At 46.6% G+C, this 72,089-nt stretch overlaps 1 protein-coding gene, 1 long non-coding RNA gene, 2 other non-coding genes and 1 pseudogene across 5 annotated transcripts; 2 read left to right on the plus strand and 3 right to left on the minus strand.

The window, feature by feature from the left end:
* Window positions 1-20,620: 20,620 nt before the first annotated feature.
* LOC140208851 (U2 spliceosomal RNA) lies at window positions 20,621-20,813 on the minus strand. The gene has a single exon (XR_011888954.1). It is a non-coding gene; the product is annotated as a U2 spliceosomal RNA (small nuclear RNA).
* A 3,341-nt stretch (window positions 20,814-24,154) lies between these two features.
* LOC140208820 (U2 spliceosomal RNA) lies at window positions 24,155-24,230 on the minus strand (annotated as a pseudogene).
* Window positions 24,231-24,544: 314 nt separating this feature from the next.
* On the plus strand, window positions 24,545-54,051 carry LOC140208719 (uncharacterized). Of its 2 annotated transcripts, none has more exons than XR_011888886.1 (3): window positions 24,545-24,615; window positions 26,329-26,431; window positions 53,937-54,051. It is a non-coding gene; the product is annotated as an uncharacterized lncRNA (long non-coding RNA). The 2 variants fall into 2 exon arrangements; XR_011888885.1 differs by having other exon boundaries at window positions 24,578-24,718.
* Window positions 30,898-31,080, plus strand: LOC140208744 (U2 spliceosomal RNA). Its single transcript, XR_011888900.1, has one exon. It is a non-coding gene; the product is annotated as a U2 spliceosomal RNA (small nuclear RNA).
* Window positions 41,846-49,097, minus strand: LOC140207510 (NACHT, LRR and PYD domains-containing protein 3-like). Its single transcript, XM_072276036.1, has 2 exons — window positions 48,933-49,097; window positions 41,846-43,610 (listed from the first exon to the last, which is right to left on the minus strand). Exon 2 carries the CDS (start codon window positions 43,540-43,542, stop codon window positions 42,625-42,627), a length of 918 nt encoding a protein of 305 aa, XP_072132137.1. The 5' UTR covers window positions 43,543-43,610; window positions 48,933-49,097; the 3' UTR covers window positions 41,846-42,624.
* Window positions 54,052-72,089: the final 18,038 nt, after the last annotated feature.

Raw genomic sequence — 72,089 nt, forward strand, 5'->3', positions numbered from 1 at the left:
TTCAATTTCTTGCTCAGCCAATTTACACTTTTCTATATTCATGCGATATGGGTGTTGTTTAATCGGTTTGGCTTGACCCATATATACGTCATGTACTGCAACCGTGGCTTGCTTGGGAACATTGGGAAATAAAACTTTAAACCTCAGAATTAATTCCTTCAGCTGTTGTTGTTGCTTTGGCTGCAGATGAGCCAACTTGTTGTCCACGTTTTTGAGAACAACCGAGTTCATTAGCCTAACTGGGACCATGTTTGGCTTGTGAAAAGTCTCAGACGAGTCAATTGTTTCATTCTCAGGGCTGTCAGATTTATATGTTTGACAACACTCACCGATGGTGCCTGCTTGGCAGAATAAGGCTTTGTCATATTGATGTGTACCACCTGTGTTAGTTTACGTCAGTCGTGTGTTTTAATAACATAATTCACATCATTAATCTGAGAGACTATTTCATACAGTCCATTGAATTTCACTTGAAGTAGAATCATCAACATTGGAGATAAGGCAAGCACATTATCCCCCACCTAGTATTTTCTTTTGTTTTGGTCCGCTTAACAAACCAACACTTCACTTTGTTTTGAGAAATCTTTAAGTTTTGTCTCGCTAGACTACAGGCCTGGTAGAGTTTATTTTTGGACTTCAAAACATAGTCTAACAAGTTAACATATACATCCCCATCAATCCACTGTTCCTTTAACAAGGTCAAAGGTCCCCTCACTCTATGACCAAATACAAGTTCAAATGGGCTAAAGCCCAGTGATTTCTGTACCAACTCTCTTAAGCCTGATTTATACTTGTGCGTCAAGTGTACACCATAGGCACTATGTACCCTACGCCGCAGGGTAACGTGCACCTCTTCAAAAAAGTAACTCACGCGTCGCGGCGATGCAGACCGCAACAACTGTGATTGGTTCGCTTGGTAGCATTGCATTTCCAGTTGCTTTTCTCCACCATGTCTGTACACTGATGCAAAATAAATGGTTGGAGACAATGAACCAAATCGTCAAATCTACCTGCCGACATCCAAAAATATTTGAAATGCATTTACTCGTCCATGTCTCTCATGATGAAACTCAACAAAGTCAGAGAAACCCCACCGCCAACTTGCGTTTTGGTGGTGAAGTGCAGAGCGATGCAGACACAACTACGCATGCTCGCTACGGCGTAGGGCTACACAAAAATTAAATCAGGCCTACGGTGTAGGATACGGCGTATCCCGAATGCACAAGTATAAATCAGCCTTTACGGTGAACAAAAGCAAATGTATTCCTTCATCCCATTTTTTTCCATTTTCAACACAGTATGTCTTAATCATTGTTTTGACGGTAGAATGAAATCTTTCTAAAGCCCCTTGTAATTCTGGATGGTACGCAGACGATGTAATTTGTTTAGCTCCCAGTTCATAAACTACCTGCTGGAATAATCCAGATGTAAAATTACTTCCTTGATCAGACTGGATTTCTTCATGCAAACCAAATAAAGTAAAAAACTTGTTAACAGCCTTCGTCACAGTTTTAGCTTTAATATTTCTGAGAGGTATTGCCTCTGGGAATCTGGATGCAGTACACATAATAGTTAGTAAATACTGATTAGTCTTTGGGAATGGGCCAACACAATCCACTATAAATTTGGAACAGGGTTCTTCGAATGCAGGTATAGGCCGGAGTGGGGTCACTGGGGTGACCTGATTAGGTTTACCCACAACTTGACAAGTGTGACAGGATCTGCAAAAGGTCACAACATCTTTCCTCAAATTAGGCCAGAAAAATTCTCTCATAATCCTGTTTACAGTTTTATTCTCTCCAAAATGGCCACCTAAGGGCATACTGTGGGCCAAAGTTAAAATTTCAGTCCAATAAAATTTAGGAACTACAACTTGGTGAATAATTGTCCATTCCTCACTCGCAGGTATAGCAGGTGGCCTCCACTTCCTCATTAACACTCCATCCTTGAGATAATACCCTACTGACATTTTCTTAATCTCATCATCTGAGAGAAATGTTTCTTATAAAGCTTCAATCTCAGGGTCTCGGTTCTGTTCTGCTATAAACTCCTTCCTAGACAGGGATAAATCTTTCTCATCAGACTTACTACCTGAATCCTGTTGAAACAATGAAGGCTGAAAGGTCACTGACAAGTCATCATAACCTGAATCCTGGTCAACCTGATTTTGGCTATCAGGGGTATCAGAATCATGCTGCACAGAACCATCTGCATTGGCAGACTTTTTAGCCATACTTTGAGTTACTGTGACAAATGTTAAAATCCATCTGTGGGTCATCAGTGGTTGGCTTAGTTGTCAACGGCACTGCAGAAACAACTTTACCATCTGCCAGGTCATTCCCTGACAGCAAAGTAACATCTTCCACTGGTAAACTGGAGCATAATCCGATCCTAACAGGTCCCAAAACCAACCCTGACTGTAAAGTGACCTTGCGCAATGGCACGGAAACAATGCTGCCCCCAATGCCTTTAATAAGATTTACCTCACCTATGTTAGTCTCATCACCAAACTTTAGAACGCTGTCTGATATAAGTGACTGAGAAGCCCCAGTATCTCGAAGAATTTTCACTGGTACCGGGGTTGACCCTTCCGTTACTAATACAAACCCATCTGACATAAAATGATGGAATCCCTACTTAACTCAGTCAGACCTCTCAGTCCTTAACTGAGCCTCAGCAGAATGTTCAGAACCCTGTGGGTTTATAGGTGCTTCAACATACTGATCACAGGCATGTGGGACTGTCTCCTTTTCCTTCTTCAGGACAGAACAATTAGCCATCATATGACCAGCTTTCTTACAATAGTAACAAGGAAGACCGGAATATTTCTCCTTCAACTGCTTCCCTTCATCCTTAGTCTCGTCACTAGTCCCAGCTTTAATTTCTGGTTTACCCTGGTTATCCCTGCTACTCTTTTGGAAGCTCTTATTCTGGGTGAACTTAACCTTATGAGTTAAAGCAAACTTATCTGCTAATCTAGCAGACTCCTGCAAAGTGGCAGCATCCTTTTCATTTAATTACATCTTTATGTCATCAGGGACGCACATTTTGAATTCGTCAATTAAAACCAACTCTTTCAAGCTGTTAAAATCATCATTTACATTTTTATATGTGCACCAGCGGTCAAAACACACAAACTTCTCATAAGCAAATTGCATATAAGTCCGGTTCACAGATTTCCTCAAATTTCTAAACTTTTGCCTGTATGCTTCTAGGACCAACTCATAAGCTTTGAGCACAGCCTGTTTCACTATGTCATAATCAGCTGCTTCATCAACTGTCAAAGCAGAATAGGCTTGCTGAGCATTCCCCTTAATTACACTTTGTAAGAGAATAGGCCAACCCTCTTTTGGCCATTTTAAACCCTGAGCAAACTTCTCAAAATGCTGAAAGTATTTATCAACCTCTGCCTCGTCAAATGGAGGCACCAATTTAACTTCCCAACTGGCCTCAAACTTATCACCAGAGTCTAACGCTAGACCCCTTTGCTGCAATCTCTCTATCTTTTCCAGCTCGAACAGCCTCTGTCTTTCTGCTTCCTCTCTGTTTTTCTGCGTCTTTAGTCTCAACCTGCCTCTGCCTTTCCACAGCCTCTATCTTTATTTTTTCTAACTTGTGCGGGAGCTCTAGCTCACTAGGTTTACTTTCAGGAAACACCTCCAACTCCTGCATTTTAAACACACCCTCAGATACATAATACTCAGCTATTTTCCTCTGCATCTGTGACCTCCTCATTGTCGATTTCACCTTCACAAGTTTTAACCTTTTAGCAATACTCAACAACTCAATCCTTCTGGTGTCCTCTAACGCCTCAGAGGTTGGCGCTTCCAGACATCTATCAACATCCATTGCTGCTGATTTTCCATACACAAATAAATCAAAAGGGATTTCTACAATGAAACCGATAACTGATCAATATGCCTCCAAATCTTTTCCTATATCGGATGCAGGCCCAAATTTTGACCCTGTAACACTTTAGAAATGAGTCAGTTGCAATAGACTACACCTAGAGTCTGTTTTTGATGTTAAATCCACTATCTTTATTAGTACCTACTAACAATATAGTAACTTAAGCAAGATAAACAAAAGTTAACAGTGTTATATGTATATATGTGGGTAAATATAACTCCCAAACTATTGAGCTCAGGGGAAACAAGGTTTGGAGTCTTGAGATGGTAAACTATGAAAGTCCAGTTCAACCATAGAATAGTTGAGGAGAGAGAGGTATTTGTAATCCAGGGTAAGTGTGGAGAGAAGTCAATAACGTTGAATTCCACAGCATCCATGGTGGTAAAACGAGGCAACAGTCGCTGTAGATTTTATCCGTCGTTGTTCCAAATCCACATACAAATTATCACCAGAAGGTACTTGTCACAAGGGGTATCGTCTTCAAGTGAATTTCCACACCACACCCAGGCAAGGGTTAACACATAAGTGGTCTTCACAGGATACCCCAAAATAGATCCACTCCTATGGATCAAACGAGATGACAACCACACATTCAACGTATGCTGAATCGATAATTAACCCACCCTTGGGGGCATAGGAAAGTTCGAAACAGTGACCCTTGGCCAGTAGTTCCCTTGTTTTGAACCTTCCATTTTTCCTCCTTCATCTCTGTCTGACTCTGAGTGTCTGTGTCCTCCGTTAAAACTAAACAAGCTGTGAGTGATGTGAACAAGATGCAAGTCAGACTGATTTCCATTCTTAATCTCTCTCTCTCTCTCTCTCAAGATGACAGTCCACAGCAAACGAAATCTAGGGATTCATCACAATCGCCGTTCCCCATTGTGAACTGACTGGTGTGCCAGTAGGAGGGATGACTGAGTGAATCCTTTCCCACATTCTGAGCAGGTGAACGGCTTCTCCCCAGTGTGAACTCGCTGATGACTGTGTAGGTTGGATGACTGAGTGAATCTTTTCCCACAGACTGAGCAGGTAAACGGCTTCTCGCCAGTGTGAACTCGCTGATGTTTCTGTAGGGTGGATGACTGAGTGAATCTTTTCCCACAGGCTAAGCAGGTGAATGGCTTCTCCCCAGTGTGAACTCGCTGATGACTCTGTAGGGTGGATGACTGAGTGAATCTCTTCCCACAGACTGAGCAGGTGAACGGCTTCTCCCCAGTGTGACCTTGCTGGTGTGCCACTAGGTTGGATGACTCAGTGAATCTCTTCTCAGAGACTGAGCAGGTGAACAGCATCTCTCCAGTGTGAACTCGCTGGTGAGCCATTAGCTTAGACGAGCAAGTGAATCCCTTCCCACAGTCTGAGCAGGTGAATGGCCACTCCCCACTGTGAACTGACTGGTGTGCCAGCAGTCTGGATGACTGACTGAATCCTTTCCCACATTCTAAGCAGGTGAAAGGCTTCTCCCCAGTGTGAACTCGCTGATGACTCTGTAGGCTGGATGACTGAGTGAATCTCTTCCCACATTCTGAGCAGGTGAATGGCTTCTCCCCAGTGTGAACTCGCTGATGATTCTGTCGGCTGGATGAATTAGTGAATCTCTTCCCACAGACTGAGCAGGTGAACGGCTTCTCCCCAGTGTGAACTCGCTGATGACTCTGTAGGCTGGATAACTGAGTGAATCCCTTCCCACATTCTGAGCAGGTGAACGGCTTCTCCCCAGTGTGAACTCGCTGATGACTCTGTAGGTTGGATGACTGAGTGAAACCCTTCCCACATTCTGAGCAGGTGAACGGCTTCTCCCCAGTGTGAACTCGCTGATGACCCTGTAGTTTGGATAACCGAGTGAATCTCTTCCCACAGACTGAGCAGGTGAATGGCTTCTCCCCAGTGTGGACTCGCTGATGTCTCTGTAGGCTGGATTGATCAGCGAATCTCTTCCCACAGACTGAGCAGGTGAACGGCTTCTCCCCAGTGTGAACTCGCTGATGTTTCTGCAGGGTGGATTGATCAGCGAATCTCTTCCCACAGACTGAGCAGGTGAAGGGCTTTTCGCCAGTGTGAACTCGCTGATGTCTCTGTAGGGTGGATGAATTAGTGAATCTCTTCCCACAGACTGAGCAGGTGAATGGCTTCTCCCCAGTGTGAACTCGCTGATGACTGTGTAGGTTGGATGACTCAGTGAATCTCTTCCCACAGACTGAGCAGGTGAATGGCTTCTCCCCAGTGTGGACTCGCTGATGTCTCTGTAGGCTGGATTGATCAGCGAATCTCTTCCCACAGACTGAGCAGGTGCACAGCTTCTCCCCAGTGTGAACTCGCTGATGTGCCAGTAGGTTGGATGACTGAGTGAATCCTTTCTCACATTCTGAGCTGGTGAATGGCTTCTCCCCAGTGTGAACTCGCTGATGAATCTGTAGGTTGGATGACTGAGTGAATCTCTTCCCACAGACCGAGCAGGTGAACGGCTTCTCCCCAGTGTGAACTCGCTGATGACTCTGTAGGGTGGATGACTGAGTGAATCTCTTCCCACAGACTGAGCAGGTGAACGGCTTCTCCCCAGTGTGACCTCGCTGATGTGCCACTAGGTTGGATGACTCAGTGAATCTCTTCTCAGAGACTGAGCAGGTGAACAGCATCTCTCCAGTGTGAACTCGCTGGTGAGCCATTAGCTTAGATGAGCAAGTGAATCCCTTCCCACAGTCTGAGCAGGTGAACGGCCACTCCCCACTGTGAACTGACTGGTGTGCCAGCAGTTTGGATGACTGACTGAACCCTTTCCCACATTCTAAGCAGGTGAACGGCTTCTCCCCAGTGTGAACTCGCTGATGACTCTGTAGGCTGGATGACTGAGTGAATCTCTTCCCACATTCTGAGCAGGTGAATGGCTTCTCCCCAGTGTGAACTCGCTGATGAATCTGTAGGCTGGATGAATTAGTGAATCCCTTCCTACAGACTGAGCAGGTGAACGGCTTCTCCCCAGTGTGAACTCGCTGATGACTCTGCAGGTTGGATGACTGAGTGAATCCCTTCCCACATTCTGAGCAGGTGAACGGCTTCTCCCCAGTGTGAATTCGCTGATGATTCTGTAGGCTGGATGAATTAGTGAATCTCTTCCCACAGACTGAGCAGGTGAACGGCTTCTCCCCAGTGTGGACTCGCTGATGTCTCTGTAGGCTGGATGACTCAGTGAATCTCTTCCCACATTCTGAGCATGTGAACGGCTTCTCCCCAGTGTGAACTCGCTGATGTTTCTGTAGGGTGGATTTATCAGTGAATCTCTTCCCACAGACTGAGCAGGTGAATGGCTTCTCGCCAGTGTGAACTCGCTGATGACTCTGTAGGGTGGATGAATTAGTGAATCTCTTCCCACAGACTGAGCAGGTGAACGGCTTCTCCCCAGTGTGAACCCACTGATGACTCTGTAGGTTGGATGACTCAGTGAATCTCTTCCCACAGACTGAGCAGGTGAATGGCTTCTCCCCGGTGTGAACTCGCTGGTGAGCCATTAGGTCAGATGACCGAGTGAATCCTTCCCCACAAGTTCAGCAGATGACCAGCCTCTGCCCAGTGTGAATTGCCTGGTGTGTCCACAGGTGGGATGACCGACTGAATCCCTTCTCACACACAGATCAGATGAATGGCCTTGTCCAGTGTGAACTTGCTGATGTACCTTCAATTGAGATAACCGAGTGAATCCACTCCCACTGTCTGAGCAGGTGAACGGCCTTTCCCCTGTGCAAAATGACGGGCATGCTAGTCAGTCAGATGACCAAGTGAATCCCTCCCCACAGTCTGAGCTGGAAGGATGGTTGATTGAAATCCTTGCTCCACTTCTCAAACATCTGGACAGAGACAGCAAAACTGGCGTACCGGGTTTGAGATCCTAGGAGCTAAATTCCATCTCGTTTTTAACCTGTAAAAAGATTTACAAAATCCATCATTGGGTTAGGACCAAATTTCAGATGAGATTACTTGAGTTCTCAAGGTTTGATCTGGTTGCAATGAGGTTCAACCCAAGTTGGAGAGAGAAATCATCTTCTGACTGGGCACAGTGCTGGTATCTGGAATGGCCATCAATTCCTTGATGCTCTTCCTGTCTCTATAAGAATGGGGCATTTCTGCCATCTCCAATCTGTGACCTGGCTCAGTTTGCCTCTCTCCATTTGTATTATTCCCTGTTCCTGCTGAGCAGCATGGGTGCCTGGGCCCACAGTCACTGAAACAGTATCAGGCAAATTGTCTTTCTTGTCATGCATCTGGGATTTTCTTTTATGCATTATTAACTTTAAAGTGCCACAGATTTAACACCATATACAAAATTCCTGCTGAGATGAATGGTTGGTCTGCACAGCTGTTAAAAGAACTTACAGGGAATTTTTGTATTATTTCAGGTTCTTGTCACAGTCATCGAAAATTACAATACAGAAACAGGCCCTTTGGACCATCTGGTTTGTGCTGAACTATTTAATCTGCCCACTCCCATACCCCTACCATCCAGGTACCTATACAAACCTCTTAAATGTTGAAATTGAGCTCGCATGCACCACTTGTGCTGGCTGCTCATTCCACACCCGGATGACCATCTGTGTGAAGAAGTTTCCCCTCATGTTCCCCTTAACGTTTCACCTTCTACCCTTAACCCATGGCCTCTGATTGTCGTCCCACCCCATCTCAGTGGTAAAAGCCAGCTTGCATTTACCCTATCTATACCCCTCATAATAGTGGTATACCTCCATCAAATCTCCCCTCAATCTTTTATGTTCCAAGGAATAAAGTCCGGACTTGTTCAATCTTTCCTAATAACCGAAGTCCTCCAGACCTGGCAACATCCTTGTGAATTTTCTCTGAACTCTTTCAACCTCTTTTACAACCTTCATGTAGGTAGGTGACCAAAACTGCACACAATACTCCAAATTAGACCTCACCAATGTCTTCCACAAGTCAATATAATGTCTATCTATTGTTGTCAGTACTTTGGTTCATGAAGGCCAATGGGCCAAAATCCTTCTTTCCATCACATCTATGACACCATTTTCAATAGACAATAGGTGCAGGAGTAGGCCATTTGGCCCTTCGAGCTGGTACTGCCATTTACTGTGATCATGGCTGTTCATCCACAATCAGTACCCGGTTCCTGCCTTCTCCCCATATCCCTTGACTCTGCTATCATTAAGAGATCTCTCCAACTCCTTCTTAAAAGCATTCAGAGAATTTTCCTCCACTGCCTTCTGAGGCAGAGCATTCCACAGATTCACAACTCTCTGGGTGAAAAAGTTTTCCCTCAACTCCATTCGAAATGACCTACCCCTTATTCTCAAATTGTGGCCTCTGGTTCTGGACTCCCCCAATATCAGTGAATTAAAGACTTGTATTCCCAGATCCCTTTCTTCTACAACACTCCTCAGTGCTCTACCAGTCACGGTGAAAGAACTCCCTTGGTAGGTCATACCAAAGTGCAACACCTCACACTTGTCTGCATTAAATTCCATTTTCCATTTCTCAAACCATTTTCCCAGTTGGTCCAGATCGCACAGCAGCCATGATAGTCTTCCTCATTGTTCACTACACCACCAATCTTGCTGTCAGCTACAAATTTGCTGATCCAGTTAACCACACTATCATCCAAATTACTGATATAGATGACAAACAACAACAGATCCAGCACTGATCCCTGTGGCACACCACTAGTCACAGGCCTCCAGTCAGAGAGGCAACCATCTGCTACCACACAGCGGCTTCTCCCAAAGACAGTGTCTCATCCAATTTACTATCTCATCTGGAATGCTGAGTGACTGAACCTTCTTGATCCACCTCTCATATTCCACCTCTGTAATCTGTACAGGGTCTAGGAATTTGATGCTGCTTTGCCTCTCTTCTATAGACTCTGCGTTCATCTCCTGAGCAAAAAATATCTCCCACATCTATTTTGTCTCCTCATATGGATTACCATTCTGATCTTGCAGAGGATTAATTTTTTCCCTTGCAATCTTTTCACACTCAACATATCTGCAGAATCCATGAGGATTCTCCTTGACCTTGTCTGCTGGGGCAACCTCATGCCTTCTTTGTCTTTCATAAGTGTTCACTTGAATTCCCTGTATTTCATAATTACCCATTTGTTCCGATCTGCCTGTACCTGGTATGCACCTCCTTTTTATTGATCTGGGAGATGAAAGCCAAAGGGGTGATAGAACTGCATGGTGTGGGGTGGGGTTGGGGGGGGGGGGTTTAAACTAAAGTTGCAGGGGGAATGGGAGCCTGAATAACAGAACAGATAGTGCAGGGTTTGCGGCAACATTTGTTGTTCAGACCTCAGACAAAGTCAGGAATGAAAGACGTTGAGCATGGTGCAGTGAATATGCTGAGCCCTGTATATTTCAATACAAGGAGCAGTGTAGGAAAGGCGGATGTGTTCAGGGCATGGATCAACCCCCGGAATTATGACACTAGGGTCTGGCAACTGTGGCCTGGGACAGGCTGCTTTATGGCAAAGGCGTGCTTGGTAAATTGAGGCCTTCAAAGCGAAATTTTGAAAGTACAAAGCGGGTATGTGCTTCTCAGAATAAAAGGTGAGGATAGAAACTGTATGGAACCTTGGTTTTCAAGAGATATCGAGACCCTGGTGAAGCACAAAATGGAGTTGCAGAACAGGGATGGGCAGGTAGGTTCTTGTGGATTAGAAGAAATGCAAGAGAACACATAAGAAATAAATCAGGACGGCTAAATGAAGGCATGAGATTGCCCTCACAGAAAAGATGAAGGATAATCCTCAGGGATTCTGGAGATAGATTAAAAGCAAAAGGATTGCAAGGCACAAAGTTGGTCCTCTGGAAGACCGGAATGGCAATCCATGTGTGGAACCAAAGCAAACGGGGGAGATCTTAAATATTCTTTTCATCCCTATTTACTCAGATGGACACAGTGTCAATGAGAGTGTGGAAAAGCGGCATTAAAATCATGGACCCGCACAGATTAAAGAAGAGGGTGGATAAATCTCCGGGGCATGACAAGGTGCTCCCTCAGTCCCCATGGGAGGCAAGTGCAGAAATCGTCGGGCCCCAGCAGAGATAATTAATTCATCCTTAGTGAAGGGAGAGTTATCAGAGGATTGTAGGATAGCCAAAGTTATTTCGCTGTTCAACATAGAACATGGAAATCTACAGCATATTCCAGGCCATTCAGCCCACAATGTTGTGCCAACCATGAAATTTACTCTAGAAACTGCCTAGAATTTCCCTAGCACATGGACCTCTATGTTTCTAAGCTCCATGTACCTATCTAAGAGGCTGTTAAAAGACCCTATTGTATCTGCCTCGACCACCACTGCTGGCAGTGCATTCCACACACCCACCACTCTCTGTGTAAAAAAACTTACCCCTGACATCCCCTTGGTACCTATTTCCAAGCGGCTTAAAACTACATCTCTCACGTTAGCTATTTCAGCCCTGGGAAAAGCCTCTGGCTATCCACACCATCAATGCCCCTCATCATCTTATCCAGCTAAAAAAGGCTTTGTTGGAAGTAAGCAAACATATGAGGGTATAGATAGGGTAAATGCAAGCAGCTTTTTCCACTGATGTTGAGTGGGACGACAACCAGAGGTCATGGGTAAGTGACTTCCCCATTTATACAGCGCAATACAGGCCCTTCGGCCCACAATGCTGTGCTGAACATTACTTACTTTAGAAATTCCCTAGAGTTCCCCATAGCCCTGTATTTTTCTAGGAGCCTCTTAAAAGACCATAATGTATCCGGCTTCATCACAGTCGCCGGCAGCCCATTCCACGCACTCACCACTCTGTGTAAAAAACTTACCCCTTGTGGTGATGTCACGTGTCAGGACGTGACTGGACAGAGTTCCCAGCATGCGCAGAAATGAAGAATGATCGAGAAGCATGACAGTGTAAGACATGGTTTTGCTGCTGTTAAATACAAGTTCAGTTCTGCAGAATATGGTTTGTTATTAGTAACCCACGGTACGTATAAAGAACACAACACCCCTGACATCTCCTTCGTACCTGCTTCCAAGCACCTTAAAACTGTGTCCTCTCTGCAGATTTTCTCTTTTTAGTGATTGGAGGCAGAACAAAGGTGATTTTCACAACAGCTGATGTAAAAGATTTTGTTCCCTTTCTCCGAGTTCCCGATCCTTGCATTTAGACAGCTGGAGCTCAGCTCTGTCTGAGAGACCCATCGGTTCCCATTCCCTCATCAGCCGGAAGCTCCCCGGGGCCCGTGTACGGATGGTGGGGCTGAGAGAGAGGGAAGAGAGCAGGACTGTCCCGGAAGTCACAACAATTATCCCTCAGTCGGTGTTGAATCCCCACCCCAACAATCTCCCTGACACCCGGAGACTCGCTCCTACCTGCTGCAGGTCTTCTCAGGCCCACCGTGTACTGTGCGCATGCGTGATATTCGGCAACGTCAGCACCCTCACGCCTGCGCATTCGATCGGTGCTTCGGCGACGGCGAAGGCGAAATGATTAACGCAGGAATTTATGGGTAATCCCGGCGCCATTAAAAGTTCCTGCAAGCACAGGTTCCATGTCCATACCTAATTTTCTTTTGTGTGTATGGAAAAGTCAGCAACTGTTCTAACGCAGAAAGCGGCTCCCATAAACAATATACTCAATATCAACGTGTATCTAATGCCAAAGTACAACCCTCTTACAATATAGATATAAAATACAAGAGATTCTGCAGTTGCTGGAAATACAGAGACGCACTCACACCCAAGATGCTGGAGGAACTTTGCAGTTCAGGCAGCAACTAAGCAGAGGAGTACACAGCGTCGGCATGCTGAAGGGGCTCGGCAGAAACGTTGTCTATTTATTCCTCTCCACATTCGTTGCCTGATCTACTGATTTATTCCAGTATTTTGCAGAAATTAACCAACTTTTTTTTTCAATCAATAAGTTTCCAAATATTTCTGATCTTTCATTTGTAGGCACATCCTGCTGGTCAGATTCCTCCTCCTCCCCATAAACTCTAGACCCCACCTCTCTCTGGAGCCTCAAAGCCCTGACTCAGGCCGGCATCTCATTGGTTTCTGAATGTGCTCCATTGAAGATTCATTTGCTAGTCTGCTGTCAGACTTCAGAGGCGCATTGCAACAACCCAGCTGTCTGAGGCACAGTCCTTTGAAATTAGTGAAAGTGACCAAAAACATTGAAAAGAGCAGCGAAGACGGAGTTTAGCTAAATTATTTCACAGCACTGAAGAACTTCAAATACACAGGGAGCTCATCGTCTTATTCAGCCTGGAGAAAATCATGCAGGGAATTCATGCAGGTGTATAAGATGATGAGAGATATTGGTCGTGTGGATAGCCAGAGGCTTTTTCCCAGGGCTGAAATGCCTAACACGAGGGGCATAGTTTTAAGGTGCTTGGAAGCAGGCACACAGGAGATGTCAAAGAGTGGTGGGTGTGTGGAATGCACAGCCAGAGACATTGGTAGACGTGGATACAATAGGGTCTTTTAAGACACTCTTAGACAATCGACAATAGGTGCAGGAGTAGGCCATTCAGCCCTTTGAGTCAGAGCCACCATTCACTGTGATCATGGCTGATCATCCACAATCAGTATCCAGTTCCTGCCTTCTCACCATAACCTTTGATTCCACTATCTTTAAGAACTCTATCCATCTCTTTCTTGAGAGCATCCAGAGACTTGGCCTCCACAGCCTTCTGGGGCAGAGCATTCCATATATCCACCACTCTCTGGGTAAAAATGTTTTTCCTCAACTCCGTTCTAAATGGCCTACCCCTTATTCTTAAACTGTGGCCTCTGGTTCTGGACTCACCCATCAGCGGGAACATGCTTCCTGCCTCCAGCGTGTCCAATCCCTTAATAATCTTATGTTTCAATAAGATCCCCTCTCATCCCTTTAAATTCCAGAGTATACAAGCCCAATCGCTCCAATCTTTCAACATATGACAGTCCTGCCATCCCGGGAATTAATCTTGTGAACCTACGCTGCACTCCCTCAATAGCATGAATGTCCTTCCTCAAATTTGGAGACCAAAATTGCACACAGTACTCCAGGTGTGGTCTCACCAGGGCCCTGTACAACTGCAGAAGGACCTCTTTGCTCTTATACTCAATTCCTCTTGTTATGAAGGCCAGCATGCCATTAGCTTGCTTCACTGCCTGCTGTACCTGCATGCTTGCTTTCAGTGACTGATGTACAAGAACACCTAGATCTTGTACTTCCCCTTTTCCTAACTTGACGCCATTTAGATAGTAATCTGCCTTCCTGTTCTTTCCACCAAAGTGGATAACCTCACATTTATTCACATTAAACTGCACCCGCCATGCATCCGCCCACTCACCCAACCTGTCCAAGTCACCCTGCATTCTCATAACGTCCTGCTCACATTTCAGACTGCCACCCAGCTTTGTGTCATCAGAAAACTTGGTGATGTTACTTTTAATCCCTTCATCCAAATCATTAATATATATTGTAAACAGCTGTGGTCCCAGCACTGAACCCTGCGGTACCCCACTGGTCATCGCCTGCCATTCTGCCATTAATCCCTACTGTTTGTTTCTTGTCTACCAAACAATTTTCTATCCATGTCAGTACCCTACCCTCAATACCATTTGCTCTAATTTTGCACACTAACCTCCTATGTGGGACTTTATCAAAGGCTTTCTGAAAGTCCAGGTACACTACATCCACTGGCTTTCCCATATCCATTTTCATAGTTATGTTCTCAAAAAATTCCAGAAGATTAGTCAAGCATGATTTCCCCATCGTAAATCCATGCTGACTGGGACCTATCCTGCCGCTGCTATCCAAATGTGCTGCTATTACATCTTTTATACTTGATTCCAGCATCTTCCCCACCACTGTTGTCAGACTAACTGGTCTATAATTGCCTGTTTTCTCTCTCCCTCCTTTCTTCAAAAGTGGGATAACATTAGCTACCCTCCAATCCACAGGAACTGATCCTGAATCTATAGACATTGGAAAATGATTACCAATAGACAGGTATATGGAGCTTAGGAAAATAGAGGGCAATGCGGTCGGGAAATTCCAGGCAGTTTCTGGAGTAGGTTACATGATTGGCACAACATTGTGAGCCGAGGGGCCTGTAATCTGCTCTAGATATCTGATTCTATGAAATTCAAGGGAAATCTCTTCTCCTGTAGAGTAGTGACGAGTTGCAACCTGTCATCATGGGGAGAGTGAGAGGTGAAGTGAACAACAGGGCTAGACTGTAAAATACTGATATGGAACAGAAACATGGGCAGGGACCAGACGGATTGAGTGGCCTCTCTAGTGTACAGAGTGAGTGTGGTAGAGACAGTAAGTATCTGTGACATGAGATTTGAAACAGAACTGATTTATCTTTGACAGATCCACAATATTAAACACCAGTCTAGTTTAAGGCTAACATCAGAAGAACGTTGGATTTGATAAGGTACACCATGCAAGGCTTATTGAGAAAGTAAGGAGGCCTGGGATCCAAGGGGAGATTGCTTTGTGGATCAAGAGCTGGCTTGCCCACAGAAGGCAAAGAGTGGTTGTAGACAGGTCATATTCTGCATGGAGGTCGGTGACCAGTGGTGTGCCTCAAGGATCTGTTCTGGGACCCCTACTCTTCGTGATTTTTATAAGTGATCTGGATGAGGAAGTGGACAGATGGGTTAGTAAATTTGCTGATGACACAAAGGTTGGAGGTGTTGTGGATAGTGTGGAGGGCTGTCAGAGGTTACAGCAGACATTGATAGGATGCAAAACTGGGCTGAGAAGTAGAAGATGGAATTCAACACAGACAAATGTGAGGTGGTTCACTTTGGTAGGTCAAATATGATGGCAGAATATAGTATTAATGGTAAGACTCTTGGCAGTGTGGAGGATCAGAGGCATCTTGTGGTCCGAGTCCATAAGTCACTCAAAGCTGCTACACAGGTTGACTCTGTGGTTAAGAAGGCGTATGGTGCATTGGCCTTAATCAACCCTCGGATTGAGTTTAGGAGCTGAGAGGTAGTGTTACAGCTAAATAGGACCCTGGTCAACCCCACTTGGAGTACGGTGCTCAGTTCTGTTCGCATCACTACAGGAAGGACGTGGAAACCATAGAAAGAGTGCAGAAGAGATTTACAAGGATGTTGCCTGGATTGGGGAGCATGCCTTATGAGAATAGGTTGAGTGAACATGGCCTTTTCTCCTTGGGGTGACGGAGGATGAGCGGTGACCTGATAGAGGTGTATAAGATGATGAGAGGCATTGATCTTGTGGATAGTCAGAGGCTTTTTCCCAGGGCTGAAATATTTGCCACAAGAGGACACAGGTTTAAGGTACTGGGGTGTAGGTACAGAGCAGATGTCTGGGCAAGTTTTTTTACGCAGAGAGTGATGAGTGTGTGGAATGGGCTTCCAGTGACGGTGGTGGAGGTGGATATGATAGGGTCTTTCAAGAGACTCCTGGACATGGAAGTTAGAAAAATAGGGGGCTATGGGTAACCCTAGGTAATTTCTGAGGTAAGGATATATTCAGCACAGCATTGTGGCTGAGGGGCCTATGTTCTGCTGTAGTTTTTCTATGTTTCTAATTTCTATTCACATTCCTCCTGCCTCACTGGACAGGAACACTGAAACACCAAGTGAGAAACAGCAGGAGGTGGCCATTCAGCCCCTCTAACCATCAACAGAATGGTGGCAGCTCTCTCATCTCAGCCACATGTTTCTGCCCGATCCTCATTTCATCGATCCCTCCGGTCTCCACACATCTGCTGGCCTCTGTTTTATGTGAGGACGATCACTGAGTCTTCATCGGCCTCTGTGGTGGGGATTTACAGACATTCACGACCCTCGGAGTGGAGACATTTCCCCTCATCTCAGTCCCGGACAGTCTACCCCCTTTTTCAGAGACTGGGATCCCTGGTTCAGCCGGTAATGATGTTGTGCATTTCAATGTGTTCACCTCTCAGTCCTCGATTCTCCAAATGAAAGGGTTATCACATTTGATCTTTCTTCATATGATGACCCCACCACTCCAGGGATCAGTCTGGTGAATCTTCATTGCACTCTCTATAACAAATACTCTCTAACCTCTTTGTTAATCCTCTATGGAATTAATTTCCATCTTCTGCAGCCCCGTGTTGCCCCAAACACTCACCTCCCACCCCGTCACTATTTCCACCTTCCCACCTCCCCCTCACCTGGATCCACCTCTCACTCCCCAGCTCTTGCCCCATCCCCACCCCTCACCTCTTTTCTCGGACTATTTCCCGTCCACTCTCAGTCCAGAGGGAGGGTCTCGGCCCGAAATGTTGACGGTCCATTTCCCTCCACAGATGCTGCCCGACCCACTGAGTTCCTCCGGCAGTTTGTTCTTTGGTCTGTGTGACCCGTGTTAGTGTGGGGAGCGGGATTTTACACCATATTCCCGGTACAGTCTCAACAAAACACAAATAATTGTCACTTTGCCCGGACCATCGGCCCCGCTTGCAGGGCAACAGTCTGCCGGTGTTTGCCCCCCAATGTGGTGAATCGCCACCACCGTGGGCTCAGACATTTCCACAGATGAGCCCCTCCTGTCCCCACCGGGACAAACATCCTGTCCGCCCCCTCTCTCCCCGTCTTCATCCTCTCCCTCCCCGGGGAACCGGCATCAAACCGACGGGCCGAGCGGTCTCCTCCTACCTCTCAGCGACACATCAGACTCCGGCCGCAGGAGACGCTTCACAAACGCCCCAACTTCCCTCGGAGGGAAATGGAAATAAATCAGAAAGCGGACATTTACTTTGACGGTTGTCCCGCCGTGACGGAAAGTTCGGGAGACGGTGTCAGCGGGGGTAACGCCCTCTCGGTTGGTCCACCTCCGCTATTGGCTGGAAGAAATGATTGACATCACTTCGGACCAATGGGAACAGCGCATCGCGTGACTCCTTAACAAAGAGGTTAGAGAGTATTTGTTATGGAGAGTGCAATGAAGATTCACCAGACTGATCCCTGGAGTGGTGGGGTCATCATATGAAGAAAGATCAAATGTGATAACCCTTTCATTTATAGAATCGAGGACTGAGAGGTGAACACATTGAAATGCACAACATCATTACCCGCTGAACCAGGGATCCCAGTCTCTGAAAAAGGGGGTGGACTGTCCGGGACTGAGATGAGGGGAAATGTCTCCACTCCGAGGGTGGTGAATGTCTGTAAATCCCCACCACAGAGGCCGGTGAAGACTCAGTGATCGTCCTCACATAAAACAGAGGCTGGTAGATGTGTGGAGACCGAAGGGATCGAGGAAATGAGGATCGGACAGAAACATGTGGCTGAGATGGGAGAGCAGCCGTCATCTTGTTGGTGGTTAGAGGGGCTGAATGGCCACCTCCTGCTGTTTCTCACTTGATGTTTCCTGTCCAGTGAGGCTGGAGGAATGTGAATAGTAATTAGTGTTCATACACATGGAGAGATTTAAATGAAACCTGCACATTTCCTGTTTGGGTCTGAATTGAGTGATTAGATCAGACCGGACGCAGCTTTGTCATTGTGCCGACTCCAGATACAAAGCCAATGAAACGCAGTTGGCATCTGGACTCGGGGGGGGGGGGGGGGGGTCGGGACCGTCACGTGACGGCTCTGCCCATTTACCTGGCCGGAAACAGGTCACCTGCCAATCAAGGTTTGACCCCGCCTCGCCCATCAATGCACACCTCACCATTGGCCTCGTTAATTAGCCTTGTACTTGGCCTCGGGTAATTGGCCTTTGTAATCAGTTTAACCCTGCTGGCACCGAGCCATTGGCTTCCCTGTGAATCACCTGGGCTGGACCTTCCAGACCTATAAAGCAGCCCACGTGTGCGTGACCCTTTCTCTTTTGTGCTACCTCCGAGGGACCACCGTGCTGTCCGTGAGTTGTGCTCTGAATAGGGTTGGGAGTGTGGATATTGTCCCTAAGCAGAAGAGCCGCGCCTGCACAAAGTCAAGGGTGGTTGTATACTTTGTCCCCACGCGATTTAATGTGATTTATTGCTGATCCGACTACTGTAAGTTGTGCGCGTGTTGCTTCCGTTGCCATTTTCCCCCGTTTGCCTTCTGTAAATAAAATCCTTCACTACCCAGACTGTGAGCCCAGAGCCCTTGACTTTGAGACCTGCAGAATCTGTTTCCTCACTGGCGCTGCGTGGGGAAAGTGTTCTGGAACAGGGGCAAAATGGCCAGTACAGGCACCGAGCGTAGTATTCCCGGCTGGACCGACGAGAGAGGGATTTGAGGCCTGGCGGACCACGGTAAACCGGTGGACTGGCCCGAGCAGTTGGACCCACGTTGCGAGCACCTGGCCGCGGAGCTGCTCCGGCTGTGGGATGAGGGGGGCCCCAACATGAGCCTCTCTGATCAAGAGGCGAGCGCCCCGGGGAGCCTGTCTGATCAACAACGCCCCACGGGCGCCGCAGCCGAAGATCCGGGTAGGCTCTACCCTGTGGGATCGGGTGGTGACCGCTGTGAGGGTCCGATACCCCACCCTCCTGGAGTGGGATCTACACTGGCGCCCGCAATGGGGTACGGTCAGTCAGGGCACCCGGGTTGTTAGAGAGTGGGCGCTGGTCAACGGCATCTACCAGGGAGCCTGCGACCGTAATTTTTTATAAAACACCCGGGTGACCGGTACCGTCGCAGGATACCTGGTCACCACCGCGCACCCCGATATAGTCAGTGATCCTGCCCCTCATGACACCAGCTAACGGGAGGACCGTGCGGGATGGTATCACTCTCCTTGAATAGATGCAGTGGGGGCAGAGGCAAGGGCTGGAGACAAGCCCTCCCCGTTTTACGCGCAGGCAGCTGTACATGGACATGGATCCCCAACCCTGACCTCTGCACCCTGTGGAAGGAGCTTTGTGGCGGTGGGGTGGTGGGCAACTGGGTGATTGCACTCATTCTCGTTATTTATCATCGCTGTGTGTATATTATGTTGTCTGCCAAATTTTTAAGAGCACGTCTGTCTGTCTTTAGTTCTGTATAGTCAGATATAGCGTTCACCTTATAAATAGAGTAAGATGTATTCCTTTCCTTTTCACTGCGGTAACGCCTGGCGAGTGGCGAGGCTGCCGAGGGGTGGACTGTGCTGACTGTCACGTGACAGCACTGCCCACGCCTGGTCAGAAGACGCCCCCTGCCAATCAAGGATTGACCCCTCCTCGCCCATCACTGCACACCTAACCACCGGCCTTGTAATCAGCTTAACCCTGCCGGCACCGAGCCGTTAGCGTTCCTGTGAATTACCTGGGCCGGGCACTTCAGCCTTCCTGCATGAAAAGGGCTGGACGCTCTCTTTGCCATTTCCGAGGGACCACTCTGCTTCATTCCAGGCTGAGAACCGTGGAACAGCGCTGGAGGAAATTGTTGGTAAGCTGTGCATTGAATAGGGTTGGTGATTGTCCCTGATAGCATTGAGCCGTGCCTGTACAGTGAAGGGGCTCGGGCATCGTATTGACTTTTCCCTTGAATGTGTGTGTGTGTACTTTATTCCCACGTTCGTTATTAATCATCTGCGTGTTTTTTCCTGCCGACCTGACTTTATCCACGACTGCTGTAAATTGTGTGCGTGCTGTTTCTGTTGCCATTTTCCCATGGTTGCCTTTGAGCTGCTGTGTCCCCTCATTAAAAACAAATGTAGCCTGCGAAAAGTACGAGGCAGAAACAGGAAGCATGGAGACAACCGGATTCTATTTTTCAATTGTTGTTAGTTTCCCCGAGGGGAGGTGCACCGTTCCCGGAGGCACTGCAATACCGGGTCGATGCGCGGAGTGGACGGAGCAAGCCCCTATTCCATCTCCCTGTTCCAAAAATCAATTTAATATATGGTCCCCAGATAAGGGACGTATCAGATATTAAACTGATAAGAACAGATTTTTTTTTATTTCAAAATATACTTTATTCAAAAATAAATATATACAATAAACCATTCAATAACTTTTCATCCTTTACATACGTTTCCATTATACTCAGTAAAATACCCGTGTTTATAGCCACCCACGTGGCACTCCAGTAGTTCAGCTTAGCATCTCATTGTTGAGGGGTATACTCCTCGCCCACCGACCCCTCCCACTCCCACGGGTGGAGAAACCTATACTGTGGTCCTTCCCCACCGGGCCCTTGCGGTGGCTGCACCAAGTTTCAGTGCGTCCCTCAGCACGTACTCCTGCAGCCGAGAGTGTGCCAGTCGGCAGCATTCTCCCACGGACATCTCCATGTGCTGGTAGATGATCAAGTTTCGGGCTGACCAAAGAGCGTCTTTCACCGAGTTGATGATCTGCCAGCAGCACCGGATGTTGGTCTCCGTGTGCGTCCCCGGGAACAGCCCGTAGATCAGAGAGTCCTCTGTCACGCAGCTGCTGGGGATGAAACGTGGCACTAGCCCGTCCATCCTCCTCCACACCCTCTTTGCGAACTGGCAGTGTGCAAAGAGGTGGGTCACAGACTCCTCCTCACTGCAGTCCTCCCGTGGGCAGTGGGGTGCGGAGACGACGTTCCGGGCGTACAGGAGGGCTCTGACTGGGAGGGCCCCTCTCACTGCCAGCCAGGCGAGGTCTTGGTGCCTGTTGGTGAGATCTGGCGATGAGGCATTTTGCCAGATGAACTGGACAGTCTGCTCAGGGAACCACCCCACTGTGTCCATCACGTCCTTCTCCTGCAGTGCCTGCAGGACACTTCGTGCCGACCACTGCCTGATGGCCTTGTGGTCAAAGGCGTTCTCCTGGAAGAACTTTGCTACGTGGGATAGGTATGCCGGCAACGACCAGCTGACTGGGGCGTTGCGCGGGAGTGGGGCCAGACCCATCCTTCGCAGCCAGGGCGACAGGTAGAACCTGGGCACATAGTGGTACTTGGTGCCCACATACCTGGGCTCTACACACAACCTGATGCAGCCACATACGAAGCTGGCCATCAGGGTGAGGGCGACATTGGGGACGTTCTTGCCCCCGTTGTCCAGGGACTTGTGCATGGCGGTCCGTCTCACCCGCTCCATCTTGGATCCCCAGACGAATCTGAAGACAGCCCGGGTGATTTCCGAGCTGTAGGAGCGGGGGACGGGCCAGACCTGCGCCAAGTACAGCAGCCCTGAGAGCACCTCACACCTGATGACCAGGTTCTTGCCCGTTATCGACAGGGAGCGCCCTCCCCACAGTCCCAGTTTCTGTTTCACCTTGGCAGTCCGCTCCTGCCAGTTCTTGTTGCACGCCTCCGCCCCTCCGAACCAGATCCCCAACACCTTCACGTGGTCAGCCCTGATGGTGAAGGGGACGCTGGATCGGTCGGGCCAGTTGCCAAAGAGCATGGCTTCGCTCTTCGTGCGGTTGACCCTGGCCCCCGACGCTAGCTCGAACTGTTCGCAGGTGCCAATCAACCTGCGAACTGACCTCGGATCAGAGCAGAAGACGGTGACGTCGTCCATGTACAGGGAGGTTTTCACTTGGGTCCCTCCACTGCCTGGCAGCGTCACCCCTCTTATGCCCTCATCCCTCCTGATGGCTTCCACAAAGGGTTCTATGCAGCAGACAAACAAGACAGGGGAGAGGGGGCAGCCCTGCCTGACTCCAGACCTGATGGGGAAGCTGTCTGTTTCCCACCCGTTGACCTGGACTGCACTACGGATGTCTGTGTAGAGCAGTCTGATCCAATTCCGGATTCCCTCCCCAAATCCCATTTTGGAGAGCACGTCCGCCATGTACGTGTGCGATATCCTGTCGAAGGCTTTCTCCTGGTCCAAGCTGACCAGGCAGGCGTCCACCCCCCTGTCCTGCACGTAGGCGATGGTGTCCCTCAGCAGCGCGAGGCTGTCTGAGATCTTCCTGCCCGGTACAGCACAGGTTTGGTCCGGGTGGATCACCTGTCCCAGAGCAGACTTGACCCTGTTGGCGATAGCCTTGGACAGGATCTTGTAGTCCACATTCAGGAGAGAGATGGGTCTCCAATTCCTAATGTCCTCCCTTTCCCCCTTCTGCTTGTAGATGAGGGTGATGATGCCCTTCCTCATGGACTCAGACATACTGCCGGCCAGAAGCATAGCGTTGTACACTTCCAGCAGGTCTGGGCCCATCCAGTTCCACAGAGCCGAGTACAACTCGGCCGGTAAGCCGTCGCTTCCGGGAGTCTTACCCGACCCGAAGGAACGGATGGAGCCTGTCAGCTCGTCCAGGGTCAGTGGCTGATCCAGACTCTCCCGCTTGCCGTCGTCTAAGACCTGCGTGATAGACGACAGGAAGTTGCGGGAGGCTGTGGATTCTGTGGCCTTTTCCTCGTACAGACCGGCATAGAAGGACTTGCAGATCCTCAGTATGTCGGTCTGCGAGGACGCGACTGAGCCGTCCTCTTCCTTAAGGTTGTGGATCACAGAGCTCCCCCTGTGCACCTTTTGGAAGAAGAAGCGTGAGCACGTCTCGTCCTGCTCCACGGTTTGGACCCTTGATCGGAAGATGATCTTGGAGGATTCAGCGGCGAGGTGCTGGGCTTGCCGGCCCTTCACCTCTCGCAGTTCCTCCCTGACATCCACCCCCTTCGACTGCAGAAGGAGAAGTTGCTGCAACTCTGTCTGGAGTTTACGCAGTTCCCTCTGCTCCTGCCTTGCCTTCTGAATACCCTTGCGGATGAAGAACCTCTTAATGTTCTCCTTGGTGGCTTCCCACCAGTGAACCGGGGAATCAAAGAAGGCTTTCAAGGTTCTCCAACCTGTGTACTCCCTCTCTAGTTCCTCGATGTTCTCTGGGGTCAGCAGCTTTACGTTCAGCTTCCACGTCCCCCTGCCTGCCTTCTGGTCCTCCCGTAAGTGACAGGTGGCTCTCAGAAGGCAGTGGTCAGAGAAGAACACCGGCGTGACGTCGGTGGACCTGACCGTGAGGGACTCAGACAGGAAGAGGAAGTCGATCCGGGAGCGGGCTGAGCCGTCCGATCGTGTCCAGGTGGCTTGCGGCTGTGCTCCACCTGTGGGGGTGCCAAAGGCGTCGCGCAGCTTGGCTGTCTTCACCATTTCCCTCAGGAGTCTAGAGGTACTGTCTAGCCTGCCGTCGGCACTGCCGGGTCCTCCAGCCGCATCAATGGTGCAATTGAAGTCTCCGGCCAGAACGACCGGCTGGGTCGTCACCAGCAGCTGTGGGAGCTGCTCGAAGACGGCCAGCCGCTCGCTCCGCACGGGGGAGGCGTACATGTTGATCAGCCGGAGCGGAGTGCCCCGGTATTTGACGTCTGCTACCAGGAGGCGCCCCGCAACCACCTCTTTCACTTGGGTGATTGAGAAGTTGCCTCCCCGCAGCAGAATCCCCAGGAACAGATACTACACTTGATCTTAGCCAAAAGGCCGAGAAGCGATACCACAAATGTCCGGACCCTTTCGGATCTTGCTAGTCTTCCCTCTATTAAGTTGGACCGACTGTCTACAGGACACCGATTTATCCTACCTCTCTTCAACTTTTGAAGTAGGTTTGGTGTAATTTCGCTCAGTCTTTGACATAAGTTGTATTTTTCTCCCTTGTCGCGAAATCTCTTTCGGAATACAGCTGATCATGTAAAATAGCGGATATTCCGCCAACCAAATGAGAGAGGCGGCCCTGGTTTGTATGCAACTCCTCCTCCTCAGCTGTTTTGCCCGCCCTCTAGCGTCTGATGTCATTGCAAGCGTGATGACGTTTACGGAAGGCGTTGCAGCGAGAGAAGCGAAGTTGCGGCCGGGTCGTTTGGCGAGCCTGGCGGGGCAGGTGATTGGGGAGGGGGTCCTCCGGAAACGGGAGGAGGGTGGCTAGGAACATCGGGTGGAAGCGATGGCTGGGGATTGCGAAGAAGGAGAGGGTTGTAAATGGGGTAAGTGAGGTCGTTTGATGGGGGACGATGGGTAGTTGAGTTGGTCGGGGAGAGGGACGGGATAGAGTCGGATGAAAGGGAGGGGGTAGGGTTGCAACTCGGACAATATTTAAGTGTGAGCTGGCATGTGGCAAATAACGGCATTGCAGTCAATGGATTATTTCCACAGAAAATAATCTAACCGTCCGGCTGGACTTCATTGGTAAAGAAAGCTTGTTGACCAGAACTGGTTCCATTAACAAATCGGAGATAATCGGGAGAATGTGGGTATACTACTTTCCTGACATCCGAAGGCCTTTCTGCCGTATCCCACCAGCCAAATACCGGAAGTAATTATGAACATTCCGTATTTGCCTAAGTTTGTCCAGCTCCATCCAGCATTTAACAACATTCTCCGACCTATGGCTTGTATCACTTACTACGTCTCCAAGGAGGGAAAAAAAAAGGTGGAAATCTGGGGAAAAGAGGCATAAAATGCCGAAAAGGATTTGGTGGTAATGCAGCATTCTGTAGACAAAGAAGCAGTTAATGATTCAGATGTGATTCTTAATCATGGCAGTGATCTTTCATCAGTTCTAAGAGCCATTAACCTGACACATTTGCTCTATTTCTCTGCAAAATGCTGACTAAAGTGGCAAGTATTCCCAGCACTTATTTTATTTCAAAAGATTGCCATTCCGTCGTTATATTATTCTCCCAGTTCCTTTCGTCCATCCCTGGGGAGCAATTTTTTTTTTGCAGGACCAGCCACAGATTAGCGTTTCAATAACCCTATGCAGTGAACTCTATTCGTTCAACACTATTGGTGTGATAGAAGAATACTAAGTTGTAGATTACAGAATGTTAAATAACCAGCACTGTAACATTCTGACTTCTTTGCCTTTCTCCCGCTGTGGTTTGGGAACTTTAAAGCTTGGCTGTTTGCAAGGCTGAAGTTTCTCAAATTTATTTTAATCATTTTCTTTTAAATGGTAGTGTAGCTGTGATTGAACAGGGAGATTGCTCTTCAGTGCCAGGGCACATCTCCTGGGCAGAATGTACTAGCCACAGGTCTTTATGATGCATGTTCTACGGGTCTATGGTGGCCAGTGCTATCATGTTTGCTGTTGTGTTCTGAGGCAGCAGGCTGAGGGTAGCAGACACCGACAGAATCAACAACCCCAGCATCTGCAGATTATTTTGTGTGAACAGAATCAACAAACTCATTCGTAAGGCCAGTGATGTTGTGGGGATGGAACTGGACTCTCTGACGGTGGTGTCTGAAGAGAGGATGCTGTCCAAGTTGCATGCTATCTTGGACAATGTCTCCCATCCACTACATGATGTACTGGTTGGGCACAGGAGTACATTCAGCCAGAGACTCATTCCACCGAGATGCAACACAGAGCGTCATAGGAAGTCATTCCTGCCTGTGGCCATCAAACTTTACAACTCCTCCCCTGGAGGGTCAGACACCCTGAACCAATAGGCTGGTCCTGGACTTATTTCCTCGCATAATTTACATATTACTATTTAACTATTTATGGTTTTATTATTATTTATGGTGCAACTGTAATGAAAACCAATTTCCCCCAGGATCAATAAAGGTTGACTATGATTTTGGGTTACAGAGTTACCCTGGGACCAGCCTGCTGTGAGTTGCCAAGAGTACTGCGATTGGGATGCAAAGAAACTACCTGACACCATGGAAGAAGATTGAACCTTTCTCATTGAGTAAGGAAATGATTTGTAATCTGCCCTTTGGCTAGTGCCGCATTGAGTATAGTGAAGTAATTTGGTGTCGTTTTAAAATTTTGGGCTGTTTTTGGAGCGTTCAAAGGTAGACAGGTAAAACTTTCTCCACCACATTGATGACGTCATTGATGCTGTTTCCAGCTCCCGTGTGGAGCTCGTCAGACTTCGTCTGGAGTGAGCCCTGACGAAGGGTCTCGGTCTGAAACGTCGACTGTACCTCTTCCTAGAGATGCTGCCTGGCCTGCTGCGTTCACCAGCAACTTTTATGTGTGTTGCTTAAAATTCCAGCATCTGCAGATTTCCTCATGTTGTCGTCAGATTTGTCAACTTTCCCACCAACATACACCCCCTCTCTCAAATTTGCTTGGTCCATTTTCATGATCTCACTCCCCTTTCCTGATCTGTCTCTCTCTGTCTCCAGAAACGGATTACCTTCTGGCCTCTTTAACAAACCTACTGACTCCCACAGTTACCTTGTCCACAACAGTTACTTTCTGACATTAAATGGACCTATGGAAACTCTGCTCACACTGTCACTTTCAAGGATACTATTCCCTTCTCTCAGTTTCTTTGTCTCTGCTGCATCTGATTTTATGAGGAGGTTTTTCATGCTGGGACATCCAAGAAATCTTTTTTCAATCAATAAAGGGGTTTCCTGCCCACTGCAATCAATACAGAACTCGCCCGTAACTCCTCCATTTCCTGCACGTCTGCCCTCTCCCCATGTCCCCTCCACGACATAATAACGATAGGATTACCTTTACTGCATCTGCCATTCACTGAAGCTCTGCATTCAACATATTCTCTGCAATTTCCACTATCTCCACCAGGATCTCACCACCAGGCACATCTTCCTCTCCACGTCCGTCTCCATTTATCACAGGGATCACTCTCGCTGTGACTCTCGTCTGCCAAACACCCTGCAACCACAATAAGTGTTACATCTATCCCTACACCTCTTTCATAATCACTCTTCCTCCCAGTGTAGCCTCCTCTACATCAGTGAGACCCAACTCAGTTTGGAGATCACTAACTGATGCACAAACACGAGGAATTCTGCAGATGCTGGAAATTCAAGCAACACACATCAAAGTTGCTGGTGAACGCAGCAGGCCAGGCAGCATCTCCAGGAAGAGGTACAGTCGACGTTTCAGGCCGAGACCCCTCGTCAGGACTAACTGAAGGAAGGGTCTCGGCCTGAAACGTCGACTGTACCTCTCCCTAGAGATGCTGCCTGGCCGACTAATTGATACATCTTCACTCTTTCTGCTACAAGTAGGACTAGAGGAGGAGTACACAGGTCGGAAAACCTTGAAAACCTTTGATTCCCCAGTTCTCTGATGGGAAGCCACCAAGGAGAACATCAAGAAGTTCTTCATACGCAAGGGTATCCAGAAGGCAAGCCAGGAGCAGAGGGAACTGGTCGAGGCAGGTTTGAGGTTGTCATTTAAAGTTAAATTGGACAGGAAAGGAATGGAAGGTTATGGGCTGAGTGCGGGTCCGTGGGACTAGGTGAGAGTAAGAGTTCAGCGTGGACTAGAAGGGCCAAGATGGCCTCTTTCCGTGCTGTAATTGTTATATGGTTATATGGAACTGCGTAAACTCCAGACAGAGTTGCAGTAACTCCTCCTCCTGCAGTCGAAGGGGGTGGATGTCGGGGAGGAACTGCGAGAGGTGAAGAGCCTGAAAGCCCAGCACCTTGCCGCCGAATCCTCCAAGATCATCTACCGATCAAGGGTCCAAACCGTGGAGCAGGACGAGACGTGCTCAGGCTTCTTCTTCCAGAAGGTGCACAAGGGGAGCTCTGTGATCCTCAACCTTAAGGAAGAGGACAGCTCAGTCGTGTCCTCGTAGAATGACATACTGAGGATCTGCAGGTCCTTCTATGCCGGTCTGTACGATGAAAAGGCCACAGAATCCACAGCCTCCCGCAACTTCCTGTCGTCTATCACGCAGGTCTTAGGCGACGGCAAGCGGGAGAGTCTGGATCAGCCACTGACTCTGGTCGAGTTGACAGGCTCCATCCATTCCTTTGGGTCGGGTAAGACTCCCGGAGGCGACGGCTTACCGGCTAAGTTGTACTCGGCTCTGTGGAACTGGATGGGCCCAGACCTGCTGGAAGTGTACAACGCTATGCTTCTGGCCGGCAGTATGTCAGAGTCCATGAGGAAGGGCACGATCACCCTCATCTACAAGCAGAAGGGGGAAAGGGAGGACATCAGGAATTGGAGACCCATCTCTCCTGAATGTGGACTACAAGATCCTGTTGAAGGCCATTGCCAACAGGGTCGAGTCTGCTCTGGGACAGGTGATCCACCCGGACCAAACCTGTGCTGTACCGGGCAGGAAGATCTCAGACAGCCTCACGCTGCTGAGGGACACCATCGCCGATGTGCAGGACGGGGGTGAATGCCTGCCTGGTCAGCTTGGACCAGGAGAAAGTCTTCGACAGGATATCGCACACGTACATGGCGGATGTGCTCTCCAAAATTGGTTTTGGGGAGGGAATCCGGAATCAGATCAGACTGCTCGACACAGACATCTGTAGTGCAGTCCAGGTCAATGGGTGGGAAACCTCTCTCCCCTGTCTTGTTTGCTGCATTGAACCCTTTGCCGAAGCCATCAGGAGGGATGAGGGCATAAGAGGGGTGATGCTGCCGGGCAGTGGAGGGACCCAAGTGAAAACCTCCCTGTACATGGACGACGTCACCCTCTTCTGCTCTGATCTGAGGTCAGTTTGCAGGTTGATTGGCATCTGCGAACAGTTTGAGCTAGTGTCGGAGGCCAGGGTCAACCGCACGAAGAGCGAAGCTATGCTATTCGGCAACTGGCCGGACCGATCCAACGTCCCCTTCGCCATCAGGTCTGACCACGTGAAGGTGTTGGCGATCTGGTTTGGAGGGGCTGAGGCGTGCAACAAGAACTGGCAGGAGCGGACTGCCAAGGTGAAACAGAGACTGGGACTGTGGGGAGGGCGCTCCCTGTCGATAACGGGCAAGAACCTGGTCATCAGGTGTGAGGTGCTCTCAGGGCTGCTGTACTTGGCGCAGGTGTGGCCCGTCCCCAGCTCCTGCAGCTCGGAAATCACCCGGGCTGTCTTCAGATTCGTCTGGGGATCCAAGGTGGAGCGGGTGAGACGGACCGTCATGCACAAGTCCCTGGATAATGGGGGCAAGAATGTCCCCAATGTTGCCCTCATCCTGATGGCCAGCTTCGTGTGTGGCTGCATCAGGTTGTGTGTAGAGCCCAGGTATGTGGGCACCAAGTACCACTATGTGCCCAGGTTGTACCTGTCACCCGGGCTAGGAAGGATGGGTCTGGCCCCACTCCCGCGCAACGCCCCAGTCAGCTGGTCATTGCTGCCATACCTGTCCTTCATAGAAAAGTTCTTCCAGGAGAACGCCTTTGACCACAGGGTCATCAGGCAGTGGTCGGCACGTAATGTCCTGCAGGCACTGCAGGAGAAGGACGAGATGGACACAGTGGGGTGGTTCCTTGAGCAGACCGTCCAGTTCATCTGGCAAAATGCCTCATCGCCAGACCTCACCAACAGTCACCAGGACCTTGCCTGGCTGGCGATGAGAGGGGCCCTCCCAGTCAGATCCCTCCTGTACGCCCGGAACATCGTCTCCGCTCCCCACTGCTCACAGGAGGACTGCAATGAGGAGGAGTCTGTGACCCACCTCTTCGCACACTGTCAGTTCGCAGAGAGGGTGTGGAGGATGACAGAAGGGACAGTGTCACGTTTCAACCCCAGCAGCTGCGTAACCGAGGACTCTCTGATCTACGGGCTGTTCCCGGGGACGCACACGGAGACCAACATCCGGTGCTGCTGTCAGATCATCAACTCAGTGAAGGACGCTCTTGGGTCGGCCCGAAAATTGATGATTTACCAGCACATGGAGATGTCCGTGGGAGAATGTGCTGCCGACTGGCACATTCTCAGCTGCAGGAGTACTTTATTGTTGCCAAACAATTGATACTAGAGCGTACAATCATCACAGCGATATTTGATTCTGCTCTTCGTGCTCCCTGGAGTACAAATCGATAGTAAATATTAAAAATTTAAATTACAAATCACATGCTGGGGGATGCACTCAAACTTGGTGCAGCCACCGCAAAAGCCGGCTGGAGAAGGACCACAGTTTTCGGTTTGTCACCCGCGCGCGGGAGTGCGAGGAGTCGGGTGGCGAAGAGTATTCCTCTCCTCAGTGGTGTGGATAGATGAATCAACATCGTGCTACAGGAGTGGCTGGAAATGTGGAAAGGTATAGACCGTAATGGAACATCAGTAAAGGAATGAGAGTCAATGAATGATTTATTGTAAACATCTTTATTTTGAATAAGGACAGAGTAAACACATGATTTATTGTAAATAACTTTATTTATTCTATAAGGACTTAGGGTCAACAAATGTTTTTTTGCAAATAATTTTATTTTGTAATATTTCTGAATAAAGTATATTTTTCAAAAAAATCAGTTCTTATCAGTTTAAAATCTGATGCGTCCCTTATCTGGGACCATATATTACATTGATTTTTGGAACAGGAAGATGGAATAGGGGCTTCCTTCGTCCACTCCGTGCATCAACCCAGTATTGCAGTACCCCTCGGAATGCTGCACCTCCCCTCGGGGAGATTAAACAACAAATAAAGAGTAGAATGCAGTTATCCGTACGCATTAACCTTCTTAGGCTTTTTCCCTATTCCTTCGTTGTACTTTTACAGGTAGTGTTAATGGTAAGACTCCTGGCAGTGTGGAGCATCAGAGGGTTCTTGAGGTCCGAGTCCATAGGATGCTCAAAGCAGCTGTGCAGGTTGACTCCGTGGTTAAGAAGGTGTACGGTATATTGGCCTTCATCAATCGTGGCATTGAATTTAGGAGCCGAGAGGTAATGTTGCAGCTATATAGACACTGGTCAGACCCCACTTGGAGTACTGGCTCAGATCTGGTCGCTTCACTACAGGAAGGATATGGAAACCATGGGGAGGGTGCAGAGGAGATTTACAAGGATATTGCCTGGATTGGGGAGCATGCCTTATGAGAATAGGTTGAGTGAACTTGGCCTTTTCTCCTTGGAGCAACAGAGGATGAGAGGTGGCCTGATAGAGGTGTATAAGATTATGAGATGCTTTGATTGTGGGGGTGTGAGCCGGGTCTGTGCGGAGGAAGCTTGACTCTGTCTGGCCCCGGGTTTGTGTGCCAGGTCTGTAAAGAGGGAGCTTCAGCCCGTGTTGATTGCTTCTGTTCCCTTCTGTTTGCGACCTTGGTGGACGTGGGTCCGATATTATACAGTATATGAGCTTCCAATCTCCTTTATTGTTTTTGACTGTGAGAGCAAGAAAGCACGCAGGAAGGTGGGGATCAGGATAGTGCGAGTATCTGGCGTGAGAGGATGCGGTGGTCAGCCGGGATGGGGAGTGAACAGATCCTGGGGACCAGACACTATCAGACTGACATCCCTCAGCCTGGAGCTGAGACGCTGCCGTACCAGTGTGAGGAGCTCACACCATTATTGCAGTTCACCGGGTGCGGTGGGCAGCAGTAACCCCAGGGTACTGTTTCTCCTCCAGTGAGACTCGAGTCCGACACCAAGACAGGAAATTACAGTGGTTTATTGATTTCATCATGACAAATGTAAATTAAACAATGTGTGAGCTGCTCGTGTGCAGGGATAAATAAGCTGCTCCTGACTCACTCAGAATCACACACAATTAACTGACCGGTGACAATGAGTGTCAGATTGAATAATCAGTCCCGTTTCTCACCGTCACTCTGCATCGGGGAACCGATGATTATAAAATCACACTTCAGGGCCGTGTCTGAGATCGCTGCAGATCCAGGGTCACTGCCGAGGTATTTGTCAATTTAACATCATTATATCAGCCAGACTGCCGAATGCACCGTCCTCAGCAAAGGGAGCAAAAGGATTCTCTCCCGGGATAATCCCGCCCCGGGACACCAGTGTCCCAGACTGAACCCCGGCCCCCGGGCTCTTCCTGTCTAATTCCCCGGGGTCTCGTGGGGGAGTCTCAAACCCGCACATCCACTGGAAGCTGTGCCACTGGACAGGAGGCGGAAATACATCACTGTGGGAACGCTCCGAACGACAGACAGCTTCAGGCTGGAGCCAGTTCCGTTAGAACGGTTGGGAATTAAACCTGGCATGCAGCCATTAAAGGGGAGGGCAGGGAATTGGCCAAAATGTCCCCCATCAAAAAAGGTAGTAGGGATAATTTGGGTAGTTATAGACCAGTGAGCCTTACGTCTGTGGTGGGAAAGCTGTTGGAAAAGATTCTTAGAGATAGGATCTATAGGCATTTAGAGAATCATGGTCTGATCAGGGACATTCAGCATGGCTTTGTGAAGGGCAGATCGTGTCTAACAAGCCTGATAGAGTTATTTGAGGAGGTGACCAGGCATATAGATGAGGGTAGTGCAGTGGATGTGATCTATATGGATTTTAGTAAGACATTTGACAAGGATCCACACGGTAGACTTATTCAGAAAGTTAGAAGGCATGGGATCCAGGGAAGTTTGGCCAGGTGGATTCAGAATTGGTTTGCCTGCAGAAGGCAGAGGGTGGTGGTAGAGGGAGGACATTCAGATTGGAGGATTGTGACTAGTGGTGTCCCACAAGGATCTGTTCTGGGACCTCTACTTTTTGTGATTTTTATTAACGACCTGGATGTGGGGGTAGAAGGGTGGGTTGGCAAGTTTGCAGACGACACAAAGGTTGGTGGTGTTGTAGATAGTGTAGAGGATTGTCAAAGATTGCAGAGAGACATTGATAGGATGCAGAAGTGGGCTGAGAAGTGGCAGATGGAGTTCAACCCGGAGAAGTGTGAGATGGTACAGTTTGGAAGGACAAACTCCAAAGCAGAGTACAAAGTAAATGGCAGGATACTTGGTAGTGTGGAGGAGCAGAGGGATCTCGGGGTGCATGTCCACAGATCCCTGAAAGTTGCCTCACAGGTGGATAGGGTAGTTAAGAAAGCTTATGGGGTGTTAGCTTTCATAAGTCGAGGGATAGAGTTTAAGAATCGCTATGTAATGATGCAGCTCTATAAAACTCTGGTTAGGCCACACTTGGAGTACTGTGTCCAGTTCTGGTCACCTCACGAAAGGAAGGATGTGGAAGCATTGGAAAGGGTACAGAGGAGATTTACCAGGATGCTGCCTGGTTTAGAAAGTATGCATTATGATCAGAGATTAAGGGAGCTAGGGCTTTACTCTTTGGAGAGAAGGAGGATGAGAGGAGACATGATAGAGGTGTAGAGGATAATAGGAATAGATAGAGTGGATAGACAGCGCCTCTTCCCCAGGGCACCACTGCTCAATACAAGAGGACATGGCTTTAAAGTAAGGGGTGGGAAGTTCAAGGGGAATATTAGAGGAAGGTATTTTACTCAGAGAGTGGTTGGTACATGGAATGCACTGCCTGAGTCAGTGGTGGAGGCAGATACACTAGTGAAGTTTAAGAGACTACTAGACAGGTATATGGAGGAATCTAAGATGGGGGGCTTACATGGGAGGCAGGGTTTGAGGGTCGGCACAACATTGTGGGCCGAAGGGCCTGTACTGTGCTGTACTATTCTATGTCTATGTTCTACGTAAGTATTTTTTACTTAATCTGAGATTTTTATTCTGCCATATATAAGAGGAACTTTTGGAATCAACAGTATTAAAAAAGGATTTAGGAAAAAAAATTGAACTTCAGTAAGTCCTTATGCTTCTTATTAATCAATTTGTAACCGGAAAAGTTACTCAACTGAGGAAGCAGAGCTAAAACTGCCGGAATGGATTTCTCAGGGTTAGAGATATATAATAATTAATCATCTGCATATAGTGATAGTTTGTGTATCTCATTCCTGCGGGTAATGCCAAATATATTAGGAGAGTCACGAATAGCAATAGCTAAAGGTTCCAGGGCAATATCAAATAATAATGGACAAAGAGGGCCACCCTGCCGAGTACCAGGAAATAACTGAAAAAAGGGAGATCTTTGATTATTGGTAAATGCCGAAGGGGGTAAGGTATATCAGTTTAATCCAAGATATAAATATCGGACTAAAATTGAATTTCTCAAGCGAATTAAACAAATATGTCCATTCGACTCTGTCAAAAGCTTTCTCAGTGTCCAGTGAAATGACACATTCTGGAGTTCTGGATGAAGAAGTATAAACAATATTCATTGATCTCCTAATATTAAAGAAGGAATAATGATTTTTAATAAATCCAGTCTGGTCAACAGAAATAATTGGAGGCAATACTTTCTCCAGTCTAGTTGCCAGTAATTTTGAAAATATCTTGGAATCCACATTTAGCAAGGATATAGGCCTATAAAGTTTCAAAGAAAGAAAAATAAAAAGTAAAAAAGAATAAATAAAATACAGAATCAGTAAAGAAATAAAACTTATCCGAAAATACGAAAAATACCTACCCTACAAACCCAGGGCAAAAGCCCTCAGATTATAAAAATCCAAAGCTGTAAGCTTTTGGAGAGATGTTTTGAAAACCCTATCAAAAGTTTTGGATCTGGATCTACTGAAAAAACAAGCATGTAAGAACAAAGAGAATAAACAACAGTCCGTTAATTAGTCCGGAGCAGAGGAATGCTGATTGTCAAGAAAACTGAGCTTCATCTGGAGATTTAAACAGACGACGAGAGTTATCGGCAAGAACAATTTTCAAACGTGCTGGAAACAGCAACGCTGGTTAAGGCCTTTTTGATAAAATTCTGACATCTGTGGTTTAAAAGCCATCCATTCCCTCAGAACTTCAGGACTGAAACGAGGCAAAATTTGAAACTTTGAAATTCGATCATATCTTTCCGCTACGCAGCTCGTACCACACGATCCTTCATGTGAGCATAATGGAACAGAATAATGATGGGTCTCAGTTTAAATTCTCTGGAAGGTTTGGGGCGCAATGTATGGTGCACGCGATCAAGCAATGGAGGGGCCTCCAAAACCTCTGAACCAAACATATCCTTTAAAAATTGAGAAAAGTATTTGGTAGGATCGGCCGTCTCGATATCTTTGGGAAGCCCGATTATCCGCAAGTTCTGTCATCGGGATCGATCTTCGAGATCAATAATCTTGGATTTATAACGTTCCAACATGGGATGTTGAAGCCAGATTTTTTTCCAGGGCTTCAATCTTTTGTCCTCTGCCAACGGGCAGCATCCAGTTCTGAAATTCTAGTTTGCTGTTGATCAATTTCACATCTAAACAATCTAATATCTTGAATCATCGTCAAAACTTCTTCAAACACAGCAAATCTTTGATTAAGTTTTTCATCTAGAAGATTCGACATTATTTCAAAAGTTATTGGTATTTGCTTAGATGCTTTAGGATCGCCATCTTTTTTTTCCCGTTGCTGTTGGAGTCTTTCCCATTTTTAACTTCTCGTCCTCTGGTTCACATTTCCAGCGAGTTAAAATCAAAGTTCAAAGATATATTTGTGTTATAAACCTATTAGTGTAGGTATAAACAGATTAAATAAGGGTGGTTACGGGTAAAAGAAGTAAAGGGAATGGAGCGAAGCCAAAATGTACCTCACACCATGAGCGCCTCCTGGAGAGTCCATTTCAAAAAAGGTTGTTAGCTTAATCTATAAACGGTTATCGAGTTCACGAATGATATCTGATGATAAAATTAAATGCTCTTCAAGAGTCATTTTCAGATAATCAATGGAGTAAAACTTTTCATTTGGTTAACAACTCATCTATTTGTGCCTGTCGTTCCTTGATACAGTTCAAGGTAGCGCATCGGGCCCATGTGTCAAAGGATAAACCAGCGCAAATTTTCTCCAGTATTAATCCTACTTGTGACAGATGTAATATTGAGCTGGACGCTTTAACTCATACGTATTGGTCTTGTATAAAGCCAGATAACTTTTGCAGAGATGTTTTTAAAACACTATCAAAAGTCTTGGATCTGGATCTACAACCTAATTTGCTTACGAAATATTCTTGTTTCCGCTCGATGTATGATAGCCGTTTCGACCTTACCGGCTGGGAGAGCCACTTTATTGGAGTGGAAGGATTCTAATCCACCTACAGTCATTTACTGACTCTCCTCCATTATGTCCTGTTTAAGTTTAGAGAAAATAAGAAGTCGGACATTTGATACATCCTTTAAATTTGAGCAAATATGGTGACCTTTTATCCAATATTTTCATTTAATTTGATTTATTACTCTTACAATCTTTTTTTAATCGAAGTTTTAGATTTGATCAGAAAGTCTTTCTCTCTCTCTCTTTTTGGGTCGTATCCTCAAAATGAGATGCCCAGTCCCCCTTTTTTTGTTTTGTTATAGTGTAGCGTTTTTTTTCCCTTTTCATTTAAAACCCAATGTTTTTTCCTTTCTCTTCATAAACTGGTTAAGAGGAGAATTGTTATTTTCATTTTCTTTTATTATATATTATACTAGTTTAATATCTATGACTTTGACAATGTCTATCTTAATCTTGGTTTATATTGTTACTGATATATATACTTGAACTAATTCTCTTTACTGTATTTATACTTTTAAATCAATAAAAAGGTTAATAAAGAAATTACTGATCACATTATTGTTCAGTGTCAGACACTCAGTGACTGTAAACACAATCTCCCACAGTCTTGTACTTACCAGAGTTTCTGTATTTTACACTCCGGGTTCCTCAGAGCCGCAGACACCAGTTTCACTCCTGAATCTCCCAGTTTATTACCACTCAGGTCCAGCTCCGTCAGTGATGGGTTTGTACTGAGAGCGGAGACGAGATCCTCGGCACCAGAATCTGTGAGACCGACATCCCCCAGCCTGGAGATGAGAGAGAGTGAGGGTGAAGGACACAGAGAGACAGGAGACGGTACAAATCCCCAGTGTTTATCAGTAACACAATTACTGATCGCATTAATGTTCAGTGTCAGACACCCAGTGACCGAAAACACAATCTCCCACAGTCTGGTACTTACCACAGTTTCTGTATTTTACACTCTGGGTTCCTCAGAGCCGCAGACACCAGTTTCACTCCTGAATCTCCCAGTTTATTCCTCCCAAGTCTGAACACAAACAAACAAGTTGATCAACAAAGTGATTCAAACTGTGGGTCTGAGGGAATTTCTCTCACTCGAATATTTCAGGAAACATTAAACCCTTCGGTAAATCACTGATCGGAGTTCCCATCATTATCAATGTCCCTCACTGCCCAGCTCCAGGGTATTCACCGAATGTCGGTAATTTAGTCTGTCGATGTGACCCTGTGAACTCCACATATTCTGCCTCATTTCCCAATGAGAGAAATGTTTCTGATGTGAGAGACTCCAGAGGGGTAGGGTTAACCATATAACGATATATAACAATTACAGCACGGAAACAGGCCATCTCGGCCCTTCTAGTCCATGCCAAATGCTTACTCTCACCTAGTCCCACTGACCCGCACTCAGCCCGTAACGCTCCATTCCTTTCCTGTCCATATAGCTATCCAATTTTACTTTAAATGACAACATCGAACCTGCCTCAACCACTTCTGCTGGAAGCTCGTTCCACACAGCTACCACTCTCTGAGTAAAGAAGTTCCCCCTCATGTTACCCCTAAACTTTTGCCCTTTAACTCTCAACTCATGTCCTCTAGTTTGAATCTCCCCCAATTTCAATGGAAAAAGCCTATCCACGTCAACTCTATCTATCCCCCTCATAATTTTAAATACCTCTATCAAGTCTCTCCTCAACCTTCTACGCTTCAAAGAATAAAGACCCAACTTGTTCAACCTTTCTCTGTAACTTAGGTGATGAAACCCCGGTAACATTCTAGTAAATCTTCTCTGTACTCTCTCTATTTTATTGACATCTTTCCTATAATTCAGTGACCAGAACTGTACACAATACTCCAAATTTGGCCTTAGCAATGCCTTGTACAATTTCAACATTACATCCCAACTCCTATACTCAATGCTCTGATTAATAAAGGCCAGCAAACCAAAAGCTTTCTTCACCACCCTATCCACATGAGATTCCACCTTCAGGAAACTATGCACCATTATTCCCAGATCCCTCTGTTCTACAGCATTCTTCAATGCCCAACCATTTACCATGTATGTCCTATTTTGATTAGTCCTACCAAAATGTTGTACCTCACATTTATCAGCATTAAACTCCCTCTGCCATCTTTCAGCCCACTCTTCTAACTGGCCTAAATCTCTCTGCAAGCTTTGAAAACCTACTTCATTATCCACAACTCTACCTATCTTAGTATCATCTGCATATTTACTCATCCAATTTACCACCCCATCATCCAGATCATTAATGTATATGCCAAACAACACTGGACCCAGTACAGATCCCTGAGACACACCGCTAGTTACCGGCCTCCAATCTGACAAACATTTATCCACCACTACTCTCTGGCGTCTCCCATCCAGCCACTGCTGAATCCATTTTACTACTTCAATATTAATACCTAACGATTGAACCTTCCTAACTAACCTTCCGTGTGGAACCTTGTCAGAGGCCTTACTGAAGCCCATATAGACAACATCCACCGCTTTACCTTTGTCAACTTTCCTAGCAACCTCTTCAAAAAATTCAATAAGATTTGTCAAACATTACTTTCCATGCACAAATCCATGTTGACTGTTCCTAATCAGACCCTGTCTATCCAGATAATTATATATACCATATATAGCAATACTCCAATCCTCCGGCACCATCCCCATTTCTAATGACATTTGAAATATTTCTGTCAGAGCCCCTGCTATTTCCACACTAACTTCCCTTAAGGTCCTAGGGAATATCCTGTCAGGACCTGGAGACTTATCCACTTTTATATTCCTTAAAAGCTCCAGTACTTGCTCTTCTTTAATTATCATAGTTTCCATAACTACCCTCTTTGTTTCCCTTACCATACACAATTCAATATCCTCTCCTTAGTGAATACTGAAGAAAAGAAATTGGTCAAAATCTCCCCCATCTCTTTTGGCTCCATACATAGCTGCCCACTCTGATTCTCTAAGGGACCAATTTTATCCCTTACTGTCCTTTTGCTATTAATATAACGGTAGAAACCCTTTGCATTTACTTTGGATTTATTTTCACCTTACTTGCCAAAACAACCTCGTATCTTCTTCTAGCTTTTCTAATTTCTTTCTCAAGATTCTTTTTACCTTCTTTATATTCCTCGAGCACCTCATTTACTCCATGCTGCCTATATTTATTGTAGATATCTTTCTTTTTCCAAACCAAGTTTCCAATATCCCTTGAAAACCATGGTTCTCTCAAACTTTTAACCTTTCCTTTCAACCTGACAGGAACATAAAGATTCTGTACCCTCAAAATTTCACCTTAAAATGACCTCCATTTCTCTATTACATCCTTCCCATAAAACAAATTGTCCCAATCCACTCCTTCTAAATCCTTTCGCATCTCCTTAAAGTTAGCCTTTCTCCTATCAAAAATCTCAACCCTCGGTCCAGACCTATCCTTCTCCATAATTATATTGAAACTAATGGCATTGTGATCACTGGACCCGAATTGCTCCCAAACACATACCTTCGTCACCTGCCCTATCTCATTCCCTAACAGGAAATCCAGCACTGCTCCTTCTCTAGCTGGTACCTCTATGTGTTGCTGCAAAAAACTATCCTGCACACATTTTACTAACTCCAAACCATCTAGCCCTTTTACAGTCTGGGCTTCCCAGTCTACGTGTGGAAAATTAAAATCTCCCACACTCTCAACCGTGTGCTTACTACAAATATCTGCTATCTCCTTACAAATTAGCTCCTTCAATTCTTGCTCCCCATTTGGTGGTCTAGAATACACCCCTATAAGTGTTACTACACTGTTCCGATTCGTCAATTCCACCCAAATAGCCTCCCTAGACGAGCCCTCTAATCTATCCTGCCAGAGCACTGCTGTAATATTTTCTCTGACAAGCAAAGCAACACCTCCCCCTCTTGTCCCTCTGATTCTAGCACACCTGAAGCAATGAAATCCAGAAATATTTAGTTGCCAAACAAACCCCTCCTGCAACCATGTTTCACTAATAGCTACATCATACTTCCAGGTATCAATCCATGCTCTAGGCTCATCCACCTTTCTTACAATGCTCCTAGCATTAAAATAAATGCATTTAAGAAATTTTCCACCTCTATCTCTCTGTTTATCACTAACGGTGCAAACAACTTTACTATCTCCTTTTTCTTCCTTCTCCCCTACATCTGTTCCTACACTTTGGTTCCCCTCGCCACTTGTATCTCGTTTAAATCCACTAGAGCCTCTCTAGCAAACCTACCTGCAAGAATTGAAGGATGGAAGTAAGTCCCCCAGTGAGGAAGATTTGTGAATGGGAAAGTGTCGATGGGAGATAGTGGTGGGACTCCAGCCAAGCAAAAGGATAGGAAGATAGAACCTGCAGGAGGTAGGCGGATGAGGAAGCGAGATCCTGCGGGAGGAAGGCAGATGGGGAAGAGAGATCCAGCAGGAGGTAGGCGGATGAGGAAGCGAGATCTCGCGGGAGGAAGGCAGATGGGGAAGATAGAACCTGCAGGAGGTAGGCGGATGAGGAAGCGAGATCTCGCGGGAGGAAGGCAGATGGGGAAGAGAGATCCAGCAGGAGGAAGGCGGATGGGGAAGAGAGATCCCAGAGGATGAAGGGGGATGGGGAAGAGAGATCCCACAGGATGAAGGGGGATGGGGAAGAGAGATCCCACATGAGGAAGGGGGAGGAGAAGAGAGATCCCACAGGATGAAGGGGGATGGGGAAGCGAGATCCCACAGGAGGAAGGGGGATGGGGAAGACATCCAACAGGAGGAAGGGATTGGGGAAAAGATCCCACAGGAGGAAGGGGGATAGGGATGAGTTGTCTCACAGGAGGACTCGGGGGGAAACGATAATCATACAAGATGAGGGGTTACAGAAAAAGATTGTACGGGAGGGGTGAGACTGAAAAGAGGCCCAGAAGAGATGCGCTCACGGTATCTGGTAGTGAGAAAAGTCACACACGGGGAAGGGCAGGGAGGACAATCTCACAATGGTATTTATCTCCTTCTCACTGGGAAGGGGGTGTGAATCTCTGACCCACCTGCTGCAGTCAGTGTTGGTAACAGTGAACCATAGAAACATAGAAAATAGGTGCAGGAGTAGGCCATTCAGCCCTTCGAGCCTGCACCGCCATTTATTATGATCATGGCTGATCATCCAACTCAGAACACCGCCCCAGCCTTCCCTCCATACCCCCTGACCCCCGTAGCCACAAGGGCCATATCTAACTCCCTCTTAAATATAGCCAATGAACTGGCCTCAACTGTTTCCTGTGGCAGAGAATTCCACAGATTCACCACTCTCTGTGTGAAGAAGTTTTTCCTAATCTCAGTCCTAAAAGGCTTCCCCTCTATCCTCAAACTGTGACCCCTCGTTCTGGACTTCCCCAACATCGGGAACAATCTTCCTGCATCTAGCCTGTCCAATCCCTTTAGGATCTTATACGTTTCAATCAGATCCCCCCTCAATCTTCTAAATTCCAATGAGTACAAGCCCAGTTCATCCATTCTTTCTTCATATGAAAGTCCTGCCATCCCAGGAATCAATCTGGTGAACCTTCTTTGTACTCCCTCTATGGCAAGGATGTCTTTCCTCAGATTAGGGGACCAAAACTGCACACAATACTCCAGGTGCGGTCTCACCAAGGCCTTGTACAACTGAGAAGGAACATTGTCAATGGACGTGTCACAGTCAGTGAGAAACACGGCCATTCCTGTGATTTACTACCGTTGTTCACTGATCTGATGAAGTCTCCAACATCCCTTCACAAGGAACCACAGAACCCTCCTGTCCTTGGGGAATTACTGACCGATCCCCTGGTCACTTGTCACAATTCTTCACAATCTGATTCACTACAGTTTTATCCAAATCCCTTTACAGGATATCCCCGGGATGTGGATTCAGGAACTGTGCTACTGCAGTTACAAACTCTTGGATGGTGAGGTGTGGGAAATGTGTACACCACGCTCCGGGCAGAATCCTCTCTCTCCAAAAGCTCCATCAGGAACTGGGAAGGCTGCAGATTGTAGTTGATCAAATCTCCACCTGTAAACACAATCTTCTTCTCGAGCACTCCTCTGAAGGCCATCTGACCAACCCTGAGTAACACATCAGGGGACTGTCAATCTCACGACCATGGTTTTTCAGGATGTTGTAAATATAGTAGGAATATAGTTGGGTGATGGTCTTGGGAATTCGCTCTGGGTCCCTGACTCTTTGTGTGAAGAAGGGACCCAATGCCAGAGCGAGGATCCAGCAGTAGGAGGGGTTGCTGCCGCTACCGTCTGATCTTCAAAATACCTGATGAAATATTCCTTCCGTTCCTCACCTACAAATCCCAGGATTTCAGCCCAGACACTGATCTTCGCCTTTTCCAATAGATGTAACGCAGTGGGACGTGTGGTCACCAGCACTGAACACCCTGGGAGCAGCTTGCCCTGGATTAAACTGTACACAATGTCAGACACCTTGCACTTGAATTCAGGATCTGGGCACTGGTGCTTGGGTTCTGTATCTCTCTGACTGTCAGCAAAATCGATTCTGTGCTTGAATTCATCCAATCCATCGAATATAAACAGCAATCCCTCTGGGTTCTTCCAGACCTCTCTCAGGGCATTCCCAAAATGTGGATATTGATGCAGAATCAGTTCTTTCAAGTTTATTCTGCAATTAATGGAGTTTAAATCCCAGAATTTGAAACTGAAGACAAACTGGAATTGTTGGTATATTTTCCCCGTGACCCAGTCATAAACAATCTTTTGTACCATTGTTGTTTTCCCGATCCCTGGGACTCCGGCCACTGCTGCTGAACATCCCGAAGTTGATTGTGTGAAGAATCTTTTCATTTTGTCCCAAAAACTATGTGAGTAACTATTCTCAAACAGATGAGCAATCCCGATTTTCTCCAGCTGTCCGCGGAGATGTTCCTCTCTCCACTCCTCGTGGTCTCTGCCTCTTGCCAGCAGCTCATGTTCCACCAGTCTCCGATCTCGAACAGTAGAAATGACCGTGAGCTCAGCGTATCGATCAACCAGCTGGAAAACCTTCACCTTCTCCCTCATCAGGATCGTGTTCACTCTCAGTGTTTCAGTTTGTGCCCGCAGAGTCTCCTTGTGTTTCTGTTGAGCATCTTAGGATGGACAGAAATAGGTGGTCAATGCCTGATCTGATGAACACTGAACACTCACGTATTTACCCCAATAATAAGAAATTGTTAAGGACACTGTTTGGGTGAAATTGGGAGATCAGAGATAAGAGCGTCTGAAGATGAACGATGGCCCCGAAACATTTCTGATCCGATTCAGGTTCGCTGTTAAAGCCTCTCCTCTCCCCTCTGTTCGTAGTTTGCAGATTCCCCGGTGTTCCAGCGAGCACCAAGTGCACACGTGATTCTGGAGAGGAGAGTGTTGTGTGGAGCGGCTGGTTTCACCGCTTTCACTGCTCAGCTTCTGCTGAACTGGGCAACACCGCAGAGGGTAACAGTGGGGGTCGGGGGGCAATTTACTTGCTCTACTGACTTTTACTTTCTCATAATGGAGCGGATACTCTCGACACTTCTTTAGGTTGAAACTGTCAGTACTGAGCCACAGAAAAGGAACATTATTTCCATTTCCTTTTCCAAGCTCAGCCAGTCACGATGTAACACACCCCGCAGTAGTCTACAGTCTCTTCTTCTCCAAGGAACTGTTACATTAACTCAGGCAATACACCCTCACCACACCTCTACAGTCTCCTCTGCTCTGAGGAGCTAGTACATGAACTCAGGCAATAAGCCCCACCACACCTCTGCGGTATCCTATGCTCCAAGGAGCTGGGACATGAACTCAGGCAACTCCCGGATGTTGCGCGGAACAGCAGAAATCTGAAGAGGATGTCAGCAGTAATACGGGACTCTATAGTCAGCAGGAGAGGTAAGCGATTCTGTGGACTCAAAAAGGAGACACCGATGCTACTTTGCCTCTCAGGAGCCAGGGTCCGAAACGTTACTGGACACGTCCATAATATCCTGAAAAGGAAAGGTCACGAGTCATGATAAATATTGGTACCAATGATATAGGAAGAGAACAGGGAAGAGGTCTGGAAAACAAAACACAGGGAGTTAGGAAGGAAGCTGAGAAGCAGGAACTCAAAGGTAGTAATGTCGGGATCACTGCCTATGCCACCCGACAGTGGGGATAGGAATAGAATGAGGTGGCAGATAAGTGTGTGGCCGAAGAATACAGCAAGGGGCAGGGATTACAGCAGGGTCCGATATTCTTGCAGGCGAATTTACTGGAGCTGTTGGGAGTGTTTTAAACTAATATGACAGGGCAATGGAAACCAGTATGATAGAGCTGAAGATGAGCCAGCAGGTTTAAATGTGGACACAGCCAAGTGTTAAATTGTACCACAGAGGCAAAATTCGATTTTGGTTGGTACGACGTTGTGGCCATTACTGAGTTGTGGCTGAAAGAAGATCTTGTTTGGGAGTTTAACATCAAAGGATATACTTTGTTTCGAAAGGACAGGCAGGAAGACATTGGCTATGTTTTCGAGATGGAATTACACCTTCAGAAAAAGGGGACATAAAGTCAGAGGACGTTGGCTCTTTGTGGGTGGAGATAAGAAATTACAGGGGTAACAAAGCACATTATGGGAATCATATACAGGCCTCCAAATAGTCGCCAAGATGTGGGTTTGAGTTGCAAAGGGAAAAGGCATGTAATAAGGGTAATGACACATTTGTACTGACGAACTTCAATATGCAAGGGGAATGGGAAAATCAAGCATACTTAAGGTGTCGGGTCGCAGGAGAGGGGATTTATTGCGATTGTGCTTGAGCCTACTTGGGGAAAGGCTCGCTTAGATTGGGTGTTGTGTAATAACCCAGATCCTGTTTAGTGGCTCGCTGAGCTGGCTTGTTCACTTGCAGATGTTTCGTTACCCAGCTAGGCAACATCACCAGTGCAACTTCGGATGAAATGCTGGTGATCTATACTGTTCACCTTTTGTGTGTCCTGTGATTAGTCCGTGAGTGAGTGAGTGTCAATATGGAAGCAAAACTGAGTGGGAAGTTGGATGATTGGAAACCTTTTAAAATCTAACAAAAGGCAACTAAAAAAGCTATAAGAAGGGAAAAGATGAAATATGAGGTGAGACTAGACAATAATATCAAGCAGGATAACAAATGTTTTTGTTCAGTTACATAAAAAGAAAAAATGGAGTTGAGAGTTGATATTGGTCCACTGGAAAATGATATTGGTGAGCTAGTAATGGAAGACAAAGAAATAGCAGGTGAACTTTAGAAACATAGAAACATTGAAAACCTATAGCACAATACAGGCCCTTCAGCCCACAATGCTGTGCTGAACATGTACTTACATTAGAAATTACCTAAGGTTACCCATAGCCCTCTAGTTTTCTAAGCTCCATGTATCCAGAAGTCTCTTAAAACACCCCTTCATATCCGTCTCCACTACAGTTCCATGCACTCACCACTCTGCGTAAAAAAACATCTCCTCTGTACTTACAAGCACCTTAAATCTGTGTGCCCTCTCGTGCTAGCCATTTCAGCTCTGGGAAAAAGCCTCTGACTACCCACACGATCAATGCCTCTCATCATCTTATACACCCATATCAGGTCACCTCTCATCCTCCACCGCTCCAAAGAGAAAAGGCTGAGTTCACTTAACCTATTCTCATTAGGCATGCTCCCCAATCCTTGTAAATCTCCTCTGCACCCTTTCTATAGTTTCCACATCCTTCCTGTAGTGAAGTGACCAGAGCTGAGCTCAAGTGGGGTCTGACCAGGGTCCTGTATAGCTAATGCATACTTTGCATATCTCTTCACTGTGGCCCGTGAGTGACGGGAAGCAGCAGTGACTGCCATCACTATTAATGAGAACAAGATTTCTGGATGGTGTGTTGCCATGGTCGGGGAAATCTCGCATCCAGTCTGAAACATGTTTAAGGGTAGTGTGAGCAGAGGTCAAGGTTCACGTCGGCACCAATGACAGGGCAGGAAGGGTGAAGAGGTGCTGCAAAGTGAGTTCATGGATGTAGGTGATAGGTTAAAGTGCACAACATCCAGGGTTGTGTCTTCAGGATTGCCACCCATACCACATGCTAGTGAGGCCTGAAATAGGATATAATACAGTCTAACGTGTGGCTGATGAGATGGTGCATTGTGGAGTGCTGCAGATGTTTGGATGATTCCAAGGAAGATGGGACCTGGACAGACATGATCGTTTTGCATCCGAACCGGAGGGGGACTGATACCCTTGCGGGAAGGGTTGTTAACACTGCATCGGGATGGGGTGAGGTGTCAAACTTGAGCTGCAAGGGGATGAAGAACCAGAGTGGATAGTGGAGTGGTTGTGTGGGAAAGATGCTGTTAATCCAACATAAAAAGTCAGGAGTCTAAAGAAAGAACATGGTGAAACAAATGTTCCCAAATGTGTATTATTTCATTGCAAGGAGTATTGTAGGAAAGGCTGATGAGCTTAGAGCATGGATCAGCGTATTGAATTACAGTATTGCAAGCATTAATGTGATTTGATTGGAGGAGGTGAGGGCTGGCAGGTCAGTCTTCCAGGGTTCTGTTGCGTTAGACACAATTTGATTGAGTGGCAGGGATTAGAGAAGGACAAGTGACATAACTAGTTAGGGAAAATGTCCCTGCATTGCTCATACAGGACAAACTGGAAAGCTCATCCACTGAGGCCTTATGGGTGAAACTGAACAATAAGGAAGGGATGGGATTATATTACAGAGTGCCCAATAGTCAATAGGATTTGGGGGATCAAATTGTTTGAGAAATCACAGGCAACTTAGAAGGTTATGATGCTAGATAGTTGTAACTTTCCACTTATTGACCGGGACACCCATACTTTAAAGGGCTGTTTGGGATATTGTTGGTAAAATGTGTTCAAGGAAGTTCCCTTGATCAATATATTGAGGTCATAACTATAGACTGAAATACTATTAGGGTACACGACGGGGCAGGTAACAGAGGTCTGTGCAGGTAAATACTTTGGATCTAGTGATCATAATACCATTAGTTTAAAGATCATTATGGAAATGGGTAGGTCTGGTTCTAAATTGGAGAAAAGGCCAATTTTAATGGTATCAGAAAGGATCTGGTGAACGTGGATTGGAACAGGTTGTTTTCGAGCAAATCTGTGCTTGGTAAGTGTGAGGCCTTCAAAACTGCTATTTTAAGAGTACAGAGATGGAATGCATAAATGACGACCAGTACAGAGTTTGAATGTTGCTGACAGAATAAAAGGCAGGGCTAACATGTTTAGGGAACCTTGGGTTTTGACAGATATTGAGACCCTGGTGAAGGAGTGCATAGCAAGTATAGGCAGGAAAGAACAAATGAGGTACTGATAAGTATAAATAATTCAAGAGTTACTAAAGGAGGGAATCAAGAGGGCTGAAGTACGGCACGAGTTTGCTCCAGCAGATAATGAAAAGGAGAGCACCAACTCCTTCATCAAATATATTCAAAACAAAAGTATACCAAAAGGCAAAATTGGTCTTCTTGAAGTTCAGAGAGGGCATTAATGCATGAAGCTGACGTAGGTGGGGGAGATTTAAAATGGATTTTTTGCATTTATGTTTACTCAGGAGACATACAGCGTCTTTACAGTGAGGCGAAACAGCAATGCGATCATGGACCCTATACAGATGACGGAGGAGGAGGTGTTTCTGTCTTGATATAGAATATAGAATAGTACAGCACAGTACAGGCCCTTCGGCCCACAATGTTGTGCCAACCCTCAAACCCTGCCTCCCATATAAGCCCCCACCTTAGATTCCTCCATATACCTGGCTAGTAGTCTCTTAAACTTCACTAGTGTATCTGCCTCCACCACTGACTCAGGCAGTGCATTCCACGCACCAGGAAGCAACAAATCTCTCTTTATATTAATCTCTGTCTAATCTTGCTGCTAACATTGTGTTTGTCACAGAGTCCAGAGTCTGGGAACAGCTAGATGGCAGGAAGCAGATGGTGATGATGGGAGGCTGGTTATTGGAGTCCAGGCCCGCGCCTCGTGGAGTTCCCCAGGGTTACACCCATTGCTACTTGTCATCTATGTCAATAATCTGGTTGAGAATGTACAGGGTATGGGGAGTGAGTTTGCAGCAAGTAATGTCAAACAATTACTTCTTTTTGCAAGATAGTAATATAAACACCCCTCTTTCCCTCTCCACACTCAGAACAGACCAAAAGCTACTTCATAAGATGCAAGTTCTTCAAATGAGCAAACACTGAGGGAATGTGAGTGAGTTTAAAGAGCTGGGATACTGACAGTACATTACCAGACCAGAAGTGATTGTAACTGGGTCTGACAGAGGCATAACTGGTATTTCTGGGCACATTCAGTCTCACCATAACTATTCCCTACCTTACTCTGTACAGATATGTAATGTCTAAAGGACCAGTGTTTGAGTAAATGAGACTCACCAAACTTGCTCCGGACTGAATCAATGGAAACCCTGAGTCAGAAGGGTTCTCTCCAGTTGGTGCTCTCAGTCCTCGGGCTGGGTCACTTGCTGCTGTTCCCTCATCTTCAGTCGTGGTTCTCTTCCAGTTGTGGGCTTTTCTTCCAATAAATCTCTCACCGCAGGTCTAACTTTAACATGAAAGATGATGAAGCACGTTAACAACACAAAGGAGAACAAAATATTTCTGCTCACTGAAATCTAAACATTGAAGACAAATCTAATGATCTCAGTGAACAAATCTGTAACTGCCCCTGACACGTCACAAAACCTGATGAGGGATAGGAAGGAGTCATCGTTCAGTCATCGCTAAGATATAAGATGCAGGAACAGAATTAGGTGATTCGATCCATCGAGTCTGCTCCAGCACTCAACCATGGCTGAGATTTATTCCAACACCATATTCCCGCCTTCCTCCTGTAACCCTGAAGCTACTTAGTAATGATGAATATATTAATCTCTGCCCTAAATATACCCAAATGGCAGCCTCCAACCACCCTCTGTGGCAACAAATTCCACAGATCAGCCATCTTTTGGCTGAAGAAATTTTTCTCATCTCAGTTTTAAAGGGAAGCGTCTTTATTCTGAGACTGTGCTGTCAGATCACAGACTCTCCGTCTAATGGAAACATCCTCTCCATGTCCACTGTATCCAGGCTTCTCAGCATTCAGTAGGTTTACTTAACCACCTCCCCTTTCACCACCCCGTCTGAACTCCACTGAGCACAGCCCCATAACCATCAAATGCTCCTCACACATAAAACAGATCATTCCTGAGATTATTCATGTGAACCTTGTCAGCAACAACTGCACTGAACACATTCCCAAGTACAACAGACAATCAGGAAATGTAAACCATCCCAGAGTGAATTTAATAGAAAGAAACTGGAATCACCAGAGTCGCTCAACAGGAAAGGAACTGCTGTGGGGAGAGAAACAAATTTAACCATTCAGGTTCACAATCTTCTGTCAGAATGGGTTCAGAATTTAGTGCAGATCTCCAGCAAGTTGAGTTTCTGTTTGATTTCCACTGTCTGACAGACAAGTGACAGCGTGGAGGAATTTCCAAACACAGTTTGAACACTGAAACCCCCCCAGGTCTATTTCTGCTGGTGCAAACACAGAACAGCCCATTTAATCACAGCCTGTCCTTGTGAGGGATGGAATACAAACTCATTCTCTCCTCAGGTTAACAGCATTGCTTCCAGAGGAACTCCAGAAACAAACATTTGATCCCAGACCAGAAATACTGGCTCAACACCTCACAAACCCGGGCAGCTTGATCCCCGGGTCCATTTTACTTGGATCTAAACAGGAGTGCAGTGCTGCCGGAGCTCACCGGGGCACCACTCCGGCACCTCGGTAAAAAAACGTCAAAATGAACAAGCGGGGAATTTAACAGCGGTCGCATATTAAATAGGGGGAATTTTACAGAGGCGGGGGTTTGGGATAGGGAGTGGTAACTGGTGGGGAAAATACCACTAATAACATTAGGATAGGATATTTGATCGTTTTTGGTGAAATCCTGGAGCTGTGACTGTTTTTTATTTAGGTATTTGTGAAATTCGTCCTCGCTCGACCCGTTGTTTTCCCAGCATGCCCTGCTGTAGCCTCCCTCCATTTCACAGATCCTCCGTCTCTCTCCAGCCGAGGGACGACTGGACACAAGTGTGAGCGTTTTTCCGCTCTTTCCAACGGGTACCATTGGATTCCAGGTAGCAGCTGTATTAAGCAAGGAATGAACATCGAAACCCAGGTTAAAAGTCCAAAATAATGAAAGAAAAATTCACTGCTCGCTTATCTTCGGCCTGATTTTGATGAAGAATTCAAGGTAATCATCCAAAATCTTCTTCTACACCTGGATAAAGTGAATTTAGTTTTTTTCACAAGGCAAATGGGGAAAAAAAATTTCTAGGCTATAAGCTAGTTTTACATCATTTCAACTGTCATTAATAGCGCATCAACCCCTTGGCCGAGCTCCACCAACTGTAGTTGATTGGAAAGAGGCTGTTTGTCTCTTTGTGTTGACAGGAAAAAGAGTAACTTAGGGAGGCAATGAACGAGACGAAACGCATTTCCAAACCTCCCAAATGGTTGCCCTCCTCCCCTATTAACATTTATCACTTCCAAATACGATATTTTTTATTCGTATAGATACGACAATAATTTATGTAAAGATTCAAGCTTCTTTAACTTTTTATACATTTAAAGACTAAACAGAATCTGTATAGGTCTAACCATGTAGTACCCGACGTGTGAGGATATTGTGAGTATCGACACTCACAGATACACTTCCTGTCCAAACATTTCTGCGAGAGAAACGGTACGAGGCAGAGTTGCCAACCTTCCACTTTTGATACTAATATTCAGAAATATTCGTGGCTTTAGCAAAACTTCATTAGACGTTTTTTTTCATACTTGATTACTTAGTTCCAATTTAGGTGGCTAAGAGTGTAAAAAACTTACTTGCTTTATTTCTGTTATTTTTATACCTGCTTAGGAACACTGCTAAGCGCTGTGGGCCCTGCTGTCTGCTCTGACTCAGTCGTATCAGTAAGGCTACATCTGTGGTGGTCCGTGGATTACTCGCTGATACAAAAGTAAATTTTTCTCACTAACAACCCTGTGGCTTCTAAGCAAACAATGTTAACTTCTTTCTTCCGTAAACAAGCTGAGGAGTGTAACAAGGATAACATACAAGTCATTGATAACAGTAAAACTAACAAAAGCTGTGTTTCGCCTGCATCTCGTTCAAATTTTCTAACCGGCTCCAAATGCAGTTCTGAAAGTAATGGTCCTTCGAAGTCAGGCTTGGATCCCTGTTCAGATGTTTGATAGGCTATAATCTTGTTAATGTCTTAACTGTCACTATATTTCTGTGTACATCGGTCACTGAAAGCAAGCATGCAAGTACAGCAGGCAGTGAAGAAAGCTAATGGCATGCTGGCCTTCATAACAAGGGGAATTGAGTATAAGAGCAAAGAGGTCCTTCTGCAGCTGTACAGGGCCCTGGTGAGACCACACCTGCAGTACTGTGTGCAGTTTTGGTCTCTAAATTTGAGGAAGGACATTCTTGCTATTGAGGGAGTGCAGCGTAGGTTCACAAGGTTAATTCCCGGGATGGCGGGACTGTCATATGTTGAAAGATTGGAGCGACTGGGCCTGTATACTCTGGAATTTAGAAGCCTGAGAGGGGATCTAATTGAAACATCTATAATTATTAAGGGATTGGACATGCTGGAGGCAGGAAACATGTTCCTGCTGATGGGTGAGTCCAGAACCAGAGGCCACAGTTTAAGAATAAGGAGCAGGCCATTTAGAACGGAGTTGAGGAAAAACTTTTTCACCCAGAGAGTGGTGGATGTATGGAATGCTCTGCCCCAAAGGCTGTGGAGGCCAAGTCTCTGGTTGCTTTCAAGAAAGAGATGGATAGAGCTCTTAAAGATAGCGGAATCAAAGGTTATGGGGTTAAGGCAGGAACTGGATACTGATTGTGGATGATCAGCCATGATCACAGTGAATGGCGGTGCTGGCTCGAAGGGCCGAATGGCCTACTCCTGCATCTATTGTCTATTGAGCTGTGGAATTCATATATTTCTTTCATCTTGGTTTAGTGCTTGACATTATATGAAGCCCTATTCATTTATATATGCCACAGCCAATTTGTGTACCTGCTCATTACATGAATGGGGGAAGGAAGTTACCCAGTGCATGAAATGAGCTGCTACACTAACTAGGTGTGACATCGAGGTTCTTAGCCTAAGGTGGAAGGAGTCAATTTTGAAAACGTGTCAATTTTCAATTATCTGAAACAGAAATACCACAACAGTTATTAACTTCAAACTTTCTGCATGATCACTCACAGAGCGGAACTACACGTACATGTAACGACAGCTGTAAACTTCAGGCCTTCTAACTTAGGCCACGAACTTATCAACCACCCCTCGTTCAGCTCCAGCACCTAAAAGATTGTCCCTGCACCCCTGCTCCAGCCGTCAGACAGAGCCCGGGCCCGGACCTTTCCCGATCCACCGGCCCCGATTCACACAAACCCGAGATTTGTTCCCACTCACCGCCGCCCGAACAGGAAACCGCCAACGGCAGCGGCATTCGGCACCGCGCATGCGTTTAGCAGGAGGTTCGCGGCTGCGCCACCAGTGCCCGGAGGTCCATGCAGCGCCACCAGTGGCCGGAGGTCCATGCAGCGCCACCAGTGGCCGGAGGTCCATGCAGCGCCACCAGTGGCCGAAGGTCCATGCAGCGCCACCAGTAGCCGGAGGCTGGAGCGACAACGGAGAGGTAAATCACAAACACGACAAAGTCTGCAGATGCTGAAAATCCAAAGCAACACAAACAAAATGTTGGCGGAACTCAGCAGGCCGGGCACCATCTATCGAAAAGAGTCAACAGTCGATGTTTCCAGTTGAACCCTCCTTCAGGACTGAAATGCAATGGGGGAAATATCTGAATAAAATCGGGGCGGGAGAGGAAATGTCTCGCTGGAAGGTGATAGGTGAAGCCAGGTAGGTGGGAAAGGTCAAGAGCTGAAGAAAATAGAATCTAATAGGAGACGAGAGTGGAGAACAGGAGAAAGGGATGGAGCAGTGGACCCAGAGACAAGTGATCAGCAGGTGAGAGGACGTGAAAAGTCAGAGAGGAAGAGAGGGAGTGGGAGGGAGGGGTGAGGGGGAGATTTGTTCAAAGGAAGGAGAAATCGATATTCATGCCATCGGGTTGGGGAGGGAGTATTCAGACGGAATACAAGGTGCTGATCCTGGACCCTGAGGTGGCTTCACCTTGGCACAAGAGGAGGCGATGGGTTGACGCGTCGGGACGGGAATGGGAATCGGAATGGGAATGAAAATGTTTGGACACCGGGAAGTCCCGCTCGGAGCGGATAGTTCAAAGGTTAATTTACTGTCAAAGCAAATATCCGTGAACAACTGAGTTTTTGTTCTCCTCCACAGAGCCACGAAACAAAGAAAGAGCATGAAAGTCGATCAGAGAGAAAAATCAAACTCCCAGCCCACCCCTACATCAAAAAGAACGGCATCCCGATCATCAACCCCCAAAACCCACCCCTCCCGCACAAAAGGGAACAATAACATCGACCCCCCCCAAAAAAAAACAACCCGACCCCGCACAACTGCGGAGGGTCTGGTGTCACCAGTGTCGAGGCGGCCGCATCGGGAGCAGCGGACACAACGGGCGACCCCGGAAGATTCACAGGTGAAGTGTCGCCTCACCTGGAAAGATGTTTGGACAACGGAGAGAGTTCGGCCGTCCGGCCCTTTCACTGTGACACCCCGAACTCCACATCAAATCCGTCCAAACCAATCTGGGTGAACTTTAATGACCAATAAATATAATTCCTCTCAGTGATCAGCTGTCTGAGTGATCCCCTGACTCTGAGAGGAAGGGGTGTCTATGGTTCACATGGTCAGGGTGTTGAGTTTACCAGGAGACAGAGACTGCAGGGACGGGAGGTTTTCTGTTGACTAATACACTGTGTGTGGACCCCGCTGGCAATTCTGGTGTTGTGACCCGAATCGAGACAAACACCAGGCTGCCCACTCCACCAACAACACGGCACAGCCGGACACATAACAGGGGACTTTACATCTCACAACACTGGATTCAGTGATGAAACCCGTGATTAATGTTGTTGTCCCACCGAAATCATCAGAAACGTCCATTCAGGTGTTTCTAAATACGAGCGCTCCCCCACAGGTGACGTCACACAGGTGCACGCACGCGCCTGACGTCACACATGGGCTCCCCAGACCGAGATCTGCCCTCACGTGCGCCGTGTCTTACGTCACCCGCGCGCTGGAGAGCTCGAGCTTTGTCGGTTTAACGGCTGGGCTACTAATCACGTGACTAGACCCTCCCCACCGCTGTCAACAGAGGATTCAGGAGCTGCGCTATTCCCATTGGTGCGAAGCGATGTCAATCACTGGTTACAACCAATAGCGGAGGCGGACCAGCTGAGAGGGCGTTACCCCGCTGAATCAACCTGGCGTCGCTCTCTCCGTCAAAGCGGAACAAATCCCAAAGTAAAGGTCCGCTTTCTGATTTATTTCCATTTCCCTCCGAGGGAACAAAATCTTTGACATCAGCTGTTGAGAAAATCACCTTTGTTCTGCCCCATGTGAGATGAGGAGAGGTGAGGTACACCCCAGGTGCGGGACACGGGAAACTGGGTGAGAGTCGGGAAGGGGAATGAGGTGAAATGGCCATCGCAGAGTAATCTTGTGTCCGTCCCGCACAACAACAGGTGGACCCACTTTAGACACTGTCGGGGGGATCACTGACAGAGGAAAGTCAAAGGGGTGAGAGGGGACTAATATCCCAGTGGTGAGGCTCGCTAGTGCTAGTGTGGGGAGAGGGTGATGTGGTTCAAATAAGTTGTAGGGGGAATGGGAGCCAGAATGACAGAACAGATAGTGGGGAGGGTGAATTGACTTTATTACATACATCCTTCATATACATGAGGAGTAGAAATCTTTACATTATGTCTCCGTCTAAATGTGCAATGTGTAATTTATAGTCATTTATAATAAATAGTTTGTACATAGGACAGTCAATATAACATAGAAATGCAATTGTATCAGCATGAATTAATCAGTCTGACGGCCTGGTGGAAGATGATGTCCCGGAGCCTGTTGGTCCTTTTGCTGTTGTACCGTTTCCTGGATGGGAGCAGCAGGAACAGTTTGTGGTTGTGGTGAATTGGGTCCCCAATATCCTTTGGGGCCTTTTTACACCCCTGTCTCTGTAAATGTCCTGAATAGTGGGAAGTTCACATCTACAGATGTGCTGGGCTGTCCGCACCACTCTCTGCAGGTTCCTGCGATTAAGGGAAGTACAGTTCCCATACCAGGCAGTGATGCAGCCAGTCAGGATGCTCTCAATTGTGTCCCTGTAGAAAGTTTTTAGGATTTTGGGCCCCATCCCCAATTTCTTCAACCGTCTGAGGTGAAAGAGCTGCTGTGCTTTTTTTTTTAAATTTCTTATGTGTTCTCCTGCATTTCTTATACTCCATAAGAACCTGCCTGCCTATCCCTGTTCTGCAGCTCCATTTTGTGCTTCCCCAGGGTCTCAATATCTCTTGAAAACCAAGGTTCCCTACAGTCTCTATCTTTACCTTTTATTCTGACAAACACACACCCGCTTTGTACTTTGAAAACTTCACTTTGAAGGCCTCCCATTTACCAAGCACACCTTTTCCATAAAGCAGCCTGTCCCAGTCCACAGTTGCCAGATCCTATTATCTTAATTCCAGGTGTTGATCCATGCCCTGAACACATCTGCCTTTCCTACACTGCTCCTTGTATTGAAATATACAAGATTGAGCATATTTACTGCACCATGCTCAACGTTTCTCATTCCTGAATTTGTCTGAGGACTGAACAACATCTGTCTCCATAACCCCTCCACTATCTGTTCTGTTATTCAGGCTCCCATTCCCCCTGCAACTTTAGTTTAACCCCCCCCTCTACCCCCACCTCCCACCATGCAGCTCCATCACCCCTTTGGCTTTCCTCCCCCAGATCAATAAAAAGGAGGTGCATACCAGGTACAGGCAGATAGGAACAAATGGGGTACTTATGAGATACAGGAAATTCAAGTGAACACTTATGAAAGAAATAAAAGAAGACATCAGGTTGCCTCAGCAGACAAGGTGAAGGAGAATGCTCATGGATTCTGCAGGTATGTTGAGTGTGAAAAGATTGCAAGGGAAAAATTAATACTCTGCAAGATCAGAATGGTAATCCATATGACGAGACAAAATAGATGTGGGAGATTTTTTGCTCAGGAGATGGACACAGAGTCTATAGAAGTGAGGCAAAGCAGCATCAACTTCATGGACCCTGTACAGATTACAGAGATGGAGGAGTTTACTGTCTGAAGGCAAATTAGCGTAGATCAATCCCCAGGGCCTGACAAGTTGTTCCCTAGGACCCTGCGGCAGACAAGTGCAGAAATTGTCGGGGCACAAGCACAGATATTTAAATCATTCTGAGTGACAGGTGAGGTACTGGAGGATTGGAGAACAGCCAATGTTGTTCCACTGTTCAAGAGAGGCTCTAAAAATAAACTAGGAAATTATACATTGTGAGCCTGACATCAGTAGTGGGAAAGTTATTGGAATGTGTGTGCCAGTAGGAAGTTCTTTGGATTTGGGGCCCCATCCCAAGCTTCTGGTGGAAGAGGTGCTGTTGTGCTCTTTTCACAACACAGCCAGTATGTACAGACCATGTGAGATCCTCGGTGATGTTTATGCCGAGGAACTTAAAGCTGTTCACCCTCTCAACCCCAGATCCATTGATGTCAATAGGGGTTAGCCTGTCTCCATTCCTCCTGTCGTCCACAATCAGCTCCTTTGTTTTTGTGACAATGAGGGAGAGTTTGTTTTCTTGACACCAGTCAGATGTTGTTCAGACCTCAGACAGAGTCAGCAATCAAATGGTTGAGCATGGTGCGATGAATGTGCTGAGCTGTGTATATCACAATGCAAGAAGCATCGTAGGAAAGCCAAATGAGCTCAGGACAGGGAATTATGATATTGCAGCCATTATTGGGACTTGTTTGCACCCGACGGTCTGAGGGATTTTGAGGGACAAATTTGTGGAGAGATCGCAGACCATGCTAAGAAACAAAGGTTGATTCAGTAAATGATTTTAACTTTCCATATATTGACAGGGACTCCCATACTGTAAAAGGACTAGCTGGGGTAGAGTTTGTCAAATGTGCCCTTAATCAGTACGTAGAATTCCCGACGTAGAAGTGTGCAATAAGCTGTTAGGAAATGATCCAGGGCTGGTGACAGAATTTAGTGATCATAATGTTATGAGATTCAAAGTAAATATGGAAAAAGAGTGGTCTGGACCATGGGTTGAGATTCTAACTTGCAGAAAGTTCAATTTTAATGGTTTCAGAAAGGATCTGACAAGTGTGGTTTGGGACAGGCTGTTTTCTGGCAAAGGAGTACTTGGTAAGTGGGAGGCCTACAGAATTGAAATTTTGATGGTGCAGAGATTGTACGTGCCTGCCAAAATAAAAGTTAAAAGGTTACTGGTGCAGGGAACCTTGGTTTTCAAGAGATACTGAGGCCCCAGGTATTTTGTTCCTCTAAATGCCTCAGACTATCGGGTGCAACCAAGACTGTTAAATGACTACAATATCATAATTCCACCCCCGAGGTCATCCATCTTTTTTTTAGTCATTTTCTGTTGGTTTCTAAAAGCTTCCCAATAGTTTTTGCTCTTTTGTTTGCCCTCTCCTTGGCTTTTATGTTGGCTTTGGCTTCTCATTTCATCCACAGTTGTGTCCTTCCGCCTTTCTACTGCTTCCACTTCTTTGGGATGTATCGATCACTCAGCTCCCGAATTGCTCCCAGAAACTCCAGCCATTGCTGCTTCATTCTCTCTCCTACCTTTTCCCTTCCAAACAAGTTTGGCCATCTTCTCTGTCATAGAAACATGGAGAAGTTCAGTACGGAGACAGGATATTTGGCTCATCTAGTCAAAGCTGAAAGAACATTTAATCTGTCTAATGAAACTAACAGCACCGGGACCATCGCCCTCCATACCCCTACCATCCAGGCTCCCATCCAAACTTCTTTTAAATGGTGAAACTGAGCTGATATTCACCAGTTGTGCATTCCATACTCTCATGGCCATTTCAGTAAAGAGCTTTTCCAAATGTTTCCGATAAATTTTATTCTTCCCCACTGACCCATGACCTCTGGTTGTTATCCCACCCAACCTCAGTGGAAAAAGCTACTCGCATTTGCTCTATCTATACCCTCAAAATTTTGTATACTTCTACCAAATCCTCAAAGCAATGTATAATTTCTTGTTTATGTTTGGAGCCTTTTTTGGTGTATAAGATGATGAGAGCATTGATCGTGTGGATAGCCAGAGGTTTATTCCCAGGGCTGAAATGGCTAACACGAGGGGGCATAGATTAAGGTGCTTGGAAATAGAAACCTAGGGGATCCCAGGGGTAAGTTTTTTACCCAGAGAGTGGTGGGTGCATGGAATGCGCTGCCGGCTATTTGTGTGAGTATTTCAGTTACTGTGGGGCCAGGAACCCATGCAGCTCAGTGGGAACAGGGAATAATACCAATGGACAGAGTCAAACTGAGCAAGGTCACAGATTGGAGATGGCAGAAATGCCCCATTCTTATAGAGACAGAAAGAGCATCAGAGAGTTTGATGGTCACTCCAGATTCCAGCTCTGTGCCCTGTTACAAGATGATTTCTCTCTCCAACTTGTGTTGAACTTCACTGTAACAATATGATGCCAGAATAGACCTTGACAACTCAAGTGACCTCATCTGAAAGGTTGTCCAACACTGATTGATGGATTTTGTAAATCTTTTTTTACAGGTTAAAAATGACAAGGAATTTGTCTACTGGAATCTCGAACACAACACGCCAGTTTTGCTGTCTCTGTCCAGATATTTAAGAAGTGGAGCAAGGAATTCACTCGACCATCCTTCCTGCTCAGACTGTCGGGAGGGTTTCTCTCGATCATCAGACCGACTGGCATTCCCATCATTTTACACAGGGAGGAACCCATTCATCTGATCAGACAGAGGGAATGGATTCAGCCAGTCCTCTGAACTGAAGGTACATTAGCAAGTTCACACTGGACAAGGCCATTCACCTGTTGCGTGTGTGAGAAGGGATTCAGTCGGTCTTTCCACCTGTGGACACTCCATTCAGTTCACACTGGGCGGAGGCTGGTTATCTGCTGAATTTGTGGGGAAGAATTCACTCGATCATCTGACCTAATGGCTCACCAGTCAGTTCATACTGGGGAGTGGCCATTCATCTGCTCAGACTGTGGGAAGGGATTCACTTGGTCATCCCAACTGAAGGTACATCAGCGAATTCACACTGGAGAGAGGCCGTTCACCTGCTCAGACTGTGGGAAGGGATTCACTTGCTCATCCCCACTGAAGGTACATCAGCGAGTTCACACCGGGGAGAAGCCATTCACCTGCTTGGACTGCGGGAAGGGATTCACTTGCTCATCTAAACTGAAGTTACATCAACGAGTTCACACTGGAGAGAGGCCGTTCACCTGCTCAGACTGTGGGAAGGGATTCACTTGCTCATCCGAACTGAAGGTACATCAGCCAGTTCACACTGGGGAGAGGCCATTCACCTGCTTAGACTGTGGGAAGGGATTCACTCGGTCATCTCAACTGAAGATACATCAGAGAGTTCACACTGGGGAGAGGCCGTTCACCTGCTCAGACTGTGGTAACGGATTCACTCAGTCATCCGAACTGAAGGTACATCAGCGAGTTCACACTGGGGAGAGGCCATTCACCTGCTCAGACTGTGGGAAGGGATTCACTCAGTCATCCGACCTACTGTTACACAAGACAGTTCACACTAGGGAGAGGCTGTTCACCTGCCCGGACTGTGGGAAAGGATTCACTCAGTTACCCACCCTAATGGCACACCAGCGAGTTCACACTGGGGAGCGGCCCTTCACCTGCTCGGATTGTGGGAAGGGATTCACTTTGTCATCTCAGTTACTGAGTCACCAGTCAGTTCACACCGGGGAGTGGCCATTCACTTGCTCAGTGTGTGGGAAGGGATGCACTTGCTCATCCCAACTGAAGGTACATCAGCGAGTTCACACCGGGGAGAAGCCATTCACCTGCTCAGACTGTGGGAAGGGATTCACTCGGTCATCTCACCTGCAATCACACCGGTCAGTTCACACTGGGGTGTGGCCATTCATCTGCTCAGTGTGTGAGAAGGGATTCACTCAGTCATCTCAGCTGCAGAGACACCAGCGAGTTCACACTGGATAGAGGCCGATGAGCTGCTCAGACTTTGGGAAGAGATTCTCTCAGCCAAATCAACCAGATTTGCATCATTGAGTTCGCACTGAGGAGAGGCCATTCACCTGCTGTGAATGTGGGAATGGATTCATTCAGTTATCTATCCCTATGACACACTACCAGGTTCACACTGGGGAGTTGCTGTTCACCTGCTGTGAATGTGGAAGCGATTCACTCAGTCATCTTGTCAAATGTAACTATTGCTTCAGCTAGCAGCTTAATATAGGGGGTGATAGCCCCCCCCCCAGCCCAACGAAGCTTAAGAAATCTCATTTGGGTGGATGCTGTGCGATGTCTTCCCTGTTACAAATCAGTTCCCTGAAATAACAAACAGTACACAATATGTGATTAAACGATTGAGCTTTATAATTCTGACTTTGGCTATAGGGTTAGCAAAGAAAACAAAAAAAAAGAAAAAGAGCCCACTCTCTCCATTCGCATCTTCTCATCTCTCCCCAGCAAAAGACCACGAAAATCTCTCTTCCAGGCTCACAAGAGAGAACATTTCTGTCATTGGATAGCCCCGCACTCCAAAACCCTGTTATCTCCAGTCATAACCTAAACATTTCTGCTACAGAGAAACCGTGATGTTACTATTGTGTCCACTCCTTTTCTGAAAGTTTATTTAAGCAATCTTGTAAATTGTCTGGCAGCCTTTTTGTTTTCTGTTTTCAATTTGTTTTGTCCGTGCTCCACCTGGTACTGTATTTCCTTGGTATTGTTTTATCTTCAATACATTTTGTCTTTGTAAAATTGAAAATTGTAAATAAAGTAATTTAAAAAAAAAGATCCCAGTGTGAGGTGCTCCACTGGTCGAGGCACATGTGTGTGGTGGGAATGGTTATATCTATTGAGGGAGTTGTTCCTGCTTGTTTATCCTGTAATATTATATTCGGATGGTTATTATGGATTGCCCTATCTGAAATAATGTATTGATTATCATATACTTTGTGAGATTTTGACTCTAAAACTGGATCAGGCTCGAATATATTTTGCCTTAATGAAGTGATGAAGGTCATTCATAAGTTTGTATTTTAAAGCAAGATTCTGGTGAATGATATTTGCCACTTGATTGTAATCAAATTGAGTTCAACTGCTGCAGGATCCTGGAATGTGTTGAATTGTGTCTGATTTCTCTTGTTATTCCCTGCATTTATTGCCTTGCTTGTTTGTATTGTACAACGTTTGCATATAGTTTTGATTTTTTTCTTATTTTTCTTAACCACCTTGTCCTGTATTTCTGCAAGGAACCCCTCTGTTTCTGGGAAGAGATCTCCAACTCTCAGTCAGGTGTTTGATGCTTCCTTGTCAACATCTGGTTGATCTTTTCTTCCACAGTGATGATTCATTTTTCTGAGTTAGCCTCTCATTTAAGTTTCTGGTCTGTATTTCTTATCACAATTGCATATATACACACAGACTGTTAAGTCCGGTTCAGTTTTCGTGAAAATATATACTCCGAAGTTTTATCTGACTGTTGTGTGATTTTTTTTTTCCAAGTGTGTTATTTCTCTTCCTCCATCTGTCCAAGGTAGTGTTAATCTAAGTGGGTTTGAGTGTAAATAGTCTTTTCTAAAGTTGTCATTTCAGTTCTTATTTATCTTTGTAAATTTTACTGATTGAAATATTTTCATTAAAAAAAGTCAATGTTGGTATTGATGAAAGTGTTTATTGCCTTTGTTGTATTTGTTAACAATTGATCTCGGTTTGGCAGGTTTTTTTTAAGCCTTGACTAAATTTTGTCAAAGGTTTTCCCTATTTCACACTACTTTCTATTGTCTTTGCTTGTTGATATTCCAAATACGTGGGTATCAAGAGTCCCGATGAAGCATCTTGGCCCGAAATGTTGATTCCCATCCATAGATGCTGCCTGACATGCTGAGCTCCTCCAGCACTTTGTGTGTAGTTCTCTAGATTTCTAGCATCTGCAGGTCCTCTTGTTTCCCAGATACTTATATGTTTCTTGAAAGAACAAGCTGGTAGTGGGGTTGTGTGGCTCTGTTGGTAAAATACTAAATAAGATCATTCGAAAGACGTGGCATAGGGTTGGAAGGTGTAGAATCTCTGTGGGTGGATTAAGGAACAGCAAATGTAAAAAAAAAAATCCCTGATGGGAATTGTATAGAGACCTCCAAACAGTAGTATGTTTTCCACAAATTACAATGGGAGATAGAAAATGCATGCCAAAAGGGCAATGTTACATGGGGGATTATCATGCAGGTGATTAGGAAAATGAGGATGGTATTGGTCTCAAGAGGAGGAATTCCTAGAATACCAACAAGATGCTTTTTTAGAGCAGCTCATCGTTGAGCCCTCTTGGGGATCAGCTATTCTGGATTGGGTGTTGTAATGAACCAGAATTAATTAGGTCACTTAAGTTCAAAGAACCCTTCAGGGCAAGTGATCTCAATATGATAAAATTCATCCTGACATTAGAGAAGGAGAGGCTTGTTACGTACCCCGTGACGGGTTAAATGAACCAGCAGCAATAGAGCAGACCTGGAGTCTGTTTTTAATGTTAAAAACCACTATTTATTAGTAACTACTTAATATAGTAACTTAAACCAGGCAAATCAAAAGTTAGCAATGTTATGTAAGGAAGTTCAGTTCAATCCTCAGGTTAATTGATGAGAGATGTTTGTGTAATGTCTGTGCCCCAATTTACCCCCGTTCACCTAGGGTGAACAGCCGTCGCCCTGCCACGAGTGCAATACTTCGGTGTAAATACGGTGTAATGCTCCCAACACAAATATCAGACAATACACCAAAGGCCAGTAAGTAATTACAGTTTTTGTTATTTCTTAGTGATGGGTTAGTAGAAACACATAACCTAAAGGCACCAAAGCAGTAAGTTTATCAGTTTGTGCACATAATGTTTTAATACGTTGGAGCTCACACCTCCGGTTCCATCCACAACGACCCTTTGAGCCCTCGGCCACCGTCCGAACCGCCGACTTCCAGTATCCGTCACCCTGGAACCGCTGTCCGCTCCTCACACGTCCGGCCTCCTCGCTCGCCTCCCGAAAAAGATGGCGAACTCCCACTCAGCTCAGACATACAAGATAGCATAACAATTCCCCAGTGATTAGTTCCACCCGTATCGGCAGGAGGAGGAGAAGATGGCGGCGTGACGCAGCGTGCAGCAGCCACTCCGGTGGTGATACCTGTAATCTGTCAAGTCGGGTGCCGTGCACAATCCTGATTTGATGGAGACAGACGTGAGAGCACGGAGGAACATCTGGAGAAACTTCTGAAATGCCTTCTTCACTACCGCTGCTACCGTGTGATCTGGAATCTCTGGAGGAGAAGGCCCGGAATCCTCGGCTTTGCTTGTTGCTCGGTGGCCGGGGTGGGGTCGAAGCGCTCGGCAGAGGATGGTGGTCAGGAGGCTGTATCGGAGGGGCAAGTCGGAGGCTCAAAGTTTTCGGACAGGCTCAGAGTTGGCTGTGGTCGGATGCTTCCAATGCATCGGCTGTTGTCAGCACATGGAGGTTTACGGCAGGGAGAATTTCTCCCTTTTGCCGCCTGCTATCGGGAGTCGATTGGAACTTTGAGACTTTTTTTTACCGTGCCCATGGTCTGCTCTTCATCAAATTATGGTATTGCTTTGCACTGCTGTAACTATATGTTATAACTATGTGGTCTTGTCAGTGTTAGTCTTTGGTTTGTCCTTTTTTTTTGTGATATCACTCTGGAGGAACATTGTATCATTTCTTAATGCATGTATTTCTAAATGACAATAAACGAGGACTGAGTGTCCTCATAATCTAAATAATCTAACTCAAGCATTTCGGCTATAGAAACCCATGACAGCATTAAGTGACATTACAGAGAAGCCATTCTGTTAGCCTGAACAGCTAACACCACAGTTAATGGTAATGAGAGCCTACATTCTCCCCCCACAGAATTCAGTCATGTCCTCATGACACTCAGATAATTTGCCAACCCTTCCTGCAAAACACAGAGCCCAACCCAAGTGCAGAAAGCAGTGACATAACTCCCCGAAACAGTGGAGATCACACCCTGTTCCCTGGGCGCTATCAAGGCCAACCTATGTGGGGGGTCCTTACTTCTCTGTGACCTGTGTACTCCCTCCTCGAACTCCTCCACCTCGGACATTACAGGAGACTCATGGAAACTATGAGGCGAACCCTCCTGCGAGCGGTCACCCAAACCCCTCTGCACCTCGGAACCCTCTATCTCTCACTCGGGCCCCACATCATCCTCTCCAACGCCCTGCGGTACCCCTGACGGCCCATCAGTAGCCACCCTTACCCCGTCTAACCCAGTGGGGGAAGGGCCAGGAGCCTCCCCCTCAATCATGGGGGCCTCAGCGAACAGCCACATGCACCAGTTGTCCGAGTCATCATCCTCCTCTGAGCGGGCCCGTCTCTCCCGGTGTGGGCTCTTCCTCCATCCCACGTGGACGCAGAGTCCCAGTACTGGTTGTAGCCGGCACCTGGGGCTCCCGTTCCATCTGTACATCTCACCCCAGGGGCGACAGATGATTCCGATGGAGAATCTTGACCGGCCCCTTCCCATCCTCGGGCTGCACTTGGAAAACGGTAAGTCGGGCAACTGACTCTCCACCAGATAGGGTGTGCCCGACCAGCGATCAGCCAACCTGTGCTTCCCAGGAAATCCCAAATTCCTTACGAGGACTCGGTCTGCCGGCAGGAGTTGGGAGAACTTCACTTTCTGGTCACACCTCTTCTTATTTCTCCGATTCTTCTTGGCAGCTGCCTCCCCAGCCAACTCATAAGCCTTTGCAGCTCCTTCTTCATATCAGACACATACTTCAAGTAAGGCTTCGGCGAAACTTCACCTGCGGCAGTCCTGAAACAGAGGTCAATGGTACTGAGAGCCCTACCTTTGTATCCCAAAGGTGAATGTCAAGAGAAGGCAATTACATTGTTTTCCTCGATGATAAACTGGATAAAAATAGCTGCAGGTTTTATCTCTGTCGTTCCCAGATCCACACACGAAGTATCTCCTACAGTGATCTTCACGGAATATCCTTTTGACACGAGTGGTTACCACAACACCACACCCGAATTCAGCTACAGGTCATCCCAAAGTGGTGACCACAGGTTACTCAACCAGAATCCACTTATGCATCATCACCAAAAGATAGCTTATCACAGGGGTAGCGTGTTCGGGGGGAACTACCACCCAGGCAAGGGTAACACACACAGGTAGATTCCACAGGGTTGCCCCAGTCACACAACGTGATAGCCACTTGTCCAGTTCCACGACGTACGAAGTAACTCCAGCAGTGATTTACCACAGGGATACCGTCTTCCAGTGGACTACCACGCCCAGGCAAGGGTAAAACAGAAGTGGTATTCACAAATGTTATTCCCCAACCAGAAAGACCCACTCCAGTGGATCAAACTATGTGACAATCACACATTCCTATTCGCTGGAATCAATAACCAAACCCACCCTTGTGGGCTGTTGGGAGAGTCCAAACAGTGACCCCTTGTCACTCGGTTCTTTGTTTCAAACCTTCCTCCCCACTTCTCTGCAACGGCTTCCACCCACTGCCACTGTGTGTCTGCTTGTGAGAGTCACTTATCAATACCCTGGATCGATGCTCAACCCAAATTTCAAACAAATCATTTGTTCCATTCCCCAAGACCTTTGGTTCCGTATGTTCCTATGACAACATCCGCAGATGGTCTCTCCTGGTCAAAATAACACTCCACTTTGTTTTGAGAGATCTCCAAGCCCTGTCTCTCCAAACCACAAACTTGAAAAAACAACCCCGTTGTTTATTTTCAAATTCCAAAACTCAATTTAACAGAATAACACCCACTTTCTCATCAAACCACTGTTCCCTCAGCAAGACCAAGGGTCCTGAAACCAATCCAGACTTCACAAAAGGACTGAATTCCCTTCCAACCAAATCAGACATTTCAGGTTTTAACTGAGCTTCAACACAACGCTCAGCATCCTGCGGATTTACAGATGCTTCAACAACCTGAACCCAGGCAACTGGAACTGCCTCCTCTTCCAGGCTTTCATCACTAGTCCCAGCTTCCACTTCTAGTTTACCCTGGTCATCCCAGCTACTCTCTTGGAAGCTCTCATCCGAGGTAAACTTCACCTTGTGGGTCAAAACAAGCTCATCTGCTAATCTAGCAGCCTCCTGCAAAGTGGCAGCATCCTTTTCATCTAAATACAGCTTTATGTCATCAGGGACGCACCTTTTGAATTCTTCGATCAAAACCAACTCTTTCAAGTTGTTAATATCCTCATTTACCCCAACAGAGGTGCACCAACGATTGAAGTACACAGACTTCTCATTGGCAAATTCCACATATGTTTGGTTGCCAGATTTCCTCAAATCTCTAAACTTTTGTCTGTAAGCGTCCGGAACCAACTCATAAGGCTTGAGCACAGCCTCTTTCACTGAGTCATAATTAGCTGCCTCTTCAAGTGTTAGGGCAGAATACGCTTGCTGGGCTTTCCCCTGAATTACACTTTGTAACACAACAGCCCAGCTGTCTTTCGGCCACCTTCGATTCTGAGCCACTTTTTCAAAATGCAAGAAGGACTCATCAACTTCTGCTTCATCAAATGGAGGTACCAACTTAACTTCTCAACGGGCACTAAACCTCTCACCAAGGTCTGGCACTGGACCTCCTTGCGGCCATCTCTCCACCTCGAACCACCTCTGTCTTTCTGCCTCTTTCCTCTGTTTGTCCGCTTCCTCAGCCTCAAACTGTTTTAGTCGTAACTCATGCTGTCTTTGCTTATCCTCAGCCTCTCTCTTTAATTTTTCTAACTGGAGCTGAAGCTCAGTCTCAGTAGGTTTACTTTCAGCAAACATTTCCAACACATCTCCGTCAAACCTTCCTTAGATAGATAATACTCCGCTGTCACATCTCTGTCAAACACTTCCTCAGATACATAATACTCCGCTGTCACATCTCCGTCAAACCTTCCTTAGATAGATAATACTCCGCTGTCACATTTCCGTCACACTTCCTCAGATACATAATACTCCCGTCACATCTCCGTCAAACACTTCCTTAGATACATAATACACCAGTGTCACATCTCCGTCAAACACTTCCTTAGATACACAATACTCCCCTGTCACATATCCATCAAACACTTCCTTAGATACATAATACTCCACTATTAATGTCTGTATCTGAGCCTTCCTCATTTTAGTGCTCACCTGAAGTTTTAATTTCTGATCGATTTCCAACAGCACAACCCTCTTTGCGCCATCCAATGCTTCAGGAGTTGTCTTTGTCAGAAACCCATCAACCTCCATTGCTGCTGATCTTCCACTCAGACAAATCAAAGGGGATTTCCCCAATCAGATCGATCATTAATCAATCAATTCAGCCCCCAAACAATTTGTTCATATCCCGGACGCAGGCCCCAATTATGTTACGTAAATGCAGCGGTTTAAATGAACCAGCAGCAATAGAGCACACCTGGAGTCTGGTTTTGATATTAAAAACTACTATATATTAGTAACTACTTAATATAGTAACTTAAACCAGGTAAATCAAAAGTTAGCAGTGTTATGCATATACTTGTGTGTAAATATAATTCCCAAACTCGTTAAAGCTCGGGTGACAAGAGTTAAAGTCTTACAATGGTAATGTAAGGAAGTTCAGTTCAATTGGTGTGAGAGAGAGAGAGAATGGGGTATTTGTAATCCAAGGTGAAAACCACACTAGGAGAAGAACGAGTAAACAGGTCCCATTGATCTTCCGTCGTCAGGCTCCAAATCCACTCTTGAGTTAGCCAAACGCAGCTTATCGCTAAGGGGACCGTCTTCGAGGGTAAACTACCTCCCAGGCAAGGGTAGACACACCGGTAGCCTCCACAGGGTCAGCCCTTCCACACACCGTGATAGCCACTGATCAATTACCCTGATCGATCCTCAATCCTCGCTTGTGGGCACTCGAAAGTTCCATCCAGTGACTCCTCTGTCACTGGCCTCCTTTCACTGACCGGTCGCCGTAACCGGTGTCCCACTGTGTGTCTCTGGGAGAGTCATCTGACCTTGCTTAAATAAACACGCTACGAAGCAGTTTCTCTCTCTCTCTCATTTAAAGGCACAGTCCATGTCCACCATGAGTACTTCCCCACATTCACAGTAGGTGATCGGCCTCTCCCCAGTGTGGACACGCAGACGTTCCTTCAGTTGAGATGATTGAATGAATCCCTTCCCACGGACAGAGCAGGTGAACGAACATTTCCTTGTGTGTCAGTATGTGAAATGACCAATTGAATCCCTTCCCACAGACTGAGCAAGTTAATGGTCACTCCCTGGTGTGAACTGACTGGTGTCTCAGTAGATGAGGTGAGCAAGTGAATCCCTTCGCACAGACTGAGCAGGTGAACGGCCTCTCCCCGGTGTGAACTCGCTGATGTGCCTTCAGATGAGATGACTGAATGAATCCCTTCCCACAGTCTGAGCAGGTGAACGGCCTCTCCCCAGTGTGAACTCGCTGATGTACCTTCAGTTCAAATGACTCTACGAATCCCTTCCCACACACTGAGCAGGTGAATGGCCTCTCCCCAGTGTGAACTGACTGGTGTCTCAGTACAGCAGATGACTTTGTGAAACCCTCTCCACAGACTGAGCAGGTGTACGGCCTCACCCCAGTGTGAATTCGCCGATGTACCTTCAGTTGAGATGACTGAGTGAATCCCTTCCCACAGTCTGAGCAGGTGAATGGCCTCTCCCCAGAGTGAACTCGTTGATGCACCTTCAGTTGATATGACTCAGTGAATCCCTTCCCACAGTCTGAGCAGGTGAACGGCCTCTCCCCAGTGTGAACTCGCCGATGTACCATCAGTTGAGATGACTGAGTGAATTCCTTCCCACAGTCTGAGCAGGTGAACGGCCTCTCCCCAGTGTGAACTCGCTGATGTACCTTCAGATTAAATGAGCAAGTGAAACCCTTCCCACAGACTGAGCAGGTGAATGGCCTCTTTCCAGTGTGAACTCTCTGATGTACCTTCAGGTTACACGACTGAGTGAATCCCTTCCCACAGTCTGAGCAGGTGAATGGCCACTCCCCGGTGTGAACTGACTGGTGTCTCAGTAACTGAGATGACACAGTGAATCCCTTCCCACAGTCTGAGCAGGTGAACGGCCGCTCCCCGGTGTGAACTCGCTGGTGAGCCATTAGGTCAGATAACCGAGTGAATCCTTCCCCACAAATTCAGCAGATGACCAGCCTCTGTTCGAAGTGAACTGACCGGTGTGTCCACAGGTGGGAAGACTGACTGAATCCCTTCTCACACACAGAACAGGTGAATGGCCTTGTCCCAGTGTGAACTTGCTGATGTACCTTCAGTTGAGATGACCGACTGAATCCATTCCCACTGTCTGAGCAGATGAATGGGTTCTCCCCTTTGTTGACGTACAGCTGGGATTTTCTTTTATCTACTGTCAGTTTAAAGTGCCACAGTTTTAAAGCCATGAAAACATTTTCTGCCCAGATGAATGGTTGGTCTGCACAGCTGTTAAAAGGAATTAAATGAACATTAGTATTATTTAATGTTCTTGTCACAGAGTCATAGAAAAGTACAACACACAAACAGGCCCTTTGGCCCATCTAGTTTGTGTTGAACTATTTAAACTATCTACCCCTGTACCCCTACCATCCAGGTACCTATACAAACTTGTTACACGTTGAAATTGAGCTCGCATGCACCAGTTGGACTGTCTGCTCATTCCACACCTGGATGACCGTCTGTGTGAAAAATTTTCCTCTCATGTTCCCCTTAATGTTTCACCGTTCACCCTTAACCCATGGCCTCTGGTTGTAGTCCCACACCATCTCAGTGGAAAAAGCCAGCTTGCATTTACCCCATCTATAACCCTCATAATTTTGGCACACCTCCATCAAATCTCCCCTTGAGCTTCTACATTCCAAGGAATAAAGCCCTGACCTGTTCAATCTTTCCTTATAACCCAAGTCCTCCAGGCCTGGCAACATCCTTGTGAATTTTCTCTGAACTCTTTCAACCTCTTTTACATCTTTCCTGTAGGTAGGTGATAAAACTGCACACAACACTCCAAATTAGGCCTCACCAATGTCTTGTGCAGTGTGAACATAACATCCATCTCCTGTACTCAGTACTTTGGTTCATGAAGGCCAATATGCCAAAATCTTTCTTTCCGTCCCTATTTAACTGTGTCACCACTTTCAGTGAGTTATGGACATGTATTCCCAGATCCCTTTCTTCTACAGCAATCCTCAGTGCCTGACCATTCACTGTGTAAGACCCAGGTCCCACCAAAATGCAACACCTCGCACTTGTCTCCATTAAATTCCATTTTGCATTTCTCCAGCTGGTCCAGATCACACTGCAAGCCATTATACCCTTCCTCACTGTCCACTACACCCCCAATCTCAGTGTCATCCAGAAATCTGCTGATCCAGTTAACCACACTATCATCCAGATTACTGATCTAGATGACAAACAACAACAGATCCAGCACCGATCCCTGTGGCAAACCACTAGTCACAGGCCTCCGGTCAGAGAGGCAACCATCGGCTTCTCCCAAAACCAGTGTCTCATGCAATTTACTATCTTATCTTGAATGCTGAGTGACCGAACCTTCTTGACCCACTTCCCATATGAGACTTTGTCAAGTGCCTTGCTAAAGTCCATGTAGACAACATCCACTGCCTTGCCTTCATCCACTTTCCTGATAACTTCCTCGAGAGGCTCTATTAGATTGGTTAGACATGACCTACCATGCACAAAGCCATGCTGCCTATCCTTAATCTATCTATCCAAATACTTATATATCTGGTTCCTGCACGTAAGTTCCAATGACTTTCCCACTACTGATGTCAACCTCACTGATGTACAACTTCCTAGTTTATTTTTAGAGCCTTTCTTGAACAGCGGAACAACATTGGCTGTCCTCCAATCCTCCAGTACCACACCAGTCACTAAGGATTATTTAAATATCTGTGCTTGGGTCCTGACAATTTCTGCACTTGTTTTCCGCAGAGTCCCATGGAACAACTTGTCAGGCCCTGGGGATTTATCCACGCTAATTTGCCTTAAGACAGCAAGCACCTCCACCTCTGTAATCTGTACAGGGTCCATGAAGTTGATGCCATTTTGCCTCACTTCTATAGACTCTGTGTCCATCTCCTGAGTAAATGTGGATGCAAAAAATAATATTTAAAATCTCCCCCATATATTTTGTCTCCTCATACAGATTACCATTCTGATCGTCCAGAGTGGG

Source organism: Mobula birostris, chromosome 13 (assembly GCF_030028105.1).
Source record: "Mobula birostris isolate sMobBir1 chromosome 13, sMobBir1.hap1, whole genome shotgun sequence".
Lineage (NCBI taxonomy): Eukaryota > Metazoa > Chordata > Chondrichthyes > Myliobatiformes > Myliobatidae > Mobula > Mobula birostris.

What these genes read in the sequence shown, in the direction of transcription:
- LOC140207510 (XM_072276036.1), bottom strand. Translation starts at nt 43,542, where the DNA reads ATGAGGGAGAAGGTGAAGGTTTTCCAGCTGGTTGATCGATACGCTGAG.